This window comes from Salvelinus namaycush, chromosome 5, assembly GCF_016432855.1.
Source record: "Salvelinus namaycush isolate Seneca chromosome 5, SaNama_1.0, whole genome shotgun sequence".
In the NCBI taxonomy this organism is placed as follows: Eukaryota; Metazoa; Chordata; class Actinopteri; order Salmoniformes; family Salmonidae; genus Salvelinus; species Salvelinus namaycush.
This window is the reverse complement of record NC_052311.1, coordinates 51,187,879-51,258,307: the sequence shown is the minus strand read 5'-3', so window position 1 is coordinate 51,258,307 and position 70,429 is coordinate 51,187,879. Positions and strand designations below refer to the sequence as shown.

The window sequence follows — 70,429 nt, the reverse complement described above, 5'->3', positions numbered from 1 at the left end:
ACATTAGGTTCCTTGATACCAATTGAGAAACAATTGAACACCATGCGCCAAATAATTCAGGCTGTTCTGGAGGCAGAGAGGGGTCTGACCCGGTTCTAGATGGGTGTACTAATAGACTGGTCACTGAGTGTACACAGTATTCATGTCATTGTCATCAGTCAACTCTACTACACTCAAATGTTACTTCCACCATTGAATTCTAGCAATGGCTAACTATCCTACCAGTCTGTCTTAAAGGTCAACTGCCCTTTAAAACCAACTTCTCTGGTTTTAAACAGCCTATGTGGCATTGATAGTACTCAGAAACATTCATTCGTGTCAAAATTGACAAAAGTATAAATAGGATAATTTGTGTCATAAAGTCAGTCTCGTCCAACAAAAGTTTTGTAAGTGAGTTTGTCACCACTTACTCAAGGGTTGGGTATAGATTATGGTCATGCCCACTTGCCCAGTGCCCACTCACACGAGAGAAGCAGCTGTACTGATTGCGCTCCATTAGCTGTGCGCACACTATCCAATCATAGCAGCCAGAACCTCCAGACAGTGAGACAGACCTGCCCATTACACAGCACCTCAGACTTGTTTACATAAGACAACACATCGCCAATGTTATGCTGAAATAACCCTTGACCCTAAGCCCTTTACGGAGTGGCGCTTGCTGATGTGTTTGATAGTATCAATCACATGAGTCTGCCACTTTATTGGGCAAAATTAGAATTGACACGATCAGAGCGCACTTGTATCCCAAGTGCAACTTGTCAATATTCCAAAACCCATTTGCGAGCATCTTGTGTCTCCCACGAGACCTGTTTTGTAACATGATTCCCTATGAAACACTGCCAGACAGACTTACACTCTAGTAATAGTGAGAAATGTGTAAATATATATATATATATATAAAACGGCACCGAAGCACACACGTCGCCACTAGCTAGTGACTTGATAAGCTTACTGTGTGCCTGCTAGCTACTACTTGCTAGCTTAATTGGCAAACACAGAGTTGAAACTTAGCTAGCAAGTGATTTTGGGCACTGATAAACAGTGTGTAGCTTGTGCTTTATTGATGATAGTTTGACAGTTTGCGGATTATGAAATTGTATACATTTTATTGTTCTCAAAATCAGTCCTGAGCATGCAGCCAGACTTTCCCTACCCAATAGACTGTATGCAGTGCACAGACTAGTTTTTCATGCAACATTTTTTACTTGAAAAATACTGCACCAAACAGCTTAGCTAGATTCAAAATTGTGTGACTAAGACCTCTGCAAAAGCATCTAAATGACAGATTTCTTGATTTAGCTTAGATTAATTCTGACTGTTTTAAGGAAGTGACTATTTTGAGGAAGTGGCTGTGTTGATGCTACGGTGCCTTAGGAAGGACAAACAATACCTACCATGGTATGATATGCAAACATAACACACTCACATCAAACCACACCGCAAAGACAACTCTTGTATGGCTTTAGTCATGGCCGCTAGCATTTCATAATGAGCAATCTTCAAAACGAGGCCAAATCAGGTAGTACAGTCACCATTTAACGAGCCTTGGAATGCTAATTGCATACCCTGCACATGAAAATTGTAGTTTTTTTAAGGGTTATGCAGTTGGTTGATAACGATATCACCAACATATGTTGTATTGGACATTTCAAACAACATTCCCAGGTAATGAGAATACAATAATCGTGTTTAATTTAAAGATGCAATATGCAGAAATCGCTCCACCATTTCCTGGTTGCTAAAATTCTAATAGTTCACCTAATTTTTGTTAATGTGACAAAACAAGCAGCCATTGTGTAGAAAATAATTTTAACATCTAAACCGCTATGAAATATCAAATCACATTTTATTTGTCACATCTGCTGAATACAACTGCTGTAGCCCCAAGGTAGACCTTACCGTGAAATGCTTACAAGCCCTTAAGCAACAATCCAGACAAAAAAAATAAAAAAGGAAGAACATTTTCGAAATCAAATAAAGGAAAACTTGTCTGTACCCCAGTAGGGAATGGCCATTGTGAAATGCCATTCCGTTAGGAACCATAGGCCTAGTTATTGAAATTAGGAGTATCTCCATTTAACGTTACCATTGTAGTCCTTGCGAACAAAAATGTGATAACTTTTTTTGAAAAACGCATCACACGGATTAATAGCTAATAATCCTATGTGATGTTTTTGCTTAAACTGATATTTGTATAATTTGTATCAGTGAATATCTCTACATGTAACCAAACATATCCAAAATGGGGACATGACACCCACTTTGCACTGCTTGACAAGACACATACCAACCATGTCTGTTGACATCTTGTAATTGAACAAATTTGAAATAAGACATTTTTTGTACTTCCAAAAAGGTCTAAATAAAAAGGTCGATGCAACCGAAAAAATGCCTCTTCGGCACCTCATGTATTTTTCGGATGCTTATACCTTGTTATGGAGGTGCCGAATAGGCATTTTTTCGGTTGCTTGTGTTTTTGGATGTTACATACCGGCCGTGTCTGCAGCCTTCAGTAGGCCTAAATGACAATAGTTGCTAATCGAAACTCCATATTTGGTGAGTAACGACAGTATTTTTACATTATTAAACTTGAAAGGCTGGTGAATGCCAAGTTGAATGGCTGCTTCCTGGGTATAAAGGAGATTTGCCATATAAACAATGTAATTCTGGTTCAGGGGATTCCTGGCTCGGGGATTCCCTATAATATTTTATGATGCGCAATCAGCCAAGGGAGTTTAGGGGATTTTCAGGCAATGGCCAACCGTGAATTTCTCTTTCAGTTTGCAAAAATAAGTTATCTTTATATGTAGGCTATTATGAATTTTTTCTAATCAAATTTTAACGCCCTCTCTTCTACACTACAGATAAACCCGCTTAACGCCAGCAGGCAGACACATATTAAAAAGCGTTACACAGGGATGCTGGCCCATGCTGACTCTAATGCTTCCCACAGTTGTCAAATTGGCTGGATGTCCTTTGGGTGGTCGACCATTCTTCAAACACATGGGAAACTGTTGAGCGTGAAAAACTCAGCAGCGTTGCCGTTCTTGACAAAAACCGGTGCACCTACTACCATACGCCGTTCAGGGGCACTTGGTCTTGGCCATTCATCCTCTAAATGGCACACATACACAATTCAAGCCTCAATTGTCTCAAGGCTTAAAAAACGTATTTGACCAGTCACCTCCGCTTCATCTACACTGATTGAAGAGGATTTAACAAGTGGCATCAATGAGGAATCATAGCTTTCACCTGGTCAGTCTGTCATGGAAAGAGCAGGTGCTCATAATGTTTGTACACTCGGTGTAAAGTCTTGCAGTGACAACTGTAATTTTACGTTTGCTTAAGTTGAACAATGTATGAGAAACATAGCCTACCCAAACACATCAGGAGAGTGCCGCGACGTATCAGCATGATGATCAAGATAACAAATTGCAGTCGAGCCTGTGAAGAGAGTACACGCGCAACTGAGAGGCTCGCCCCTTATTCCAAATGATATGCCCACACGTACTGTGACCTAGCACCTTCAATTTAGCGAAATGTCAGGGATCCGTTCAGTACGAAAGAACGGTGTTCGACGTACTGTACTGAACCGCATGATTATGGTGCTACGAGTTTTGCGATTTCAAATGGTCACATCCAGGCCACACCCACCAAACGAACGGCACTCGCTATGGGAAATCCCCAACCTTGTAGTTTCACTTTAATTTGGCTTTATATAAACTGCCACTCTTCTGTTCTCGATCATCATCTTCATTGCTGTAGTTCTACAAATATGTTTTTTCAACTCGTCTGGATTCTAGGTATGTTGTCATTTATTTTTTTCAACGAGTTTGATATTAGTCCAGCTGGGCAGGCTCACTTGAAATTATAATTTATTTTGTGTTTTTCTATAGCTGCCTCCGTGCAATGTGGGCTCACACAGAATATGCCTACCCAGGAAGTGAAGTCAGTTTGTGGAGAGGACTCAATTCTGAAATGTAAAGCAATATGTAAGCCTGGGGTCCAATACCGGGCGGTGAGGTGGTATAAGGTAAGCTTTCAATTATTGTGATAGCACACTGTGTTTTGTACGATCTGACCAAATTCTGTATAAGTGCAATTTATGCAAAGAACATACAGCACTGGTCCCAGACCAGCTGTTAAGGGCATAGAGTAACTTCAAACCCTCTTCTCCCAGCTGGGTGAGGAGCCCTCTAATAAGGAGTCTGGTCTATTGATGAAGAGGCTATCACCTAACAGCACCACCCAATGGTACGCAGGCCTGGAGCGTAAAGTGGAACTTTTGGCTGATGATTCTTTTGATATCTTGCTGCCCAATGTAATGGCTGTTGATAGCGGGAGGTACAAGTGTCTCCTGGCAGCACCTGTAGGAGAGCAGAACCAGGAGGGGCAGGTTCACCTCAGAGTGACAGGTGAGTGTGTTCTACTCTCATTGTGTGCTTGTTTTGGTATGTAGACCTACTGAATACTGAATGTGAGTGTTTTAAATTGGACCCAGAGAGTTCATCTATGCTGCTAAATTCTTTTTTTTTAAATCCAGTGATGCTCAAGGATTTGTGGATACTTGTTTTGCAGGTTGCCTTGAGTCCACAGACCAATCAGAAGAAAGGGATACCATTCTAGTTCTTTCCATTGTGGGGATTGTGGTGGCATTGCTGATATTCACCATCAGCTATGTGAGTTACAACACTGCCAGCTGTTCCTCTGACTTATTTGTTTTTTAAACAGATGAAAGAAACTAACATTTTATGGTGATGGTTTCCATGTATTTCATTTTCCTTATTTACTTAATAATGCTAATCTTTACCATAGGTCATCCTAAGGAATATGTTATTGCAAAGGAGTAAGAAGTATCCACAAGAACCACTTCTAGATGCACCCCTTGAGAAGAAAGATTTAATGTTGATCTACACTCCGGGGCCAAACTGGTCGAGACAGGGTTCCATAAAACATGTCTGTGTGTGAGAGCCTGTTCTGCTAGTTTGGGCTCATTGTATACTTGAATGTGAAGAGGAAATGCAGAGAAAGACTAGGGCACGTTTGAAGCTGTGCAAGGAGCCTAAGAGTTATGTCTACTTTCCAGGAGAAGAATTCATTTTTAGAGCAGATGGAGGCAGACAACCCTCTGGCCGGTCCTGTAGAACTAAGATGTTTAGGCTTTTCAAAGAAATGAAACAGAAACAGTAACCTACACCCTTTCACTCAGGCAGCAAAAAACAGCAGTACAGCCAGGCTAGGGCAGCAGTTCTCCAGAAACGAGTGCCTGTCTACAGCATCCACGTGCCTGTGATGCGCAAGGAGCAGGGCCTGGTGAAGGGACGCCACGATCTAAGCACCAAGATCTACCCCCAACAAGGAACTTCAGGAAAGGGAGAAGGAATTAATTCATGATAAGGGGTCATTCTGCAGGGTCACTCCATGGCAATGTTGGGGTTAATTCCATTTGTATTTCAGTCAACCCAGTCAATTGAAGTTGACATTGATGTTGAACTTGAAAATGACCAATGTGTACTGCATGGCATTTCATGCCTAATTAAATTCCTGTATTGACTGGTATTGAAATGGAATTGATCTGAGCACTGTTTCATGGGGCTCACCCGTGTTGGAAGGGTTTGGTGGGACACGCTGGACTCTGCAAAGAGAGATGAAACCAACCAAGACTGCATTCCATCTGAGCCAAGCAAATCTCTCAATGAACTCTAATGTTCAGGCATTATTGATACGTTTTTGTTATTTTGTGAGGCCAAAACAGTATTTTATTAATCTTGTATGCAGAACCAAAAAATACTATTTTCCTCCAAGCATTATGAAAGTGGGCTTTGGTGAATATTTGGTTTTTGAACATGATCAGCAATTCTGTGTATACATTGAAAATAAAGAAGTCATAAATAATTTTGTAACGTACTGTATCTGATGTACATGTGCTATGGTTCTTAGATAAATGTTCTTTAACTTTTTCTTAAGACGAGTCCTCACCTTTTTAGTCACCACAGTAGTGATGTTTCTCTTAGATAAGTTGATTGTTACTCAGAATAGTTCATGTTATTAAGATAAATTATTTACCCTACCATTTTACAGAGGCTTACAAACTAGATACATAACTGTTTTTCTGCATAGTATACTGTTTGAGGTGCTAAATGTCTGGCAAAAAAATCTCTACCTATTTCACACAATGCATTCTGTAATATTTTATACTAGTTTTTTATTTATTTTATTTCACCTTTATTTAACCAGGTAGGCTAGTTGAGAACAAGTTCTCATTTGCAACGGCGACCTGGCCAAGATAAAGCAAAGCAGTTCGACACAACAACACAGAGTTACACATGGTACATATACTGTACCTTGATATTAGTAATTTCCATCACCTGTCAATGTTGTAATGTGCACATTTTAAAAGGGATGATCACAATAGCTATTGTTAAATACATAAGTATCACTAATCTTTTGAGTGACAACAATTCTGTGAAGTCTCTGTCATTGTGATCGACAATCACATTACCCCAAACACATTACAAAGTAATAACATCATACAGCATACAGCATAAAATGGAAGCCAGGTTACATTCGATCTAAACCAGTGGTGGAAAAAGTACCCAATTGTCATACTTGAGTGAAAGTAGAGATACCATAATAGAAAATGATAAAATAATGTATATGTTGAAAGATAATGATAAAATAATTCCACTCTGAAACCTTATAACTGTATGAAATTGATTAGAATCAAAAAATTATAATCTGATGATATGTGTAGTTTTAGTCAGAATTAGGTTAAACAATGTATCTGTATAGTGGAAAAACACAGACTGTCTGAGCAAGGCGTAGTTTAGGATTTGAATTTGTATGTGTGTGCCGAAGAAAAAAAAAACGAGAACAGTTAAACTGTGTTTGGACCGACCTGGCTAGGCCTCTGAGGAACCTATGATAGCATAGGTGGTACTTTTCAAGTTTTCCCTAATCTCGGGGGAATGGAACTGTTGGCTGGGCAGTGAAACACAGTGGTGAGAACTATAGAGAAGGATAAAACTCACTTACTGTTTGTGTGGAAGTATGTGCGCAGCTATAAAATGGATGTCTTTGTATAATGGACTTTAGAACGTTCTCTGAATAAACTGTACTATCTTTTTGCATAAACTGAGTCTTTGACTAATTATTATTAAACCCATGGTCTTACAGATCTCGGGGATTGGTCAGAGCTATTGATTGTCAGTTAATATCATTGGGATTGAAAATTCTCGTGACAGAAAATGACTCAAGTAAAAGTGAAAGTCACCCAGTAAAATACTACTTTAGTAAAATTCTAAAAGTATTTGGTTTATTTGGTTTTATACTTAAGTATCAAAAGTAAATGTAATTGCTAAAAGATACTTATGTATCAAAAGTAGAAGTATAAATCATTTCAAATTCCTTATATTGAGCAAAGCAGACGGTACCATTTTCTTGTTTTTAAAATTCACGGATAGCCAGAGGCACACTCCAACACTATTTACAAACGATACATTTGTGTTTAGTGAGTTTGCCAGACCATAGGCACTAGGGATGACCACTTGTTCTCTTGATAAGTGCGTGAATTTCACAATTTTCCTGTCCTGCTAAGCATTCAAAATGTAACGAGTACTTTGAGTTGTCAGGGAAAATGTATGGAGTAAAAAGCACAATACTTTCTTTAAAGTATTGTAATGAAACAGCAGGGAGCAGGTCTCGAACCCTCGACCTTCTAGCCCGATGTCCGACGCGCTATCGACTGTGCCACAAAAACATACTCATGCGGCAGAGTCGATTTCCGCGCTTATAAACCCAGGATCGTTACAGTATTTTTACTCAAGGCCGGCAACACAGACAAAAATTGTGATTTTGCTTTCATCTGTCAATTTTCTGATTTTGGGATATTTTGCAATAACATGTACAAATAGATAGGCAATAATGTATATAATACTTTATTTGTATCATTTTATCCCAACTCCGTCAACTACACCTACCATAAATGTCGTTCTTGATAGCATGTTTCATGAAGAACTTCAACCGCTATTTTTTTAAACTCTCCATGTTGAATCATACATCGTTCAAACGCTTATCGTTAGCTAGTCCATACATGGCTATATCATTTGTAGACGTAGTGCTTCGTGCTGAAAGATTAGTAATTTCCTGACATCCGATTGGTTACTGGCATTTAAAGGCCCTTTCCGGCAACCTGATTGGTTAAAATGCCTCACGTGCCCCGCAGCACTTCCTTGTTTGAAAATATCTCCCGCGAAGAATCCATGTAAAGAGTGACAAAATGAGAACATTTTGAAGAATATACCTACAGTATGTGAATACAAATAGGCGATATCAGTTAGCCACTGCGAGAAAAGTAGTGAATGAAAGAAAAAAATAGCCTGATCCGCCGATCGAGGCAGTGGCAGTACAGGAAAAGGAGGTAACAGGTGTTGTACCGAAAAGCCCCCCCCTTCGCGTGAACGCGCTCGCACTCAAATCTTCATTGCTGCGACTTGCTTGCTAGTTGAGATTTCTGATCACGTTAGGCTGCGTTTCATTAGATTTTAATTCGGTTTGATCGTGGGGGAGGCACTAGTAATGCAGTTTTCGGTTTGGCTATTTGTTTCAAGTGTATTAATCTATAAATAAATCTCTTTGCCAAAATTCGTAATCTCTCCCATGTCTTATTCGACTAATAGTTGTACCGAGTAGTTGTACTAGCAGCGATCAACCAGACAGCAGCCAGTCAACAGTGGCTTTTATTTTTATGTCACAAATAAACTAACTTGTACATTATTTGATTTGCGCTAAGTGTCTAAACACTGGACTGAAAATCACCATAGACCCCACCAACCAGTGATTCTGTAATTATGTCATGATAGAATATGCAGACTGTGAAGTTGATCGTGATGCATTTAGGAGTGTTTACACTTCCTCCAGGCTACAGGAGTGCTCCAGGGTAGAGGGGCATTTGATATAAATATGAGGATGGTTCTTCTAGCCCATGAACTTGGACTTGGTTATGCAGCTCTAAAGAAAATAAGCAAAGACCTAAGGATTCCTTTCTTGCGTCTCAGCTCATATCAGAGACATGACAGAATGACAGGTACATAAAAAGGGAGAGTTGCCCAATATTGTCAGGTGACTTGCTGTGTATAAATAATATTTATTTCCTTGCTCCAGCAAATGTATTCAAAGTTAATAAAACAGAGTGATAGGATAACATAACTATATAATGAGACTGTAATATAGGCCTAGTGTCATAGGGCTGTAGCCTGATGTGATAAGTGAGAACTTAGCTTTACATAAAGTAAATACATGCTGATATGCTAATATTTACATAGGGTAACATACTGATATTTAGTCATGCAGTTATGACTGTAATGTCGACAGACATAATAAGTAATTTCGCCCCCACTTTAGTTTCAGAAATTTAGAGGGCTACAGTCAATGGAGAGTGCTGCAAAGATAATTAGAAGAGCATACGCAGATATAGACCCAGACATAGCAGAGTTGCTGAAGGAGGATGAGGATGCCATCATAGACATTCATGTATCCTTCGATGGCACTTGGCACAAGAGAGGATTCACTTCCAACCAAAGGGATAGGTGTGTGCATTGGTGCTGGTACCAGCGAGCCATAGAAAATGGAGAAGATCCACCCTGTCACAAAAACCCTGGAGGGCATACATTTTTTAATAGAGAGGCTGCACAGAAAATGGTATCTGTATATCATAGGATGTCAAATTATAACGTCCTCAAAAGAATGTAGCATGGAGGAACCCAGAATGCCAATGAATGTCTGAACTCTGTAATATGGTCGCGATGCCCCAAAATTGTCTTTGTGGGCAAAAGTCACATTGACGGAGCAGCCAGTATTGCAGTAGCCACGTTCAATGAGGGAGCCACTGCTATATCAAATGTGATGAACAAATTGTGGCTTGACGGCACTTTGGTGACACTGGAAGCAATCAGCGAGAAGTTGTGAGAGCTGATGCTGCTTCAATGGGAGTATGCCAAGCGTAGGCGCAGGTCCCATGACCCAGTCAAGAAAATAAAGCAGCACCAGCAACAACTCAAAGAGGGCCTTAGATATGGGGCAGGCATAGCTGATACATTTTTCTGCATATTTCAACAGCCATACAAAAGCCTTGTATGTGAGAAATTGAGCAAAGTGATATGAGAATTTGCACAAAACTGCATATTTGCCCAACAGACCAGTATTCAAAGGATATGCTCTATTGCTTGAAACATATGTATTAAATGTGCTAATGTATTAGTAAAAGGTATATTTTGTTTATTTGTCAGTTTAGAAGTAACATGAATAAGAGTTTAATTAATGTCACAAATTATTATATTTATGGAAAGTTCATTTTAATTCCATTAGCCTATCTTTATGTTCCCGGTGCGCCAATTCATTTTTCTCAGTCTTCAAAGGACGTACATTCACATTATTCCACACACAGGTTCTTAGGTCTTATAGTCAGACTTTGAGGCTTTTTTTTATATCTTGTGTCGTTTTAATCTTAAGTGTCATTTTATGTTTAAATATATGCAAAATATTCACCCGTCATACATGCAAAGTGTTTAAAGAATTCCATGAAATGACAATATTTTGATGAACTGATCTGTAAAAGTCTGACCATTGAATGTCTTATCACAATAATAAAAAAAAACACATTCTACCTTGAAGCAATGTGTTGAAAAACAGATTCTCGTAATATGCAAATTAGTGCATATTTAAGGACGGTTTTCCTCATTTGCATATTTTTATTTTAAAATAAGTAGAACTTGTAATACAATAATATCTTGTATTTATGTATACTTTCAACTGGTAAAGTTTCAGTCTGATGAGACTAAAGAATTTAAAAAATCCCTATTAACCTGTGGTGCCTGGCCTAAAGTACTTTACACCACTGATCTAAACATTGAAAATGAAAATCCTTTACAAAATTCCATGTAGCTTCAAAAATGTAATACTATAGAACAAAATATTTGTTTTTTTTATTGCGTCACCATATCACAGGACAGATTTGACATGAGGAGTGCATGTATATGGGTCATATACAATAACAGTGACATTTTTTCATGACACCTGTGTGATCATAGCACACAGCACATTATTGCACAATAATAATAATAATCTTAACAGAATTAAATCAAATCAAATGTTATTGGTCACATACACATGGTTAGAAGTTGTTAATGCATACAAATGCAAAGCAACAGACCTAAAAAAGAAATAGAGCTTATTTGCAGCTCATGTAATACTAGTGTGTATCAAATTCAGTTTGTCAGTTAATATAAGAGGAATTAGAATAACAGATGTTTGGTAAGTCTCCATGAAATGTGATATCAACCAACAAGAAATGTATTTCCTTACCAATAATAAAATGCTTTTAACATTTTTATCCTTGCTAATTTTGACACTGGTCCCACAGTACCTTTCTCATGTCACAACAGCATTAGGATTTCAGACCAGTAACTCTCCAATTGCCAGTTCATTTCATCACTTCCAAGCCCAAGATGAACGATTAACCTTGAGCACTTTCTGTTACTGCATCTCTAAAATCGATATAGTGCCTAAAGTATTCATACCCGTCGACTTATTCCACATTTTGTTGTGAGCCTGATTTTTTTCTCTCACCCATCTACACACAATACCCCACAGTGACAATTTTAAAACCTGTTTTTAGAATAAATAAATGAAATACAGAAATATCTAATTTACATAAGTATATGTTAGCTTCACCTCTGGCAGCGATTTCAGCTGTGAGTCTTTCTGGGTAAGTCTCTTAAGAGCTTTGCACGCCTGGATTGTACAATATTTGCACATTCTTTTAAACATTCTTCAAGCTCTGTCAAGTTGGAGGTTGATCATGGCTAGACAGCCATTTTCAAGTCTTGCCATAGACACTGGTCCCACAGGTTGAGTACCTTACTCAATGGCATTAGGATTTCAGACGAGTAAGTCGCCAATTGCTGGTTCATTTCATCACTTCCAAGCCCAAGGTGAACTGATGAACATTGAGTGCTTTCTGTTACTGCTTGGCATTGCTAACATCTACTGTAGCTAACTGTTATATTAACCGTTTTTTCCACAAATATGTAAGAGAGAAATGGCAATGTACAGTGTAACAATTACTGTAATGTTGGCAAAAATACCTAGAAATACCATACCTTTCTCATTTTACACTCATACATCTGTCATATTCACATGAACTGAGCAATAAGTAGATTGGAAATACTTGTTACTACATTAATACTACAACACTAGCTATATGTCCCAGCATTGTGATGCAGTGCAGTTTCAAATGTTAGCAGCAAGAACACATTTTCACAAAAAAAATCTATGGCTTTTCTCCTTCCTCTCTTAGGTGAAAAGACTGTCAACGTCTCCTGCATCACTGGTAAACAAGTTTAGGGGGTTATTGGAGTATTGGAATTAAAAGGGAATGCAGGAAAGTGCATAACATTGAGTGCTTCACAGAACTACATAATTTTCATCGGTCTGCAATGAAACTAAAAACCTACATGGTCTAAAAGCTGATTTTCTTACCCTTTTGAGAGGTAGAGCAGCAGTCCCGAAAGGGATAACCTGTCAATAATCCTACTGGCTCAATTTTAAGATAATGCCTCATTCAGTGTTCTTCATTGGCAGGATAGATGTCCCAACAGGACGTCATCTAGATCCTTTGGGGGGACTACACAATGGATGAAGCCTCCTCACCTTCCTTTGGACGAGATCTGTAGTAACAGCCGATGATCACGCTGATCACAATAACCAGAGGTGACAGGACCAACAATATCATTAATCCTGAAATATAAACGGAGCATAACATTTGTCAATAAATGAATGGGAAATGGAACTGGAGAGGCTTCAAGAGAGGAAGATCACCTCCAAATAAGGTAACATTGAGCTTTGAGCATAGTGTATGAAAAGCACTTAAATACAAGTTATTATTATTATTATTATTATGACAGTACAACATTTTTCCAAAAAGGCTTCTTGTATGGTATTTAAAAACATCTCATTTTAATATATCCATGTGAAGAACATCAAGAATTTCTGAGATATTGGAGTGGAGCAGATTCATGATACACAATACAGTTAAATAGATTAGATGGGTTTTAAACTGATAGTCACATTGTTGCATTCCACTTATATTTACATAACAGTTCCACATGTTTGTGCTATCAATCTATCCCCAAATGTGTAAAGCATAAAACATGTCATGAGCTCATTTGTTCTAGCTTTCAAAAATAAGCACATTCTTTTCCTGTACCATGCAACTCTTCCCCAGGTCCTTAGTGTACAAGAGAAAGTAGTGCACTGTTTTTCTGTCAATATACATGGTAAAATAATGGTTAATAAACAACTCTAAGGGGGGCCCTACAAAATGTGTGATTTCTTTACCCCCCCCCCCCCGGTTTCTGTATTATATTTTCCCAAATTATGTTCTTAGTTATATTTTTCCTGGTTTTAGATTTGTTTTGCTTTTTCACTCACAAAATTACAATTATTCATAGAGATACAAAACATTTGGATGTTCTGATTCCATGTCAATGATTACCTTACATCAGAAGACCATGTTTTTTAAAGTGTGGTAGAAAATAAACTTTTTGTTGTTGAGTGTAATTCCCCATTTAATTGCACATCTGGCTCATGCTTGTCATTTATGAACATTTTGAAAATCTTGGCTCTCTCTAATTCTCTCCTTCTCTCTTTCTTTCTCTCTCTCTCTCGGAGGACCTGAGCCCTAGGACCATACGTCAGGACTACCGGGCATGATGACTCCTTGCTGTCCCCAGTCCACCTGGCCTTGCTGCTATTCCAGTTTCAACTGTTCTGCCTGCGGTTATGGAACCCCTACCTGTCCCAGACCTGCTGTTTTCAACTCTTAATGATCGGCTATGAAAAGCCAACTGACATTTATTCCTGATTTATTATTTGACCATGCTTGTCACTTATGAACATTTTGAACATCTTGGCCATGTTCTGTTATAATCTCCACCCGGCACAGCCAGAAGAGGACTGGCCACCCCTCATAGCCTGGTTCCTCTCTAGGGTTCTTCCTAGGTTGTGGCCTTTCTAGGGAGTTTTTCCTAGCCACCGTGCTTCTACACCTGCATTGCTTGCTGTTTGGGGTTTTAGGCTGGGTTTCTGTACAGTCCTTCGAGATATTAGCTGATGTACGAAGGGCTATATAAAATAAACTTGATTTGATTTGATTTAATTGCGCATCTAGCAAGTGAGGAATGTGCCATCTAATGTGCTGGTCAATCAATAGTTCAGTACGGCTGCTGCTCATTTCATGGTAAAGTTGGCAAATAACATAATAGATACAAATGATATACAGTGCATTCGCAAGGTATTCAGACCCCTTTAGTTTTCCCACATTTTGTTACAGCCTTATTCTAAAATTGATTTAATCGTTTTTTCCCTCATCAATATGCACACAATACCCCATAATGACAAAGCAAAAACAGGTTCTTAGAAATGTTAACAAATTTATTAAAAATAAAAAACTGAAATATCACATTTACATGAGTATTCAGACCCTTTGCTCAGTCATTTGTTGAAGTACCTTTGGCAGCAATTACAGCACCAAGTCCTCTTGGGTATGACGCTTCAAGCTTGGCACGTCTGTATTTGGGGAGTTTCCCCCATTCTTCTCTGCAGATTCTTCCAAGCTCTGTCAGGTTGGATGGGGAACGTCGCTATTTTCAGGTCTCTCCAGAGATGTTCAAATCGGGGTCAAGTCCAGGCTCTGGCTGGGCCACTCAAGGACATTCAGAGACTTGTCCTGAAGTCACTCTTGCGTTGTCTTGGCTGTGTGCTTAGGGTCGTTGTCCTGTTGGAAGGTGAACCTTCCCCCCCAGTCTGAGGTCCTGAGCTCTCTGGAGCAGGTTTTCATCAAGGATCTCTCTGTACTTTGCTCCGTTCATCTCTCCCTCGATCCTGACTAGTCTCCCAGTCCTTGCCGCTGATGCTGCAACCACCATGCTTCACCGTAGGGATGGTGCCAGGTTTCCTCCAGACGTGACGGTTGGCCTTCAGGCCAAAGAGTTACATCTTGGTTTCATCAGACCAGAGAATCTTGTTTCTCATGGTCTGAGAGTCTTTAGGTGCCTTTTGGCACACTCCAAGGGGGCAGTCATATGCCTTTTACTGAGGAGTGGCTTCCGTCTAGCCACTCTACCATCAAAGGCCTGATTGGTAGAGTGCTGCAGAGATGGTTGTCCTTCTGGAAGGCTCTCCAAACTTCTTCCATTTAAGAATGATGAAGGCCACTGTGTTCATGGGGACCTTCAATGCTGCAGACATTTTTTGGTACCCTTCCCCAGATCTGTGCCTCGACAAAATCCTATCTTGGAGCTCTACGGACAATTCCTTTGACCTCTAGGCTTGGTTTTTGCTCCGACATGCACTCTCAAATGTGGGACCATATATAGACAGGTGTGTTCCTTTCCAAATCATGTCCAATCAATTGAATTTACCACATGTGGAAACATCAAGGATTATCAATGGGAACAGGATGCACCGGAGCTCAATTTCGGGTCTCAAAGGAAAGGGATACGTAAGTAAGTAAATAATCTGTTTTTATTTTTTTTATTAATTAGCAAACATTTCCAAAAACCTGTTTTCGCTTTGTCATTACGAGGTATTGTATGCAGATTGATGAGGGAAATTTTTTTTTAAATCAATTTTAGAATAAAAAAAAAAAAAACACTTTACAGCCTTAAAGTCAAGGCGTCTGAATACTTTCCGAATGCACTGTACTTACTCATGGTATAGACTAGTCTGCCAGGTAAACCTACTTTGCAGTTAAAACTTAATTGAGAATGTTTTGGGGAAAGTATTTCTGTATCACATCCACTGACTACACACAGCGTGATAGACAAACTCGAGCACCAAATAGACAGACTGGGGCTAAGGTAATAGGCATATATTGGAAATTAATAGGCATATATTAATAGGCATATATTGTGTTAGGTTTGGCATTTTAAGACAATAGTGGGATATCCCACCAGGGGTGGGATAATGTCAATGTTGTGTTGATTAGATAGTAAGTAGCTGGGAGTTTGCAGTGTCTGATACTTGTGAGATTTGTTTATGACAGTTTGCCGTGGAACACGTGACAATTGCATGTACTTTCAGAATTGTTTGGCAAGCTACTGGTAGCTTGCGACGACCTGTTGGGAGACCACTGGTGTAACGAATAACATAAAACTCTATACTTAACCATAATGAGCATGTTGAACGTCTGTAGAGGCAGTGCTGGCAGTTTTCGGAGGCAAAGATTGGTTGCTGACACTTATCCCTATAAAAGGAGAAAATAAATAATATGAGCAATATGATAAAATAATGGCTATGAAGACTTATGGTATAAGGCACTGAAATCGAAGGAAACCTTACCAGAGAAGTGGAGCCAACTTTCTTTCCCTCCACAACCCTCGGGCATTATTGCTTAAATATGCTAATGATTCTAAACTGTGGGAGGGTCTCCTCCTACAATTTTTCTTCATTTTAAACTCAAAAGAAGTGTGTCGTCCTCCCACCTGGTATTGTCCACTTTATATCCCACTGTGTTTTGTATATTCGGTTTTTGTGTTTGGAACAGTGTACTACTTGAGTCTGGTCTGGAGACTACAAAGATGTAGGATCTTAAATTTGAGCCAGTTTGCTACAGCAGGAAAATAATCCTTAATTAAGAGGACATTTGAACTATGTGGATTATAATTAATGGACATTTTCTGTAGGGGTTTATAGATGTTTCGTTAGGGGAAATGAAGTTGACATTTTAAAAGTGGGAATTACAAGCTGTGCATGCAAATCCTCTGCAAATCCTCTGCAAAAAGATCCTACATCTGTATTGATTGTCTCGGTGTCGGATACATTTTTAGTCAGTCTTGATTCTGTCTCGGACAATGAGGACTGGTAATCTGCCAAGACCAGCAGAGCGAAAAACTCAAATATCAGCTCCCATTCAGTCAGCCCATAAAACCGCTTCGCCAGGCCAAATATCCACACTCCTTACATGACACAATATATTTTTGCCTATTGCAACCTGGGCTTCCTACTTTACTCGTAAAGTAACTGTCTTTTATTTTTATAGAAAAATATCCTCATTTTATCGTGCTCATCAGAATTTAGATGATTCGGTGTTGGGTAGAGTAGGGGACATCGTTTGAAAGTTGTACGCTCACTATTAATAAGGGGAGACCGTGGGAAGTTGTAACACATTTTGTCTTTTAATCTATTATAGACCTGTTTGGGTTCGTGATAATTTGTAGAGTGACTCTTGTGAGAGCGAAATTACAAGATTGTTATAAAACTGTTATTGCATCAAATGGTTGTTTCATGCAACAGAATAGGGGTCTCTTAGAACTGTATTGTGTCTGTGTGAAATGAGAGTGGGCCTCTGGGGCTTAATGCTGACAGTAGATGTACGATGCCTTAGGCCACATTCCATTCATGTGAGGGAGATTGCTCCGGGTTGACTGGAAGGTACCAGGGAGAGATGGCTCGGGTATGGATAATTATGAGAGGAACTTTGTTTTGGGGGCCAGACCCTGGTTTCTACACAAGGAGAACAGTCTTTACAGCAGATACTAATAATTCACACGAATCCTAACCACACATCTGTTGTTTGTCATGTAGACTAAGGGGGTGTATCTTTGCAATAAAAAGTGTTTGTATTCTTTGTCTCATGGCTCTCAACAAATCATCTAAGTGTGGTTCGTCAACCAGCCATCGTTATTGTAGAGCACTCACATCATTCACTTGTGTCTGTGGTGGTGGTATTTTAAATTGAAATGTTTTCTCCCCAATTTCGTGGTATCCAATTGGTAGTAGTTACAGTCTTGTCTCATTGCTGCAACTCCCGTACGGACTCGGGAGAGGCGAAGGTCAAGAGCCATGCGTTCTCCAAAACACAACCCAACATAGCCGCACTGCACATCCAACCCGGAAGCCAGCCGCATCAATGTGTCGGAGGAAACACCGTACACCTGGCTAGCGTGCACTGCGCCCGGCCCGCCACAGGAGACGCTAGTGCGCGATGAGACAGGGATATCCCTGCCAGCCAAACACTCCCTAACCCGGACGACGCTGGGCCAATTGTGCGTTGCCCCATGGGCCTCCTGGTCGCGGCCGGCTGCAACAGAGCCTGGGCTCGAACCCAGAATCTCTGGTGGCACAGCTAGCACTGCGATGCAGTGCCTTAGACCACTGCGCCACCCGGGAGGCGCAGAGGCCTTATTAATAAGTGAATAAAGATTTAGTTTAAGTATAACTGACTTGTGTGATAAGTTTGTCTCTCCTCATTTGATAGTAAAGAAATAACCACCACACTATTTACCCTCAGCATAATTATTTTCACCATTCTGAATGTCTAAACTCCATTCTGGGTGTCAAACTCATTCCATGGAGGGCCTAGTGTCTGCAGGTTTTTGGCTTATCCTTTCAATTAAGACCTAGACAACCAGGTTAGAGGAGTTATTAATTAATTAGTACCCTTAAGTCATCGATCAAGTACAAGGGAGGAGCGAAAACCCGCAGACTCTCCACTCTCTCTTTGTGGAATGAGTTTGACAAGTGGTCTAAAGAATCCATATGTTCTTCTGAAATATGAACATAGAAATACGGGACATGTTGAACTCTTATTATGGTGTTGAATTGGTCTTGAAAGCAAGTGCCTACAAATACAGTAGCCTACAAGTTTTTGTAAATGCTCCGGAGTTGAGAAGGTTGGTAGCCTAGGCTATTTGTTTTGCAGGAGGGGGGAATTTCATTGAATCGAAATATACATTTCCAATGATTTCCTGCCCGTAAGGGTGGGGTGCCGCTAGTAATGTATATTTTGATAACAGTGCAATCAAAATGTAATCCATTATCTTAAAAAAAAAATACTTTACCATAATGTGCGAGTTGACCGTTTGCAGTGTTAGTGGTTGTCATAGAGACAGCTGGTCTGCTTATCGCTAATGGAGCAAAAAGAGTGACATGAGATGAACATCAATGGTAGGTTGTGTTATACACCAATAACATCAGGAGCAACCATACCTGAGAAGTGCAGCCTGGTCTCTTCATATACCCCATCCTGTGAAAGAGAAAGAAAGGGGTAAATATTTAAAAATGTTTACTAGGTTGGCACTTGGTAGGCAGTAACAGAGGAGAGGAAGGTGAATTGTATGAGTTGACCTACCTTGGTGGTGCAACCAGTAGTTAATGTGACATTGGGACATTCACGGAGGATGACTTTGCCAGAGAACACTTCTTCGCATGAAAAACTGCATTCACCGTGGCCATTTTCATAGTAGGCAACGGGCTGTAGTGAAAAAATAATCTTTCACGTGTCATGTATCTATTGACATGGCCCCTGCCATAACATTTGTGACATTTAGCAGATGCTCTTATCCAGAGTGAATTACAGTAGTGAGTGCAGCAATTTTCGTACTGTCAATGGTGATATGTAAAAAAAGATTGCTCTAATAAAGATATCTGAGTTCACATTGTATCTACTTGTCATGACCACATACTGTAGAAAATAGATTACCTTTTTGCCAGTGGTCCAGCTCTGATCACATTGGGGATCCACTGCTCCATATGGTGCTTCAAGTGTGTTTGTACCCTCTTGACATGTGTAGGAAACTAGCTTCTCCGCTACTGAGGCTGCGGACACGGAGACTGAAAAGTGAATAAAGAAAAAGGACATGAGGGATTGGGAATCCACCTAACACCAAGAAAGGATAATGTCGACCTAAATCCACTGTATTATGCAGCATACTAGGCAGTGTCAGCTTAACGGAGGTGGTCACTATAGTCTATTTGTATTTATTCTGGATCCACATTTGTGGCTGCCAAGGCAGCAGCTACTCTTCCTGGGGTCAAATCACAAATACATACAACACACTACTCTACCATAACATATCTACAATACAAAATCCATAATACAGCAAAATAACAATATTCTAATGTATGTGTGTGTAGAGTGTTAGCATGTGTTTGTGAATGCTGTGTGTGTGCCTGTGTCTCTTCACAGCGCTGTTCCATAAAGTGTCTGTTTTTTTAAATCTGATTTTACTGCTTGACTGAGTTATATGATGTGGAATAGAGTTCTATGTAGTCATGACTATGTAGTACTGTTAGTGTTCCCGGAGTTTGTTCTGGTCTTGGGGACTGTGAAGAAACCTCTGGTGTGGCATGTCTTGTGGGGTATGTATGGGTGTGCGCTAGTCGGTTAAACAGACAGCTCAGTGATTTAAACATGTCAATACCTCTGACAAAAACAAGCATTGATGCAGTCAACCTCGCCTCCACCCTGAGCCAGGAGAGATTGACATGCATATTATCAATGCTGGCTCTCTGTGTACATCTAAGGGCCTGCCATGCTACTCTGTTCTGGCCCAATTGTCAAGAAAGCGGAGCACTTGAGTTAGCTCCTCCAAGCGAAGCCATAAGTTCAGAGGGCTAAAAGAGTCTTGTGAAAACAACCTAGGCTCAAATCCAGTTGGTTACATCAGTACATAAGCCTACTGTATACTTATTGAAATGACAGGTGGTCCTTGTGGGAACACTGCAATGATTGACAAGACACTTGACATAAGACGTCAACAGTCATGTCAGGTATTGAAATACAGAATAAGAATGAGAGTATTTACATTATAAACTTGTCCCCAGGTTATTGCGCACAGAACATAAAAGCCTAGGACATCAATGACTCAAAGTTGGCCTTATTGGGAATGACAATAGAATTCTAATGGGAGTGACTTTACTGAGTAAAGTAGTTGTCATCATTGAATTTTTGTGAATCACAAACTGACGGTTTGTCTAGATAGCAGGTTAGGAGAACTAACGTGGCAGGTTAAGATAATTAACATAGCAGGTTAGGAGAATGAGGTTAAGGTTAGGAAAAGAGTTGGGGTTAGGCATAGTTAAAATGCTACAGTTGTCAACAACTGGTACTGGTAGCAACAACCATACAAACCATCAGTATCATTATGTAACGGATGTGTAATGGCTAGCTAGTTAACGGTGGTGCGCGCTAATAGCCTTTCAATCGGTGACGTCACTTGCTCTGAGACCTTGAAGTAGTGGTTCCCCTTGCTCTGCAAGGGCCGTGGCGCTTGTGGAGCGATGGGTAACGATGCTTTGTGGGTGACTGTTGTTGATGTGTGCAGATGGTCCCTGGTTCGCGCCCGGGGCGAGGGGACGGACGTAAAGTTAAACTGTTACAATTATACCGGACAGGAACTTGTGGTGCGTACATGGAGGGTTAGGGGGAAGGTGTTGTAGGAGATGATTGGTTGGTAGATTAAGCCAACTAAACCGATGCCTATGTGTCAGGAGTTTCTCGCAATCTTTCTGTATTGGCTAATAAAGGCCAAGCTTGACGGGTTGGTCCACCAGACTCTTCGCGCATTTGGGCGGAAGTGTCTGGGAGTGAGATTAGCTACATTACAATGCAAACGGCATGTCCTAAATGAGGTATGACTAGGCGGCTGTTGATATCCCCATTGAGCATGCGTGAACTATTTTCGGGATGTATTTTTGTTATGAAATTGCCTACCAACACACACGCGTGAGATGTAACCTAATCTGACACAGCCCAATTACTCGAACGAACACAGTCACACACTAAGAAACTGGGTGATGGTTCTGTGTGGAACCATAATGACAAATAACCCTTTGAGCCCTTCAATGGTTCTTTGCAGTTCACAAAAAGTGTTTTTGCTCTTTTAGTGATAACAGATATCTGTTAATAATGGCGAGACGCTCATGTTTCCACCCTAACAATGGGAGTCGTTGTCCCAAAGGCGGGAAGGCAGGCGACAAGTTTAGGTCCAAAATAAGACCATAGAAACGCATTGGGCTTATTTTGGACAGATTTTGGCGAGTGAAACCTCTCGCTTTGCCTCTTCCTCTCTGTAGGGGCGGCAGCTCATTCAAATATTTTGGGGTGTGGTTTGCTCAGATCTCTTTTTGTGCAACCGCGGCTTGGTTGGGTTGTGTTTCGGATGGCGCATGGCTCTCAACCTTCGCCTCTCCCGAGTCCGTACGGGAGTTGCAGCGATGAGACAAGACTTTAACTAATACCAATTGGATACCACGAAATTGGGGAGAAAATAAATAAATAAAAATATGGCCAGTGAAGGTGTCTTGTGACAGACACCTTGCATCAAATGAGAACTGTGGTCTAAATCAGTTGTTCTCAAACCACTCCTCAGTATCCCTCAGCTGTTCCAGAGTTTGCACACCTGATTTAAATCAATTAACACAACAACAGAACTTATAGAAATGTAACAATATAATGGCTAACCACAAAAAAAACTGTTTTGTTCGTCAAAAGCTTATTTCTACATTGAGAAAGTATCTATAAAAAAATGTCCACAAAGACTCTATAAAGAACCATAACATTTGTTTGTATACTGCACTAAAAAGGGTTGTAGCGATAGACCCCTTTTGAGGGGATTGACATAAGTGTGACTATTAGCATATTTAATCTAACAAGTGATTTCATTGGCTAATTGACTTGTCATGTGATTATAGCTTCACGTATTTAACCCCCGATGTGTGTTTCTTGGCAGCTGCCCACAGGATGTGAATGTTGTCTGGAGGCATAGTGGAGCTGAGTGGGCAGAGAGCTTATGGTTATGTTTGGTGAGAGCACAAGGCTAATGATGTTTGAGCTTTAATGGAGAACTGGAGAAAATGGACACCTGGCCCCTGGGCTGCACCACTTCATATGCCCCCTTTTTTTTTTCTTTAGTTTGTTGGTGTTTGTGATTATTATTTTTTTTAACTATCCTGGTTTAAAAAGTGAAATGTAAGAGGAAATTATATTTATGAAATGTTTGGAAACTGAAACTTGATAACGGACAAGTTGAAACTGATTGAAAACTATGCCTTACAAAATCAATGTTAAACTGTCATTTGTTGTCTGCCTCTGCTTTCACACTGCCTGCTCAAACCAGACCTAGAACCTGTCACTTTCCACCTTGTGACACTATACATATTTTTTTTTTTTAAATAGATATTTATAGAACAAAGGCGGCAGGCAGCTTAGTGGTTTAGAGCGTTGGGCCAGTAACTGAAAAGGTAGCTGGTTTGAACACCACATCAGTCACTGGCTTTATCAATAAGTGCATTGAGGGCGTTGTCCCCACAGTAACTGTACGTACATACCCCAACCAGAAGCCATGGATTACAGGCAACATTCAAACTGAGCTAAAGGGTAGAGCTGCCGCTTTCAAGGTGCGGGACTCTAACCTGGAAGCCTATAAGAAATCCTTCTATGCCCGGCGACGAACCATCAAACATGCAAAGCGTCAATACAGGGCTAAGATTGAATCATACTACACTGGCTCCGACGCTCGTCTTATGTGGCAGGGCTTGACACGTGTGAGCGTGCGTAAAATGCATCTGATGCCTGGAATGGTGACTGAGTTTATCAGGAAGTGTATAGGAGATGTTGTACTCACTATTAAAACCTAACCTAACCAGAAACCATGGATAGATGACAGCATTTGCGCAAAACTGAAAGTGCGAACCACCGCATTAAACCATGGTAAGGGGACTGGGAATATGGCCGAATACAAACAGTGTAGTTATTCCCTCTGTAAGGCTATCAAACAGGCAAAACATCAGTATAGAGACAAAGTGGAGTGGCAATTCAACGGGCTCAGACCCGAGACGTATGTGGCAGGTCTACAGACAATCACGGACTACAAAGGGAAAACCAGCCACGTCGCAGACACCGACATCTTGCTTCCGGACAAGCTAAACACCTTTGCCAGCTTTGAGGATAACACAGTGCGGCCCGCTACCAAGGACTGTGGGCTCTCTTTCTCCGTGGCCGACGTGAGTAAAACATTCCAGGAAAATAACCTCTCACTCAACGTCAACAAATATTTCTGACAACATCTCTTGACCGAAAAAAGCTTCTGGATATCAGAACAGCGATTACTCACCTCGTACTCAACAAAAAAAAATTCTTTAACGAGTCGGACACAAAGGATTTACTTCAGACACCAGACAAGGTCCAAATCCCCATAATTCGCATGAAGAAGAGAGATGTAGGTCGGGGTGCCTTGTAAGAATCCGACGGCAAGTGGGTAACCTGCCTCTACAATCAGTCCTATTAGCCAACGTGCAATCATTGGACAATAAACTGTATGAGTTCCGATCAAGACTATCCTACCAACGTGGCATTAAAAACTTGTTTCACTGAGTCGTGGCTGAACGACGACATGGATAACATACAGCTAGCTGGGTTTTCCATGCATCGGCAAGATAGAACAGCTACCTCCGGTAAGAAGGGGTGTCTGTCTGTCTATTTGGCAATAACAGCTGGTGTACAAAATCTAATATTAAGGGTATCGAATGATAAGTTGTACACCACACTATTTACCAAGAGAGTCTATCTTTATTTTTCGCAGCCGTCTATTTACCACCACAAACCGATGCTGGCACTAAGACCGCACTCAACGAGCTGTATAAGGCCAAAAGCAAACAAGAAAATTCTCATCCAGAGGCGGCGCTCCTAGTGGCCGGGGACTTTAATGCAGGGAAACTTAAATCTGTTTTACCTAATTTCTACCAGCAGGTTACATGTGCAACGAGAGGAGAAAAAAAAAATATTTAAAAAAATACCCTAGACCAGCTTTACTCCACACACAGAGACGTGTACAAGCCTTCCCTCGCCCTCTATTTGGCAAATCTGACCATAACTCTATCCTCCCGATTCCTGCTTACAAGCACAAACTAAAGCAGGAAGTACCAGTGACTCGCTCAATACGGAAGTGGTCAGATGATGTAGATGCTAAGCTACAGGACTGTTTTGCTAGCATAGACTGGAATATGTTCCGGGATGGCATTGAAGAGTACACTACATCCGTCACTGGCTTCATCAATAAGTGCGTTGATGACCTTGTCCCCACAGTGACCATACGTACATACCCCAACCAGAGGCCATGGACTACAGGCAACGTTCACACTGAGCTAAAGGGTAGAGCTGCCGCTTTCAAGGTGCGGAACTCTAACCCGGAAGCTTATAAGAAATCCCGGCTATGCCCTCCGACGAACCATCAAACAGGCAAAACGTCAATACAGGACTAAGATTGAATCCTACTACACCAGCTCCGATGCTCGTCGGATGTGGCAAGGCTTGCAAACTATTACGGACTACAAAGGGAAGCATAACCGCGAGCTGCCCAGTGACACGAGCCTACCAGATGTGTGCTTTGAGGCAAGCAACACTGAAGCATGCATGCGCACCAGCTGTTCCGGACGACTGTGTGATCACACTCTAGGTAGCCGACATAAGACTTTTAAACAGGTCAACATTCACAAGGCCATATGGATTACCAGGACGTGTATTCTGAGCTTGCGCTGACCAGCTGGTAAGTGTCTTCACTGACATTTTCAACCTGTCCCTGACCGTGTCTGTAATACCAACATGTTTCAAGTAGACCACCATAGTCCCTGTGCCCAAGAACACCAATGTAACCTGCCTAAACGACTACCGACCTGTAGCACTCACATCTGTATCCATGAAGTGCTTTGAAAGGCTGGTCATGACTCACATCATTGTGTCAGGGAGGTCCAAAATGTCCTTTACAGAAAAGCCCGTCTTTGTGTTGGTCAACGACATATTCTGGGGAAACGTATGCAGGAAAGTTGCTGCACCAATTTGGCAATCCACTGTTTTAAAAGACAAAACACAAGCTAATCGACAACGATGAAACAGCCTATAGGAAGGAAGGAGGTCAGAGACCTGGCAGTGTGGTGCCAAGACAACAACCTCTCCCGCAATGTGAGCAAGACAAAGGACCTGATCGTGGACTACAGGAAAAGGCGAGCTGAAAAGGCCCCCCATTATCATTGACAGGGCTGTAGTGGAGTGGGTCGAGAGTTAAGTTCTTTGGTGTCCACATCAACAAACTATCATGGTCCAAACACATCAAGACAGTCTTGAAGAGGGCACAACAACACCTTTTCCCCCTCAGGAGTCTGAAAAGATTTAGCATGGGTCCCCAGATCCTCAAAAAGTTCTACAGCTGCCGGTTGCATCACCGCCTGGTATGGCAACTGCTCGGCATCTGACCGTAAGCTCAGTACATGGTGCATACAGCCCAGTACATCACTGGGGCCAAGCTTCCTGCCATCCAGGACCTATATACTAGGCGGTGTCAGAGGACACCAGTCACCCAAATCATAGACTGTTCTCTCTGCTGCCCCACGGCAAGCGGTACCGGAGCGCCTAGTCTAGGACCAAAAGGCTCCTTAACAGCTTCTACCCCCAAGCCATAAGACTGCTGAACAATGAATCATATGGCCACCCAGACTATTTACATTGACACCCCTCCCTCCCTCCATTTGTTTTTACACTGCTGCTGTTTATTATCTATGCATAGTCACTTTACCCCTACCTACATGTAAAAAATTACCCCGGCTAACCTATATCCCTGCACATTGACTCGGTACCGGTACCCCTGTATATAACTTCATTATTGTTCTTTTGTGTTACTTTTATTATTTTTTTTACCTTCGGTTATTTAGTAAATATGTTATTATTAAAACCTCTAACGCCTCACAAACCCGGATCCGGGATCCCCCCCCCATCAAAAAAGCTGACTAGCATAGCCTAGCCTAAAGCCACAGGGATATCATATAATAAAATGTTCATGAAATCACAAGTCCAAGACACCAAATGAAAGATACACATCTTGTGAATCCAGCCATCATTTCTGATTTTTAAAATGTTTTACAGGGAAGACACAATATGTAAATCTATTAGCTAACCACGTTAGCAAAAGACACCACTTTTTTACTCCACCATTTTTTTACTCCATCAGTAGCTATCACAAATTCGACCAAATAAAGATATAAATAGCCACTAACCAAGAAACAACTTCATCAGATGACAGTCTGATAACATATTTATTGTATAGCATATGTTTTGTTAGAAAAATGTGCATATTTCAGGTATAAATCATAGTTTACCATTGCAGCCACCATCACAACTCTCACCAAAGCGACTAGAATAACTACAGAGACCATCGTGTATTACCTAATTACTCATCATAAAACATTTCTTAAAAATACACAGCGTACAGCAAATGAAAGAAACAGATCTTGTGAATCCAGCCAATATTTCAGATTTTCTAAGTGTTTTACAGCGAAAACACAATATAGCGTTATATTAGCTTACCACAATAGCAAACATCACAACAGCATTGATTCAAGCCAAAAATAGCGATAACGTATAAACCACCAAAATATATTAATTTTTTCACTAACCTTCTCAGAATTCTTCAGATGACAGTCCTATAACATCATATTACACAATGCATATAGAGTTTGTCCGAAAATGTGCATATTTAGCGGCACAAATCGTGGTTGTACAATGTGATTAGTGGCCAAAACTTCAAGCAATCTGTCCGGCGCCATCTTGGAGAGGCACCTATTCTAATCGAAAACTATTCATAAACTTGACTAAAAAATACAAGTTGGACAGCAAATGAAAGACAAATTAGTTCTTAATGCAATCGCTGATGTTACATTTTTAAAATTAACGTTACTTCAGCATACAGCGTGCGCTAAAGCGAGACCGCACCGAAATTAATGGCGGAATTATTATTTGACATTTGTCAACATAAATACAAATTAACAACATAAAGATTGCTTACTATTTGCCGAGCTTCCATCAGAATCTTGGGCAAGGTGTCCTTTCTCCAGAACAATCGTCTTTTGGTTGAAAGATGTCCTCTTCTCATGTGGAAATAGCAGCTAACGATAGCCACCCACTGGAGAGGTGTCCAACTCGTGAAAGCGCATCACAAAGAAATCCAGGAAAATCGCAATAAACTGATATAAGTCGGTTTAAATTAACTACCTTATGATGTCTTTAACAACTATAACGAATAAAAACATGGCCGGAGATACAGAACTGCTAAAACGAAAGCTTTGCAGGAGGCCATTGTGATGTCCCTGATGCGCCAGGCGCCCCGTTGAAAAGAACGGTACTTCCGTTCCACGGTCTTATATAGGGCCCCAGATTGCGCAATCCACTCCATTCAAATTCTCCCCGCTTACTGACATCTAGAGGAAGGCGTATGCAGTGCATGTAGCCCGATGGCTTACATGGGGACTTATAAACTGACCTCAGAACAGGGACCTCGATTTCTGAAATCTCACTCCCTGACAGGAAATGTGCTGCAGAATGAGTTCTGTTTCACTCAGAGAAATAATTCAAACGGTTTTAGAAACTAGAGAGTGTTTTCTATCCAATAGTAATAATAATATGCATATTGTACGAGCAAGAATTGAGTACGAGGCAGTTTAATTTGGGAACGAATTTTTACAAAGTCGAAATGGCGCCCCCCTAGTGTCAAGAAGTTAACTCTTTCTTGTACTGCATTGTTGGTTAAATGGCTTGTAAGTAAGCATTTCACGGTAAGGTACCTGAAATACCTGTTGTATTCAGCGCATGTGACAAATAACATTTCATTTGATATGCCCTTGTTACTGTTATTTTATTGTTGCTCTTGAAATGATTTATGTTTCTATTTTCTTCTTATTTGTTTGTTTTTCAGTTTATTTAGTAAATACTTTAACACTTATTTTTCTTAAAACTGCATTGTTGGTTAAGGGCTTGTAAGTAAACATTTCACTGTAAGGTCTACACCAGTTGTATTCGGCGCATGTGGCAAATAAAATTTAATTTAATTTAATTTAACGCCTAGCCAGAGACAGATGAGGAAACGAGACACCCCACTCCGTTTTTTTCTGGCTCAATTGAAGTCAATGAACTAAGTCGACGGGGCCCAGCTGCTATCACAACGGTGTCTATAGGACAGGAACTTACCTTTAATTTTTCAATGGTAAACGGACTGAATTAATTATCTTAATTTATCCACCATCTTTGGCCCAGCTACTAATAAACTGCGAAATAAAGTAACGAGTTAACGTTCAGAAATAACATCCAGTGACAATGGTACATTTCCGTTTTCTTAATTGTAACGCTATGAATGAAAACATATGTATGACAAACAGCCTACCCAAACACATCAGGACAATGCCCCGTATCGCCATGATATGTTCAACAAATGCAAGTCCTGTTGAGAAGGGAATCAGTTTATATAATAGTGTAATGAAACAGCAGGGAGCAGGCCTCGAACCCTCGCGAGGACCGGCGCGCTATCGACTGTGCCGCTTGAGCATGCTCGTGCGGCAGAGTCGATTTCCGCGCTTATAAACCCAGGGTCGTTACACTACTCCCTCCTTTCAAAGAGCGCGTCCTCGCGGTAGCTTGCGACTCGACGTCTTACAGGAACGCGCTCACCGGTCAGGCACACGAACTGTCGTAGATGCAAGGCCCGATCACTTCTGACACCAATGTAATGAAACAGCAGGGAGCAGGCCTCAAACCTGTTTGAATGTTAAATGACGAGATAGAGGCATTGATGCGAGTAACCAGTCTTGTTCAGTACATTACAACACATCGAGGTATCTCAAGCACACCGGTAAAACATTGGAGTTGCAGTAATTAACATTTACCAACAGATGGAATCACTGTGCCATCTTACACCCATAACAGAACCCTCGACCTTCTAGCCCGATGTTCGGCGCGCTATCGACTGTGCCGCAAAAGCATGCTCAAGCCGCAGAGTCGATATCTGCGTTTATAAACCCAGGGTCGTTACAATAGGCTAAAATGGAAGTGAAACTATGGGGATTCTCGTAGAGTGCAGTCTGCGAAGGATTAAAAAGACTTCACCTCGTGTGTAGGTCTATCCTGTGTGAGCCCACCTTGCAAGTAGGCAGCTATAGACAAGCAAAGTAAATCATCATTTCAGGTGAGCCTGCACAGTTTGATATCAGTCTAAGTCATTGTTTAAAAGAAATGACAACATACCTAGACTGCAGACGAGTTGAACAAACATATTTGTAGAACTACAGCAATGAAGACGATCCAAACCAGAAGTCAATCAGTTTATATAATAGGCTAAAATGGAAGTGAAACTATGGGGATTCCCGTAGAGCAGGGGTGTCAAAGTCAAATGGACGGAGGGCCAAATAAAAAATTTAGCTACAAGCCGAGGGCCGGACTGTTCGAATGTTCATTGAAAAATTTTTAAATGACGCATATAGTCTAGTGAACCTAATTGAACCTACTGAAAACCTAACAAATATATTCCAATATGATCAGATAAATAAAGCAATATTTTCTTATGGCTCTGTCAGTAATCTTTAATTTTCAACAGACACAAAAGACAAATTTCCTTTATATAAAAATCCCCATAACATGAACATTAAATGAAAGAAACCGGTATTCAAGGCACCATCAGTAGCCTATATTTTCTATTTTAGCAAAAGTGGGCTAAATTTACTTCAAAGAAAAAAACAATAATAGCAATTTTCTATCATCCACTCAACTGAAATATTTTTAAAATATAATTGGATTGAAATACAATAAAATAAAGTGCAAAAATCTATTAATCAAAAACAACACTTTGTTTAAGGAGAAGTAACATGCAGTGAAAACAAATATTAAACTTTAACTTTTAAACTTGAACTGAGTAAAAACTCTAAATATGTGATTGCACAGTAATGTTCACTTGTTTGAGGTTGAGGGTGATACTTGGTGGTGTCCCATCTTTTCCACAAGTTCATCAATGTTCGGGGTAAGGCTCTGAGCTGAGGAAATCCTCAGAATTGAGTGGAGGTGTTCAGCAGTAAGTCGACTTCTGTGTGATGTTTTGTTCAGGTTCATCAAAGAAAACAGTTGTTCACACAGGTATGTGCTGCCAAACATAGACAACGTTTGAGCAGCCTGGATGCGCAGCTGGGGCATTGTGTCGGGGAGGAAACGGGCGAACTCCGCAGCACCCACTGCCGCATATTTTGCCCTCAGTGCATCATTGCATTGGAGGTCAATCAACTCCATTTGGAGGTTTGGTGGTGAGCTTTCCACGTCAACAGCAAATGGGTTACCGAGCAGTTCCAACCTGCTTTTTTGTGCTTCAAAGTCAGCAAATCGGCGTCGAAAGTCAGCGGCAAGCATACCTATTTTATCAGCCAACTGTGCGCTCGGGAACGCACTGGTAGAGAGCTTCTCTTTCATGGTCTGGCAGCTGGGAAAGTGGCTCAAATTTTCTTTCCGCATCTGCGTCTCCCACAGAGTCAGTTTGGTTTTAAATGCCTTCACTGTACTGTACATATCAGAGATGACATGATCCCGACCCTGCAGCTGCAAGTTCATTGCATTCAGATGACTCGTAATGTCACACAGAAAAGCCATTTCACACAGAAACATTTCGTCTCGGAGTTGTGTTGTGTCTTTCCCTTTGCTGTCCAAGAACAGACAAATCTCCTCACGAAGCTCGAAACATCTTTGAAGCACCTTTCCCTGGCTTAGCCATCGCACCTCTGTGTGATAAGGCAAATCACCATGCTCCGTTTCTAACTCCGTCAGAAATGCCTTGAACTGGCGGTGATTCAAACCTTTGGCTCTGATAAAGTTAACTGTGCGCGTGATGATGCTCATTACATGCTCCATTTTCAAGGCTTTACCGCACAACGCTTCCTGGTGTATGATACAATGATAAGCTGTCAGCTCACCTGTCGCGTTTTCCTCTTGCATCTTTTCCCGTATCTTCGCCACCAGTCCGCTCCTGTGTCCACACATCGCAGGTGCTCCGTCGGTTGTCAAACCCACGAGTTTTTCCCAAGGCAGCTCCATCTCATTTACACATCTTGACACCTCTTCATACAAATCATGCCCCGTAGTTGTGCCATGCATAGGACGTAAAGCCAAAAACTCCTCTGTCACGCTTAGGCTGGAGTCCACTCCGCGGATGAAAATTGACAACTGGGCAATGTCAGAAATGTCGGTGCTCTCATCCACAGCCAAGGAATATGCAATGAAATCTTTTCCCTTTTTCACAAGCTGCTCTTTTAGATTGATGGACAACTGGTCTACTCTCTCGGCAATGGTGTTTCTGCTCAGACTCACATTTAAAAAGAGTTGCCTTTTTTCTGGGCAAACTTCGTCACAAACTTTAATCATGCAGTTTTTGATGAAATCCCCCTCCGTAAATGGCCGGGCTGATTTAGCGATCTCTTCTGCCAAAATAAAACTGGCCTTGACAGCAGCCTGGCCTTGTGATTTGGCTTTTTTGAACAGAACCTCTCGAGATTTGAGGCCTCGGTTTATTTCCTCTGCCTTTTGTAGCCTTTGTTCCATGTCCATATTCTTGTTTTTGTCCGCGTGTTTCGTTTCATAATGTCGTCTCAGATTATACTCTTTCAGTACCGCCACACTTTCTCCACACAGAAGACACACAGGTTTTCCAGCTACATCCGTGAACATATACTCCGACTCCCACCTTGTTTGAAACCCCCGGTTGTCAGTGTCCACCTTCCGTTTTGCCATTTTTGATGGGTATCTGAAAGTTAATTTTACTGTGATGCTGACGACTGCTGTGCCAATAAATATTGAAATGAAGCAGCCTACTGCTCGGTGCGTCACCGTTGCATTGTGGGAAATGTAGTATTGGTGCGTGTAAAAGATCTGCGGGCTGCCGGCTTGCTGCGGTCTGCGGGCCGGTTCTAATAATAAATCAAGATCATCCCAGGGGCCGTAAAAAACCTTCTCGCGGGCCGGATGTGGCCCGCGGGCCTTGACTCTGACATATGTGCCGTAGAGTGACGAAAGCAAAGGACTAAAATCATGCTTGTGCTTCGTCACAGTGGGTGTGGACGGGCCCTTCCCGACAGTGCTTCTCAATTATTTTCTGTTACGTCCCCCTAGGAAGAAGTAAACATTTCGCGCTCCCCCTGCCGCGACTTTAAATAGTATCATTTGTTTATAAAATTGTTATAAGTACACCTCTGCATAACATTGTATCCTTATTAACATTAAAGAAAATAAATAATAATAATATAGATCAACTTACAAAGAATAACTTTATTAACATTGTTTTTTAGTCTGTAACAGAAAAGACTTCAAGTGCATCAATTTGCCTGAAATTTAAAAAAAAATTCAAGCCTTGTTTAAACTGTAATTTGTTTTTGACCATTTGATACTGAAAAATAAAATTAAATATAATCAATAAATAATAATAAATTCAAATTGATCAGCAACATTAACTCAGGAGCACAATATATGAAACACTTTGACCTATAAAACAAAAATGAATAAAACAATTTGTGCTGATTTTTTAAAATCAAAATGAGGAAGTCAGGATTAATGGCTACAATGAGCACGTTTTGCAGAGCACAGCTTTTCGAAGCGGGGTTTGAAGCATGATACTGCAACTCTCAGCTCCTGCTCAATGTTTAGCTGGGACCTGTACTTGGTCTTCAGTGCAGCAACAGCAGAGAAGCCAGTCTCACAAAGATAAGATGTTGCAAAAGGAAGAAGAATGCCCATGGCCCTCTGCCCTAAGAGTGGATAATGCCTCTCTACACTCAGCCAGAATTCACTCAGTGTCTGTGATGTAAACCTCAGTCTCAATGTGGAGTCAGACGTCATACCAATGAACTGGTCCTCCTCTGCAGAGCTGAAACCAGTTGGAGCTGGTGCATTGAAAGGATCTCTCACCCAGTCATATTGGGAACTGTTTTCAGGGAAGTACTTTTTAAAGAATCCCATCAGTGATGAAATATGCTCCTTAATATATGGAATCACTGAGGTGGCATCATAGTCAGTAGTGTCAACAAATTCATGCAGGTTTTTGAATGAATCAGTATTTCCTTCATCAAGTCTCCTGCCCCACATTGCAAGCTTTCGAGTGAAAGAGCTGATCTTGTCTGTGACCTGAGGGAGGTGTTTATCTTTCCCTTGAAGCTGTAGATTTAGTTCATTTAGCTTTCCAAATATGTCACTCAGGTAGGCCAGTTTTGCCTGCTCCGAAAACATTCTTATCTGCTCTCTGAGCTCAAGAACTCGGGACAAGACTTTTCCTCGTGACAGCCACCTTGCTTCACTGTGAAACAGCACAGCTTGATGTTCAGCTCCCATCTCACAGATAGCAGAGAAGACTCTTGTTTTTAGTGGTCTGGTCTTTATAAAATTGACTACACCTACAATGTCAGTCATAACCTCACTTAATTCAGAGGAAAGGTTCCTTGATGCCAGTGCTTCTCTGTGTATAACACAGTGTGTCCACTCAGCATTAGGTGAGGCCTTCTTAATGAGTGCCCAAAGTCCTTTTCTCATCCCTGCCATGGTCTGTGCACCATCAATGCAAACACCAATGCAGTTCTCCCATTCTCAGTCAGGAAGCAGTCCAGCATTTTGAATAGCTCTTCAGCTGTGGCTCTGTCTCTGACATATTTACAAAAAAGTAGATCCTCACACAGGGAGTTTGTCATGTCAAAACGTACATAAGCGATAAACAAACAGTATTTGTTGCTGTCAGTTGCTTCATCGAACTGTAAGGCAAAACGTTTGTCTTTGAGTTTATCTACCAGCTGTTCTTTAAGATCGTTAGCAATGTCATTTATACGTCTGGCGACAGTGTCATTGGACAGAGGGATAGTTTTTATTTTTGCAGCACTTGCGTCATCCAGCATGACAGATACCATGTCTAATGCTGCAGGCAGTATCAGCTCCTCTGCTATGGAGTGTTTTATTTTGCACTGAGCAATTTGGTACGCCACCTTATATGATGCTAACAGTGCTCGCTGGTTTACTGAAGTAGCATTCACAAAGCGGGACGATTGTTGGCAATATTCGGCACGTTTTCGCTGAAAAAACTCAAGCGGCTTATCAGCGTGATTGGGGTGTAATGTCTTTAAGTGACGCCTTAATTTATTTGGCTAAATGCTGTCCGCTGCCAACATTTTTAGACACAGTAAACATACCGGTCTTTCCTCGTCTCCCACCATGGTCACAGTGAAGCCAAGCGCTACATACGCGTCGTCATATTTCCTCGTCTTAGCTTTCAGGAGACTTACGTTTGTCTCATTATCTCCGTCTCTCTCCGCCTTTCTTTTCATCCCTGTTAAATATTTTTCCATGGTGTCTCTTAAGGGTTTGTTATCTGCACTTCATATCTCATGCTCTGTGCTGTGTGCTCTTGTTCGGTGCAAAAAAAACCTACTCCCTGCGGCAAAAAAAAGCATGTTCCCCGGGGTCACACGCGCCCCCCCCCCCTGGCATCGCTTGCCCCACTATTTGAGAAGGACTGCATAGTAAGAAATTAAGACGGGACAGCCAAGGTCAATGTGATCCCATATAATTACATATGCTGGTGTGATCGTCTCAGGTGTGTGTGTGCAGGGTGCAATTCTATCTACACCCACAATGACGAAGCACATGCCTTGTTTTTAGTCCTTTGCAGACGTGCAGAGTGCACGCGCACCTGAGACGATCACACCCAGAATGTCATCCTATGGGATCAAGTTCACACCTGCTTGCGCTGTTCTGTGAAGGGAGTAGTGCATAGTGTTGAATGAGATCTTCCGTTTCTTGGCAATTTCTTGCATGGAATAGTCTTCATTTCTCACAACAAGACTAGACTGACGCGTTTCAGAAGAAAGTTCTTTGTTTATGGCCATTTTGAGCCTATAATCAAACCCACAAATGCTAATGCTCCAAATACTCAACTAGTCTAAAGAAGGCCAGTTTTATTGCTTCTTTAATCAGAACAACAGTTTTCAGCTGTGCTAACATAATTGCAAAAGGGTTTTCTAATGACCAATTAGCCTTTTAAAATTATAAACTTAGATTAGCTAACACAACGTGCCATTGGAACACAGGAGTGATGTTTGCTGATAATGGGCCTCTGTACGCCTATGTAGATATTACATTTTATTTATTTTTTTATCAGCTGATACCAGTTACAATAGTCATTTACAACACTAACAATGTCTACACTGTATTTCTGATCAATTTTATGTTATTTTAATGGACAAAATGTTTTGCTTTTCTTTCAAAAACAAGGAAATTTCTAAGTGACCCCAAACTTTTGAACGGTAGTGTATATAATTATTAATATACGCCTACTGTATGATAGCTAGCATATTAATTAGCTAACTAACGTTAGCCTGCCTAGCTACAGTTGAAGTCGGAAGTTTACATACACCTTAGCCAAATACATTTAAACTCTGTTTTTCTCAATTCTGACATTTAATCCTAGTAAAAATTCCCTGTTTTAGGTCAGTTAGGATCACCACTTTATTTGAAGAATGTGAAATGTCAATAATAGTAGAGAGAATTATTTCAGCTTTTATTTCTTTCATCACATTCCCACTGGGTCAGAAGTTTACATACACTCAAAGAGTATTTGGCAGCATTGCCTTTACATTTTTTAACTTCACTTCAAAAGCTTTTGGGTAGCCTTGAACAAGCTTCCCACAATAAGTTGGGTGAATTTTGGCCCATTCCTCCTGACAGAGCTGGTGTAACTGAGTCAGGTTTGTAGGCCTCCTTGTTCGCACACGCTTTTTCAGTTCTGCCTACAAATGTTCTATAGGTTAGAGCTTTGTGATGGCCACTCCAATACCTTCACTTAGTTGTCCTTAAGCCATTTTATCACAACTTTGGAAGTATGCTTGGGGTCATTGTCCATTTGGAAGACCCATTTGCGACCAAGCTTTAACTTCCTGACTGATGTCTTGAGATGTTGCTTCAATATATCCACATAATTGTCCTTCCTCATGATGAAGTGCACCAGTCCCTCCTGCAGCAAAGCACCCCCACAACATGATCCTGCCACCCCCGTGCTTCACGGTTGGGATGGTGTTCTTTGGCTTGCAAGCCTCCTCTTTTTTCCTCCAAACATAACGATGGTCATTATGGCCAAACAGTTCTATTTTTGTTTCATCAGACCAGAGGACATTTCTCCAAAAAGTACAATCTTTGTCCCCATGTGCAGTTGCAAACCGTAGTCTGGCTTTTTTATGGCGGTTTTGGAGCAGTGGCTTCTTCCTTGCTGAGCGGCCTTTCAGGTTATGTCAACATGGGATTTGTTTTACTGTGGATAGAGATACTTTTGTACCTGTTTCCTCCAGCATCTTCACAGGGTCCTATGCTGTTGTTCTGGGATTGATTTGCACTTTTCGCACCAAAGGACGTTCATCTCTAGGAGACAGAACGCTTCTCCTTCCTGAGCGGTATGACGGCTGTGTGGTCCCATGGTGTTTATACTTGCATACTTTTGTTTGTACAGATGAACGCGGTACCTTCAGGTGTTTGGAAATTGCTCCCAAGGATGAACCAGACTTGTGGAGGTCTACAATTTTTTTTTCTGAGGTCTTGGCTGATTTCTTTTGATTTCCCCATGATGTCAAGCAAAGAGGCACTGAGTTTGAAGGTAGGCCTTGAAATACATCCATAGGTACACCTCCAATTGACTCAAATGATGTCAATTAGCCTACCAGAAGCTTCTAAAGCAATTACATTTTCTGGAATTTTCCAAGCTGTTTAAAGACACAATCAGTTTAGTGTATGTAAACTTCTGACCCACTGGAATTGTGATACAGTGAATTATAAGTGTGAATAATCTGTCTGTAAACAATTGTTGGAAAAATGACTTGTCATGCACAAAGTAGATGTCCTAACCGACTTGCCAAAACTGTAGTTTGTTAACAAGAAATATGTGGAGTGGTTGAAAAACGAGTTTAAAATGACTCCAACCTAAGTTTATGTAAACTTCCGACTTCAACTGTACTTCTGAAGAAGGACAATGTTTTATTTCTACAATTACCAAAAGCTAACCAAACAAAAACAATTACTTTTATGAGATGTGTTTGTGCATTAGTAGCACAATGTCTAACTTATTTACATTCGTTTTTACTCACACTTGTATGTTGACTCTAAGTGTACACTCACCAAACTCCATTAAAAACGAGGGATGAGGGGCTTTACGTTGCAAACTTCCCTTGCTTGTCTAATCATTTGGACCTACGACAAATATGGCCGTGGGGATTCCCCCATGGGCATAGTTTGAGGGTTTTGGGCCGAGGGCTGTCTTATTTGAGTTTGAAACGCAGCCATGGCATGTGCTTCGTCACAGTGGGTGTAGACGGACATTTCCGCTTCAGTAAGAAATTAAGACGGGACTATGGGGGGTGAAAAGAGACATATATAAGCCTAGGCAACCGTACCACCTGACATGACATGATACCAACGCCTTACTAACGTCTGCGTGACGCCTGCATCGCGTGTTAATGAAAGTCATTATGTGCATAGTTTAAATGTATATTAATTAAATCTCAACCCTAAATGTTAGAAACGTACCATTTTTTCCATGCAAGCAGATATTCCGACTTAGCCACCTTGAACTATAGTGTAGCTCTGTTATCGCTAATGGCCTAGAAAAGATGATGTCCAATCTATAGGTAATCTGTCTTTCCCTCAACACCTCATGGAATGGTATGTTATTTTATCTCGCTGTATACAGATCTAAACTTCGTTAGCCAATCACAGACTGTGTTGTTACCAGTTCCCAGTAGCCTACATCAGACAACCAATAAGAGTTGTGTCCACGGCTTTCAGAGGAGTTCATAGATGCTATTCGGGATCCTTGGGATGTCCCTTCACTCGAATAGAGCAGTTCGCGCTCCAGCGACTCCTGTGGCGGGCCGGGCGCAGTGCGCGCTAACCAAGGGGGCCAGGTACACGGTGTTTCCTCCGACACATTGGTGCGGCTGGCTTCCGGGTTGGAGGCGCGCTGTGTTAAGAAGCAGTGCGGCTTGGTTGGGTTGTGCTTCGGAGGACGCATGGCTTTCGACCTTCGTCTCTCCCGAGCCCGTACGGGAGTTGTAGCGATGAGACAAGATAGTAATTACTAGCGATTGGATACCACGAAAATTGGGGAGAAAAGGGGGTAGAATTAAAAGAATAAAAAAATAATCAAACTAAATTATTGCACCTATTGAAATGTAATGTGTTTTTAGTGTGTATTCTGTTGCGTTAAAAATGTCACTGTTACCTATTAGATCAAATTCAGTGTGCGCACGTCTGATTTGACCTGATCCATGTTCAGATGAAGCCATTGCATGTCTTTATTGCTTTGTATGAGAAGGCAGTTTGGTAGAAGATGGTGGACCGTTTGAGGATGCTACAGTCACTACAGGAGGAGGTTCTTGGGACACTGCTATTTAAGTCTGAGCAGAGGTTGACCAAAACGTTCAAAGGTGGTGGTGCTATATTGCGTTTTATTTTGAATACCAGGCAGATGTTGGAGTAGAAATGAAATGGTGTAAACTGAACAGGTTGAACTTGTTGAGTACACTCTTTGAAAAAGCGGTTCCAAAGGGTTATACGGCAGTCCCCATAGGAGAACCCTTTAAAGAACCCTTTTTGGTTCGAGTAACAACCCTTTTGGGTTCCATGTAGAACCATATGTGTGGAACACAACATGGTTCTACCTAGGCACCAAAGGGGTTCTACCTGGAAACAAAAAGGGTTCTTCAAAGGGTTCTCCTATGGGGACAGCGGAATAATCATTTTAGGATCTAGATAGCACCTATATTGCCGTGGTTTTCTGTAAAAAATAAATGCAACAAGCCCTGTGCATCTCTGGAGGATCTAGCAAGATAGCGAATCATTGTATCACTGACTCAGTATGACTATAATGAACATTTCTAACTTACACTGTTATGCAATTATTAAGAGACTTGATACAAATAACTAATCCTGGCAACCAATGTTCTAGCATTAATTAATTGAGGCAAGCAGATCAGAGATGTCAAGGTGGTACCCAAGAGTATGCTACAGTATGTGTATAGTGTAAATAACAACTACCAATAGACCTTCTAAATTATAAGCATTTGGTCAATCAAATAATTACTCTGTAAAACGAGGAATGCAGTTACTCTATTTAACTAATAGGATGAAAGAATTGACACGCAAACAATTACAGTGTACATGAAATACATTATACATTACAGAATAACACGGAGTATATGACTATCACCAATAGGCTAAAACAACGTGGTAACACATGTCTTCAGTTCAAAATAGTCTCTAAGAGAAAACACAATGTTTTTTCTGATACACACGAGCTTGGTAGCAAGTTCTCAAAGTATGAACAAATTCACTCTCCTTTTAACCAAATTCAAGCATAAACTCACGCCCAACCTGAATTAACATTTCTTTGTACTTTGCTAGTTTTAACAAAAGACAGGAAAACACAGGCAGATTCGAATCTAATCAACTCAATGTAAATGATAGGAGCGCATTGTGTCGCTCCCTCTTTGAACTATCGGCAGCCCGACGAACAAAATAACACTCCGTGTAACAATAAATCCATAGCACTTACAGTACAATAAAATATATACAAATTCGTAACTCTTTTGTGAACTCTTCAGAAATTCAAACATGACAATTTAATTTACACAGTAACATTAATTTTGTTGATCTGTCTTCACACCTCCCCTGGCGTCAGTGACCCAAGGACTTCCATGAGAACGTCTCTTCTTAGAGATCCCACAGATAAGGTATGTTTGAACCTTGTGATAGCCCACAGATGGTCTGCCATCCAGACAATGTAATAAATCGTGATTGAGTCATCATGCTGGGCTTTGCACGCCAGCCAGTCACCAGTCGCGAGTATATCACCTTCTCTCAATCTTCCACTATACTGTCGTCATTCATGGGAAAGAAATGAAAAATTAAAGGGCCTATGCGGAGCATCGAAACGTTTTTGTTGTTGTTTTTACCGATGCCTGTTTAGTCATAAAACAGCAGAAGATAGTAAATATAATTAATCACAATGATTAACCTATGCAAAATAATAGGAAAACATTTCAAGCTTATTATTAGCATTACATTTAGCAGAATTGGGTACGCATATGGCGCGGGTCAAAGAAAGGAAAACACAACAAGATTCTAATCAACCATATTTAAATGATAGGAGCGCACCCTTGTGTCGCTCCCTCTAAACAGTGCAATAAAATATATCAAAATTCATAGCTCTTTACGAACTCTTTAACAATCCAAACGTGACAATATTAGGTTTACAGGACTGCCGAAACATTACAAAGAATACTGTCCGAAGATGCTTTTCTTTCTCAGGCCCCAGAGCCTGTGAGATGGGCATTGGTAGTTGAATCTGAATGAAGGAGTATGTTGGGTTTTGTTTTTGTTTATTTGTATTTTGTTAATTATTTGGGCTGATATACAGCCAGGGCAGTGGGTGGCGGCATGCACTTGTGACATTTGTTTGCAGACCGCGATAGTATCAAAGAAGACCCCGTATGTAGTAGTCTAGCAAAAGTTAGAAGATGAAGAGGAGTGTTTATTTTTCTTTACCATATATGTCTTTATATAACAAAATATTGTGAAATAGGAATAAATAATTTAAGCTGTTTTTGGATTTACATTGCTAGCTAACATTACTTATTTACTTAGATCAGCCTGCCTAGTCAGCTAGCCAGACAGTTTTGTTTGGCCGACGTTAGCTAGCTAGCTAATTGTTTTTGTTTCTTTCATTTTGTATGTAAGTAACGTTTGCTTGCACTTCACTGGCATCCCTCGAGGAGATGTTATTTTATCTTTCCAAACAGGCGAAGTATTATGAAGGCACCAATGATCTCGACAATAGGCACAACATTCATAGGGGTCAGATTTTCACTATTCAGGGTAAAGTTAAGCAGTTCGCTTCTATTACATAACTGGAAGGATTTAGCTATGAACAACCATTTTTCAACAACCATTTTCCATCTAGGTAGTTGGTCATCTAGAAGTTGCTAGTTATACATTTAGTTATATGTCTGTCATATTGAGGTATCTAGCTATACGTTAACTCTGATAAATCAAATTGATGGGTCTAAGCAATTATGGTCATTCCAACTGTCCTTAACTAGGTGTCTTTGCTAGACACACACAGAGAGAGAGGGGGGAGAGGGAGAAATAAAGGATGAAAGTGAGAGTGAAAGACAGAGAGATGGGGGGAGAGAGAGACAGAGAAAGTAAGTTGTGCATGCAAAATTACATAGACTTTTGTATTTCAACAACTTTTGTCTTCAAACTTGTTAGGCAATCACATGTACCTACGGGGGAAGGATGTCCAGCCACACAGGAGGGTACTTTTCACTGAGGAGGAGACGGAGACCATGCTGACCGATGCATGTTGGCCATTTCGGAGTCAAGCGCATGATTGCCAAAATCAACATACACTTCTTTTGGCATGGGATTGTCAAAGAAGTGGACAGCTGGGCAAGTGAAATAACAGTTTGTTTATCGATCACATTCTATTATATCTGAAATTATTTTGATTTCAATGAACGTCATCAGAGAGAACACAATGTTTAAATTTGTCACCTTGTGTTTAAAGGTGAGTACATGTCTAGCCTGATGGCGACCGATTATTTTACCAATTGGGTGGAGGCAATACCCATTAAGCTCTGCAAATGAAGAGAACGTGCTTAACTCTAAATTCCCTTCTGTAACCCATTTAAAAAGGGTGCTTGGAACCAAAAATGTATTTTCTTTTGTATGATACCCATCAATGACCAGACTGGCGAGGCCACCTCCAAGGCGATGATGGACATCTTCAAACACCCATGGTTCTCCAGAGGTCATCTTGAGTGACCAAGGTCGTAAACTCTGGAACAAGGTAGAGATGTTATAGGTTATATTCTGTCACCAATGGTTTGTGTTGGTTTATTTTTTACAATTAGTTTTTGTTTTTCCATAGTACATAATCAGACATTTCAATATCTTCCATTGTTAGATATCCCTTTCCTAGCCCCTCATCCAGGTGTGGATGAACAGACAAACCACACCCTCAAGACTGCCATGGGCAAGTCCCTTGACTGGTTCCAAGAATGGTGGGAGGACAACCTGAAGGTAATTATCTTTGCACACAACAGCAGCATCCAGGCCTCCAGAGTACTCACCCTATCGCCTACTGTACGGACGGGAGTTGCAGCTGTTTACTGAGGTATACAATGAAATTGTATATAAAATTATTGCCTATACTGTAGTCTAAAAAATGTGTGATTGACTTTGTGTTTTTCTATTGCTATTTTTGTATAACGTACTTTGAGGTCACTGATACTCCACCTGATGTGGTGGAAGTTGTCGAACCAGATCAGAACACCTTTCAAGGACCACCTTCAGGCACGGACAGTTTTTTTTTACCAGGTCAACATTATTGTACGCTGTTCATTTATTTTCTGGCATTCCAAGAGATACGAGATGCATTTGTAATAATATGAAATATAATTGCATTTATTTAAATTATCAATCAAGGTGAGACTGAACATGGACAAGGCGCAGGAGAAACAGAAGGAGAGCCACCGGAGGAGAATCAAGGGGACCAAGTGATTCGACATCCGGGTGAATTACTTGGCTTGGAAGAAGGACAAAAGGAAGGCGAGACCTGGGATAGCTTGGTGCTCTTTCGCTCCTAGCTGGGGTCCCCATCCGTTAAGGTGAATATAAAAATATTTGCATTTGCCGCTTTGTGGTGGGCGGCATCACCATGCTGTCAGCAGTACCAAAACTGGCCCAGTGGTTTCTCCAAATTTTCCATCTCAAGGCTAACCACTGGGTCACGTTAAGTAACCGCCACTTCCAGGTAGGTACTGTTAAGGTGTATGACTCCAGTGGTCATGACACCACCCTGGAGTTTCTCTCACAACTCATCTCTCTATATTTTCCAGGGACCATCCTTTATAACCCCACTGACATCAACAATTAGACAGGTATCCTTTCTTTTCTGTCTGCCATTAACATTATTGTATGTCTAATCAAACATTTTAATGAAATCTTTCAATAACTGTATTTTTACATACCTGATCAACCTGTAACCTGTGTGTTTGCTTGTGTACATCTGTCTCCTACCCTGTTCACTTTACTCTGGTCCTGTTTTCCAGGACCTAGGGGTTCTGCCTAACACTCAGACATGGATCCACCTGATGTCCTCCATTACCAACAACCCTCCCAACTTTTCATTACATCATCTACAGCTACTGTTAATGTCATGTTGTCATTATCTGCTAAGAAAGAGCAAGAAAACTATCATACTGGGCACAATTTGAGATACACAGATTAGCTAAAAACACTAGCACTGCAAACACTCAGAACAAAGAGGGCAGCAGCGCCTGGAATTTGCAGTTTCCCTATTCGAGTCCACCTTCCAAAACTGACTACCTTTTGAAAAACTAATGACAGGCAGAACCTCCCATCCACACAATACCCACCTCCTCTCTATTCCACACACCAGAATTCTGTATTTCAGTCTATGATTGCCATGTGAGTGTACAACAAATCTGAAAGTAAATTGACACACATGTAGCAAACAAATATCAATGGTTATGTATTTAAATCTAAAATATTGCTAGATTGATTTTCACAGCTGTTTCATAAGGTGTTCTTTATTGTAAATTGTAACGTATCCCTTGATTGTATTTCTTATTTCAACATTATTAATTGTATCGTAAGACATATAATAGATATATATTCAAACACAAGGGTGTACTGAAGAGCTATGATTTTTTTAAATCATAATTGAGGACTGAAATTATTTCAGTGTAGAATGCCTGTTTAAAATAAAAACATGCCAGCCAGACAAGCCAGTGTATGAATCAAATGTATTTGCATATGAATGGAGTGGAAATTAGCTCACTTTGTGATCTGTAAGGTAAGTAACATTAATGTGGGGGGGGGGGCATTGAAATTATATTATATTTACCCTGATGCCTGTTCATTCATAAATAGCAGAAGATGGTAAATAACATTAATCACAATGGTTAGCCTATGCAAATTAATAGGAATACATTTAGCCTAATTGGAACAAATATGATGTGGGGGAAAGTCGGGATCCTAGTCAGGCTTTTGTTTGTCAATTCCAGATGAAATATAGGTCTTCATGTGTATCAAATCTGTAGGCAATTGTGGGCTAAATCATTGACAAACAGCTTAAATGTACAGGCTTCAACATGAACTGTGATCAAAACAGGCTGGAGTGTTTTCAGTTCCGTTTAGTCATAAGATATGCGTAAGAACGCAACTGCACTGAAATGAATAGCCTGATTCAATGAGATTCTCCTGAATAATGCATGTTTTTATCTGTTAAGCTGTTTGGTCTATGCATAGACCCATACCGATTCTAACAGCCGTATTTACCTCCCGCTGTTGATAGCGGGAGGTACAAGTGTCTCCTGGCAGCACCTGTAGGAGAGCAGAACCAGGAGGGCCAGGTTCACCTCAGTGACAGGTGAGTGTGTTCTACTCTCATTGTGTGCTTGTTTTGGTATGTGGACCCAGAGAGAGTTCATCTATGCTGCTAAATTCTTAATTTTTTTTTCCAGTGATGCTCAAGGATTTGTGGATACTTGTTTTGCAGGTTGCCTTGAGTCCACAGACCAATCAGAAGAAAGGGATACCATTCTAGTTCTTTCCATTGTGGGGATTGTGGTGGCATTGCTGATATTCACCATCAGCTATGTGAGTTACAACACTGCCAGCTGTTCCTCTGACTTATTTGTTTTTTAAACAGATGAAAGAAACTAAAATTTTATGGTGATGGTTTCCATGTATTTCATTTTCCTTATTTACTTAATAATGTGGTTGTTCCACTGGATATCATAAGGTGAATGCACCAATTTGTAAGTCGCTTTGGATAAGAGCGTCTGCTAAATGACTTAAATGTAAATGTAATGTAAATGTAAATAATGCTAATCTTTACCATAGGTCATCCTAAGGAATATGTTATTGCAAAGGAGTAAGAAGTATCCACAAGAACCACTTCTAGATGCACCCCTTGAGAAGAAAGATTTAATGTTGATCTACACTCCGGGGCCAAACTGGTCGAGACAGGGTTCCATAAAACATGTCTGTGTGTGAGAGCCTGTTCTGCTAGTTTGGGCTCATTGTATACTTGAACGTAAAGAGGAAATGCAGAGAAAGACTAGGGCACGTTTGAAGCTGTGCAAGGAGCCTAAGAGTTATGTCTACTTTCCAGGAGAAGAATTCATCTTTAGAGCAGATGGAGGCAGACAACCCTCTGGCCGGTCCTGTAGAACTAAGATGTTTAGGCTTTTCAAAGAAATGAAACAGAAACAGTAACCTACACCCTTTCACTCAGGCAGCAAAAAACAGCAGTACAGCCAGGCTAGGGCAGCAGTTCTCCAGAAACGAGTGCCTGTCTGCAGCATCCAAGTGCCTGTGATGCGCAAGGAGCAGGGCCTGGTGAAGGGACGCCACGATCTAAGCCCCAAGATCTAACCCCAACAAGGAACTTCAGGAAAGGGAGAAGGAATTACTTCATGATAAGGGGTCATACTGCAGGGTCGCTCCATGGCAATGTTGGGGTTAATACCATTTGCATTTCAGTCAACCCAGTCAATTGAAGTTGACATTGATGTTGAACTGGAAAATGATCAATGTGTACTGCATTAAATTTCATGCCTAATTAAATTCCTGTATTGACTGGTATTAAAATGGAATTGATCTGAGCACTGTTTCATGGGGCTCAACCGTGTTGGAAGGGTTTGGTGGGACACGCTGGACTCTGCACAGAGAGATGAAACCAACCAAGACTGCATTCCATCTGAGCCAAGCAAAGCTCACAATTAACTCTAAAGTTCAGGCATTACCGATAACTTTTAAGTTAGTTTGTGAAGCCAAAACAGTATATCATTTTTTTTATGCAGAACGAAAAAATATAATTTTCATCCAAGCAATACAAAAGTGGGCTTTGGTGAATATTGACAAAAAGTAATTGACAGAAAATAAACTTTTTATAAAACATTATCCAGTTTTTGAATATGATCAGCAATTCTGTGTATACGTTGAAAATAAAGATGACAATAATTTTGTAATGTACTGCGTCTGACGTACATGTGCTATGTGTTCTTAGATAAATGTTTCTTAACTTTTTCTTAAGACGAGTCCTCACTTTTTTAGTCACCACAGTAGTGATGTTTCTCTTAGAAACGTTGATTGTTACTCAGAATATTTCATGTTATTAAGATAAGTTATTTACCCTACCATTTTACAGAAGCTTACAAACTAGATACACAACTATTTTTCTGCATAGTATACTGTTTGAGGTGCTAAATGTCTGGCAAAAAAATATCTACCTATTTCACACAATGCATTCTGTTATATTTTATACTTATTTTAACCTTGACATTAGTCATTTCCATCACCTGTCAATGTTGTAATGTGCACATTTTAAAAGCGATGATCACAATTATCCTCAAGGGCTAACAAAAGTGTTAGCTGAAATATATTTTTGGATAGCTGTTATTGTTAAATACATAAATATCACTAATCTTTTGAGTGACAACAATTCTGTGAAGTCTCTGTCATTGTGATCGACAATCACATTACCCCAAACACATTACAAGGTATTAACATCACACAGCATAAAATGGAAGCCAGGTTACATTCGATCTAAACCACATTAAACATTAAAATCCTTTACAAACATGAAATTCCATGTCGCTTAAAAAATGTAATACTATAAAATTACAAAATATTTGTTTTTTATTGCGTCACCATATCACAGGACAGATTTGACATAAGGAGTGCATGGATATGGGTCATATACAATAACAGTGACCTTTTTTCATGACAACCGTGTGATCATAGCACTCAATACATTATTGCACAATAATAATAAGCTTAACAAATTTAAAGAGTGCAAATGCAAAGCAACAGACCTAAAAAAAAAACATTTGCTTATTCGCTGCTCATGTAATACTAGTGTGTATCAAATGACGTCTGTCAGTTAATATAAATAAGAGGATTTAGAAAAACTGATATTTGGTAAGTCTCCATGAAATGTACAAGGTGATATAAACCTATTCAATTAGTCACTTGTCTCTAAGCTAATTGTCTGAAAAGGATAAGTGTAGCTTGGAACTTCAACAACAAATGTATTTCCATACCAATAATAAATTGCAGATTAGATAGTGGACAGTATAAAAGTATGTGATTTAAAAAAGATCCTTGCTAATTTTGACACAGGTTAAGTGAGTACCTTCCTTATACCACAACAGCATTAGGATTTCAGACCAGTAACTCCCCAATTGCCAGTTCATTTCATCACTTCCAAGTCCAAGATGAACCGGTTTACCTTGAGAGCTTTCTGTTTACTGCTTTGCATCTCTAACATCTATAGTGCCTTCTGAAAGTATTCATACCCCTTGATTTATTCCACATTTTGTTGTGTTACAGCCTGAATTCAGAATGGATTAAATCAATTTTTCTCTCTCACCCATTTACACACAATACCCCATAATGACAAAATGAAAACATGTCTTTAGAATAAATAAAAAATAATAATACAGAAATATCTAATTTACATAAGTATTCACACCCCTGAGGGTTGGTGACGTCACGGCCCGTATTCAATGGAGAGAGATGCTACACTACTAGCCTCAATGCATGAATATGCATAGCCATCTCAAGACTCCGATATAAAGTATTTTTTTCTCAAAGTTGCCGGGATGTCACGTATCCTACTTATATTAGTACACTCGTATCAACTTCATCATTATGAAATTATTTCTATTCGATCAAATAAACCTTTCATAGCAAACTAATAAGCCATGCGGGCTCTCCTTCACTGCAGCTAACGTGAGTAAAACATTTAAACGTGTTAACCCTTGTAAGGCTGCCTGCCCAGACGGCATCCCCAGCCGCATCCTCAGAGCATGCGCAGACCAGCTGGCTGGTGTGTTTACGGACATATTAAATCCATCCTTATCCCAGTCTGCTATCCCCACATGCTTCAAGAGGGCCACCATTGTTCCTGTTCCCAAGAAAGAGAAGGTAACTGAGCTAAATGACTATTGCCCCGTAGCACTCACTTCCGTCATCATGAAGTGCTTTGAGAGACTAGTCAAGGACCATATCACCTCCACCCTACCTGACACCCTAGACCCACTCCAATTTGCTTACCACCCCAATAGGTCCACAGACGACGCAATCGCAATCACACTGCACACTGCCCTAACCCATCTGGACAAGAGGAATACCTATGTAAGAATGCTGTTCATCGACTACAGCTCAGCATTTAACACCATAGTACCCTCCAAACTCGTCATTAAGCTCAAGACCCTGGGTCTCAACCCCGCCCTGTGCAACTGGGTCCAGGACTTCCTGACGGGCCGCCCCCAGGTGGTGAGGGTAGGAAACAACATCTCCACCCCGCTGATCCTCAACACTGGGGCCCCACAAGGGTGCGTTCTCAGCCCTCTCCTGTACTCCCTGTTCACCCATGATTGCGTGGCCATGCATGCCTCCAACTCAATCATCAAGTTTGCAGACGACACTACAGTGGTAGGCTTGATTACCAACAACGACGAGACGGCCTACAGGGAGGAGGTGAGGGCCCTCGGAGTGTGGTGTCAGGAAAATAACCTCACACTCAATGTCAACAAAACAAAGGAGATGATCGTGGACTTCAGGAAACAGCAGAGGGAGAAGCCCCCTATCCACATCGACGGGACAGTAGTGGAGAAGGTGGAAAGTTTTAAGTTCCTCGGCGTACACATCACGGACAAACTGAAATGGTCCACCCACACAGACAGCGTGGTGAAGAAGGCGCAGCAGCGCCTCTTCAACCTCAGGAGGCTGAAGAAATTCGGCTTGTCACCAAAAACACTCACAAACTTTTACAGATGCACAATCGAGAGCATCCTGTCGGGCTGTATCACCACCTGGTACGGCAACTTTATTTATTTATTTAATCTTTATTTAACTAGGCAAGTCAGTTAAGAACAAATTCTTATTTTCAATGACGGCCTAGGAACAGTGGGTTAACTGCCTTGTTCAAGGGCAGACCGACAGATTTGTACCTTGTCAGCTCGGGGATTTGAACTTGCAACCTTTCGGTTACTAGCCAAACGCTCTACCCAATATGGTATTCGTCTCCGCTCCGCCCACAACCGTAAGGCTCTCCAGAGGGTAGTGAGGTCTGCACAACGCATCACCGGGGGCAAACTACCTGCCCTCCAGGACACCTACACCACCCGATGTCACAGGAAGGCCAAAAAGATCATCAAGGACAACAACCACCCGAGCCACTGCCTGTTCACCCCGCTATCATCCAGAAGGCGAGGTCAGTACAGGTGCATCAAAGCAGGGACCGAGAGACTGAAAAACAGCTTCTATCTCAAGGCCATCAGACTGTTAAACAGCCACCACTAACATTTAGTGGCCGCTGCCAACATACTGACTCAACTCCAGCCACTTTAATAATGAAATATTTATGTAATAAATGTATCACTAGTCACTTTAAACAATGCCACTTTATATAATGTTTACATACACTACATTACTCATCTCATATGTATATACTGTACTCTATACCATCTACTGCATCTTGCCTATGCTGTTCGGCCGTCGCTCATTCATATATCTTTATGTACATATTCTTATTCATTCCTTTACACCTGTATGTATAAGGTTGTTGTTGTGAAATTGTTAGATTACTTGTTAGATATTACTGCATGGTCGGGAAACTAGAAGCACAAGCATTTCGCTACACCCGCATTAACATCTGCTAACCATGTGTATGTGACAAATAAAATTTGATTTGATTTGTTGACCAAATTCGACACTCTCATTGACCTCTATACCAACACTCATTGCATGGTGGGCAAAACAACGAAAAAACGCCACCTGCTGGAGGGAAACAGATTTCCCGCCGATTTTGGCCTTTCTCTTCCTCAACAGATAGCCCGGTATACTTTCACTTTGACGGCTACTTTTACTTTTATATTCTAGTAGGATATATCTACGCCTTGAATTAGACAGCGAAATTTAGAAAACGCTTTGCTGCTGAACAAAAAATGCGTACCCTAGTCTTTCTGCATGCCTTTGCACTAGGTAAGTTCAAATTTCATGTTAGGGCTAACAAGTCTTTATGTCCTCCCTTACAAAAAAAGATTGCAGTTTTGAAACTGCAGTAACTTCAGTCGACTGTGGTGTTTTTACGCAGTAATTGCAAAATAACTGCAGTGTACTGCAGTTGAATTGCAGTTGTACTGCACTCTAACTGCAGTTATATTGCAAATTTACTGCAGTAAAAAAAAAAGGTTATTTTGGATGCAGTATTTGCAACATACTGCAGTTATACTGAACTCTGACAGCCATCTTTTTTCGTAAGGGCTGTCCATCAAGATTCGTTTTGACATTTGCCTTCCGTTTTTCCAGTTTGCGTACACAGCAGGATTATGAAGGATGTTGAAAATACAAGGTCGATATGCGGCGAGGATTCGGTTCTGAGATGTAAAGCAAATTCTGTACCTGGGGTCAAGTACCGGTCAGTGAGGTGGTACAAGGTAAACTACTTTGCGTTACTCTTTTCCAGGGCAGTAGTGTGGCTTGCTAACGCTGACTAAAGTCCTGGATCAGAGTCCTCAGGGCTGGTATTGTGCCGAAAATCCCCCGCCTGGCAGAATTCTCCCCCCACCTTCGCGTTCTTTATTGCTGCTACTTGCTTGCTTTCCTGCTCTTCACGCTGTTGTCAGTTTAGCCTACATTTCACACGTACCTAAATCCGCTACTGATTTGTATTAGTCTATAAATAAATCTCTTTGCCAAAATTCGTCATCTCTCCCATGTCTTATTCGTCTAGTACTTTTTAAAGTGTAAGGATAATAATTCAGCCATAGTTGTTGTGAAATGTTTATTGCTTGCCAACATTTTACTCCTATGTTTAATATAACGCACATACATTAATTATTAATTTTGGTTGCCTATCCTGACGTGAAGTTTGTTCTGTAGAAAGTATTTGACTCTGATGTGTTCCACAGAAAGTATTTGACCATAGTCACAAAATTAATGAAATTATAAGGGGGGAGAATTCTGACTGGGGGGAGATTTTCGGAACAACATTTGTTCGCTCATTATAGGCAGGATTAGGCGGATTGATGAGGGCGACATTTTCAGAGCTAAACTGACCAAAACACACCTCCAACAACACATAAAACCTCACATAATTATGAGACACCACATTAAAATAGAGACACCAAACCATCTTCCACATGTTCAGGCTATCCTAACTTCCAATTCTTAAAAACTTCAACTATAACTATACACATTTGCATAAAGTAGCACTAAATCACTCACCAACAGTAACTCTTGAACCATTCATGCTAGATACACCAAACCAACTTTCACAGGTTTAGGCTATCCTAACTTCAAATTCTTAGAAGTGGTTAACAACTATAACTATATAAATTAGCATAAAACAACTCACCAACAGTAACTCTTGAACCATTCAAACTAGAAACACCAAACCAATCAATACATTTTTACAGCTACCTACTTTTTCAACTATACCCAGTCATTACCATTACTACTGCAGTCAGTACCACTACACTAACTTATTTCAAAACCATAGTTTAAAACAAGTTAGCAAGCACACCACATTTTCTTCAGGAAATGTAAATTTCCAGTATTGTAGATTGCCTTTGTCTAGCCACTTAATCATATCAATCTTCGTCCACTCTTTCTTCCATCTACAGATAGCAGAACTCATAACTTTTGTGATTCCCAGACAATTTAACCTCAGGTTTGTCTCCTGCTGTCTGAGTTAATTTTAGCAATTGAACCATGGAATTTGATTTGACTACTAGACTATCTGCCTTTTGCTGTTTTTCTGGAGATCTTTGGCTGCTCACACATAAGTGTCTCATACTAGGGATTTACGATCTGTGATGTCCTCAGTCCTCATTGTAATCATCATTATTGAAACTACAGCACTGGCTCCAGACCAGCTGTCAGGGGCATAAAGTAACCTCAAACCCTCTTCTCCCAGCTGGGTGAGGAGCCCTCTAATAAGGAGTCTGGTCTATTGATGAAGAGGCTATCACCTAACAGCACCACACTATGGTACGCAGGCCTGGAACGTAAAGTGGAACTTTTGGCTGATGATTCTTTCGATATCTTCCTGCCCAATGTAACGGCTGTTGATAGCGGGAGGTACAAGTGTCTCCTGGCAGCACCTGTAGGAGAGCAGAACCAGGAGGGGCAGGTTCACCTCAGAGTGACAGGTGAGTGTGTTCTACTCTCATTGTGTGCTTGTTTTGGTATGTAAACAAACTGTATATTGCATGTGGATGTTTTAAATTGGACCCCCAGAGAGTTCCTCTGTGCTGATATATACTCTTTGAAAGTTTCCAGTGGTGCTCAAGGATTTGTGTATTATTTTTTCATTTGCAGGTTGCCTTTACAATAAGTCCACAGACCAATCAGAAAGCAATACCATCCTAGTTCTTTCCATTGTGGGGCTTGTGGCAGCATTGCTGATATTCACCATCAGCTATGTGAGTTGTCCACTATCCTCTCATTCAGTGGTGATAGTTTCAATGTATTTCATTTAAGGTTTTTAATTTTATTTACAAAAAAAATATTATTTTTACCATAGGTAACCGTTATGAATATGTTACCACCAAGGATCAAGAAGAATCCACAAGAACAACTTCTAGATGCACCCTTTGAGAAGAAGGATTTCATGTTGATCTACACACTGGGGCCAAACTGGTCAGGACAGGCTTCCAAATGAACATGTCTGTGTGTGAGACCCTGTTCTGCTAGTTTGGGCTCATTGTATACTTGAATGAGGAAAGGCAGAGAAAGAGTAGTGCACTTTTGAAGCTGAGCAAGGAGCCAAAGAGCTTACACAGAATGAAAGTTAAAGTGAGAGCTTAGTCTTTAAAATAAAAGAGAGACCACGGCTCCCCACCCATTATAGAATCATTAAGTTAGTAAGTGGTGGCTAAAATAAGAGAGGTAATTATGACAAAAAAATAATAGGGTGTGTTTTGTTAGAATGCAGTGATAGTGTTCTATTGTAATTAAGGTATAGCCATGCAATATATCATATTCTATTGCAGTGACAGGTGTGAGCCCCTGGTTGTGATGGATCCCTGGGTGTGGACTAAGATTGCAAAATAAATACAGCTTTGGTCTACTCAAAGGCATTTCAATATCTTTTATTTGAACGTTACCGATAGGCATACATCAATTACAAGCTCTTGTTAAGCTTTTTGGTTGAATGCAGTACGGCATGATGCAGTACGGATGCAGTACGGCACCCTTACCAGCCAGGTGTCTATAACACAGCAATGCCTTTTTTTATTAAGGTGGGTGTATCCAGAATAGGTTTCCTTTGCTGGAAAAAGTTAATCACACATAATCTACCATGTTTCAACTGTTTAAAGCAGTGTCTGCATGTTATTTGTAAACTTTTATTAGATACCTTTTTTTAAGTCTTACTATTACAATAATGGTTTGGTGTGCAGGCTATGAAAAAAATGCCTTTGTTGAATGCATCAATGTAGCCTACCATACATCTGGCTGAGACAAAGGCAAAATAGTGCACAACCAGAAAAAAAAACTTAAAATACGCATACCTTCTAGCTTAACACTCATTAGGCATAGGCAATGGCAGCTACTTACATTTGCTATTCCAGGTGTAGTTGTGTTTACCGAACTTTCTAATACTAATACTAATACCTGCTGAAGTTGGTTACTACACCAACCCTGGTGAGGACGACAAGCACACAGATGAGTTTCCCTGAGACGGTTTGCGACAGTTTGTGCAGAAATTCTTCAGTTGTGCAAACCCAGTTTCATCAGCTCTCCAGGTGGCTAGTCTCAGACGATCCCGCAGTTGAATAAGCCGGTTTGGAGGTGGTCTGCGGTTGTGAGGCCAGTTGAATGTACTGCCAAATTCTCTAAAACAACGTTGGAGGTGGCTTATAGTAGAGAAATGAACATTAATTTCTCTGGCAACAGCTGTGGTGGACATTCCTGCAGTCAGCATGCCAATTGCACACTCCCTCAAAACTTGAGACATCTGTGGCATTGTGTTGTGTGGCAAAACTGCACATTTTAGAGTGGCTTTTTATTGTCCCCAGCACAAGGTGCACCTGCGTTATAATTATGCTATTTAATCACCTTCTTGATATGCCACACGTGTCAGGTGGATGGATAATTTGGCAAAGGAGAAATGCTCACTAACAGGGATGTAAACAAATTTGTGCACAACATTTTAGAGAAATAAGCTTTTTGAGCATATGGAAAATTCCTGGGATCTTCTATTTCAGCTCATGAAACACGGGACCAACACTTTACATGTTGCATTTCTATCTTATTTCAGTATAAGTAGCTTTTTTAAATGTAACCATTATTTAACTAGGAAAGTCAGTTATGAACAAATTCTTATTTACAATGACTAGTGCTTGACTTCGATTAAAATAGATGACGGTACTGTTTATATTTAGGTGCAGGAACTGTACAATACCTTTGAGCTAATATTTTATGAGGTGCAGGACCTCATGCAGTAGAAAATCGGAGGTGCTGGTACTCAGTTCTGGTGAGCTCCTGCCCAAGTCAAGCACTGCTTGATACTCAATATATTTGGATAAATTCAACTTCTCACTTGTCCAGGTGAATTTACAATCATGAATTTTAGATATGCAAATAATAAACCAGATTGCCTTTCTTTTAAGTTCGAAGCGTCGACATGAGCAATACAACTGCTCCCTGGTGGTCTAGTGGTTAGGATTCGGCGCTCTCACCGCCGCGGCCCGGGTTCGATTCCCGGTCAGGGAACTTAATGTTTTCCTTTGCTCTGAACAGCTATTTCTGTACTTTAACAGTTTGCACCAATGTTCTCTTTATAATGCTATGTTAATTTTATATCAGTGTAGGCTGCTGAGGGGAGGTCGGCTCATAATAATGTCTGGAATGGAGCAAATGGAATGGCATCAAACTATGTGTTTGATGAATTTGATAGCATTCCACTGATTCCGCTTCCAGCCATTACCACGAGCTCCTCCTCCCAAATTAAGGTGCCACCAACCTCCTGTGAATTCTGGTTAAACAATAAGGATTGAGCCTTGGGGTACTCCCTTGGTGACAGGCAGTGGTTGAGACAGCAGATTTTCTGACTTTATACACTGCACTCTTTGAGAGAGGTAGTTAGCAAACCAGGCCAAAGACCCCTCAGACATCAATACTCCTTAGCCGCCCACAAGAATGGAATGGTCTACTGTATCAAAAGCTTTGGCCAAGTCAATAAAAATAGCAGCACAACATTGCTTAGAATCAAGGGCAATGGTGACATCATTGAGGACCTTTAAGGTTGCAGTGACACATCCATAACCTGAGCCGAGAAATCAGATTGCAGAGGGCCAATTGTGCGCTGCCCTATGGGACTCCCAATCACTGCCGGTTGTGATACAGCCTGGATAAAATGGTTACCAACGTAATTAGAGTTTTGTGCTGCAGCCTGCTAAATCATAATATCAGTCTGATATATTTTTCATTTGATGTTGCATATTACCGGTTTCCATCTACAATAATGTCAACAGTTGTCGTGGCCGAGTGGTTAAGGCGATGGACTAGAAATCCATTGGGATCTTCCCGCGCAGGTTCGAATCCTGCCGACAACGTGATATTTTTCTCCTGTGGTTGGCAATGCCCAGGCGTTTACATTGTATCATAGATATCCAGTATCTATTATTGTATCACTACACATAAATCGCTAGCTACACGGTATCAATCTTTACCTACTTGAAATGAGGTTACGTCTGTCAATCAAGCACTCCTGTTCATGACAACAGTCAATAAGCAGCAGTACCCTGAAGCTATGGCGGACGATTTGGACGAATTGCTAGATGAGGTTGAAACAAAGTTCTGTCGCAATGTTTCGTTGACGCCACAACTTCAAGCTCCCTCAGGTTTATCGACGGCTGGGAAATGTTTAACGCAAACTGGGAAAGAGAGAAAACACCGGTGCGTAGTAAAATGCAAGTGTTAACAAGCTAACGTTAACGATAGCTAGTACGGGGGAATGGACTAACGTTAGCAAGCAAGGTTAGCAAACCAAGTTGTTGACCATAACTGACGCAATGGAAGCTTATGCAACGTAACTAGCTATGTAACGTTAGCTAATTAGTTGCAAACGCCAGCCTTCCTAAAATACATTGTTATTTCATCAAGCATGTTAGCTAAATCATGTAGTTAGCTAGGAAACGTTAGCTTGCTAAAACTGTTCCTCGCTTCACACCGCCAGCACCACTGACGATACACCCAGTAAAACGGACAGCGAAGATATAGATGCCCTTCTTGAGGACATACTTGACGATGACTTCGATTCCCTTGAGCTAAACGTGAGTAAATAACGTCAGCTACACCGCCTTGCAATGTTGAATGCTGTTTTTTTTTTTTTTTTAACAGCATCTACTGTCCAGTAGTAGCTAGCTAACGTTAGCTGGCTGGATATCACACGTATGTATTAGCTAGTTATAATTAGATAAATACAAGGCTATGTTTGATTGTTTTTAGCCTGTTTCCAATGGGAAGGTTGCTATCATCTTTGTCCTTCTGACTCCAATGCATTAGCTAACGTTACATTGCAAAAGGGCTGTCCCGTAGGTAGTCTCATATTTGCTTAACTTTACACATTTGCAGACTGGACAGCTTCCTAAAACGACAAAGACGAAGTCATTGCCACAGGCAACAAGAAAGTAAGTTTTCTAATAATCCTTTTGAAAAAAAACATCACTAATTCATGCGAACATAGTTAGTTGTCCTGTCCGAGTAGTACATGTAGGCAGTTGTCGTGGCCGAGTGGTTAAGGCGATAGACTAGAAATCTATTGGGATCTTCCCGCGCAGGTTCGAATCCTGCCGACAACGGGTTGTTTTGTGTTGCAGCCTGTTGAATCATAATATCTGGTTGTATCATTCTGTCAGTGGTATACTGCAAAAAGGAAGATGTGTTCATTATTATTGAAACTCAGTAAATGTTATCTAAGACATCTGTATATCTCTGTTACATGCAGTCAATGTAATTGTATGTTTTACAAAATGGTAATTCACAGGGAGCCATAAAATCTAGTAGTGAGCCTTTGGTAAAGCATGTATTTGATAAAAGCTCTCTTTCGATCCCCATTTGTTCTTATGTGAGCAGGTGCTGCCCAGTTTTCCTTGGTGGAAGCTCGATTGCAAATGGTGTAGGAACAGCTGTTTCACAAAGGTAAAGTGCTGTTTAATTGTAGTGCAGGGATCATCAACTGGATTCAGCCGCGGGCCATTTTTTTTCTTGAGCGGATGGTCAGGAGGTCAGAACATAATTACGGATAATTAGTAAACTGCAATTTGACTGCAAGAAGCCCAAACAGATATAATATTTAACTACAACAGACTAATATCAAACCTTGCTTACATTTGTGTATGATCACATACTGTATATCTCTATATTATGCGTGGGAATTCTTTGGAACAGATTTCCAAAATTAAAATCACCTGGTGCTGATTTGCTGGTGTTTTTACAGTCCAACAATAAAATGATAAAATGTATTTATTTATTTATTTTGCTCAGAAAACGTGCGGGACCAAATAAAATCACTTGCGGGCTGCCAGTTGGGGAACCCTGTTGTAATGTTAAGTGTGTGCGTGTGTGTGTGCGTGCGTGTGTGTGTGTGTGCGTGTGTGTGTGTAAGCATGGATCACATTTTAATTTGACTCACTGTTTAACCTGTGCTGACAGGTCGTGTGATCAGCTGAGATGTATCTCCTGTGACTTTCGGGTGGCCATGTTTGACGATCATGAATGGGACCCCTCTTGTGATTACCTCTTCTTCAGGTGAGCCTCCTCTCGTTGGGCCTGATGTATCTTTATGGGGTAACAAACTCTTTGAGGAATTTAAATATTGTTATTATCTTGAAACAAGTTGGAAGTTGATACAGAAAACCAAAAATCCCAAATTTCTCAGATTTGAACAGAAGAGGGCAGTGTAAACTTCCTTATTTTGGGACTTCGTGAAAATAAACTGGAATAATCTTCATTTGATTCTTAATGTAAAATACCTTTTAAATAGGGATTATGACTTTCACCTTGATTGATATCCACACTTTCAGAGAAACAGGTAACCTTTTTCCAAAAAATATGAATACACAGTGGTTTAATTGAAAACTTTTTTTAACCGTGCTCTGAGATCGATCGGTGCATGGCAGATAGGAATTTCATAGGACAACTGGTACTAGTAGATGGAGACTGACATTAGAAAGGCAGTTAAACAACACAACAATGCCACCTTGGGTGCCTCTCTGGTTCAATATTGTGTTGTTTCACTGACAGAGAGCTTGCCCATGATGACAAAGATTGACACTTAAGCTTAGTTAATGAAGTGAAGTGGAAGACCTCATAGCAGTAGCGCTGTAAGTATGCAGGCGTGGGTATTTGGTGCTCTTAACACCAAGACAGGAATTAAATTCTTCTAGGCTACACGAATTTGATACTATTGGTGAGAGTCGACTTGAAATGCAAACTAAGAAAGACAATAGACAGAAGGGCTGTGCTCAAATGGGAGAAAAACATTTTAAAATAGAAAAACAACGAAGGCTATCGCAACCACAATGTTGTTGGTATTTTGGTGCAGGTAAATTATGGCACTTGGAGCAGCATATACTTTGTGAACAGCCTCTTTCTTTCATTCGAAAATATACTTTAGCAAGTGCCTTTAAATTTTTGGGGAAATTTTCCATAGTGTAGGATCGCAGCAGCACAGCTTTGTTGAATCCAGACTTTTGTGTTGACAAAATGGAGGTAGTAGGCCTAGTGAAAATCCAGTGCAAGAACAGCGAGCAAGGAGTACCCACAAGACCCTACCACGTTGTTGTCTTCCTAGAGCACGTGCAGTGGGTGATAGAGTGGGTGATACGTTCCAAGCATGTGGGTTTTGCTGTCGGTGTTATCACAGCAGTGAACTAATTATCTGTTCTGGTGGACACTTAGGTGGTTTCAGGCTTTGTGCTGGAGTATAGAGGTTTTACTAAGTTGCTGAGAGCCCAGGGCTCCTCTACAAGACATGGGGATTCATTTATCATTCAAATGTGCTTGTTAAATGCAACGTAAAGTATTGTGCAAATGATGCTTCCACCCAGATTAATTCCTTCACCTGTAAATTGCAGGTTAACTCTTGAATATTTGTGATGTTTCCAATCATTCCACAATCTTTCAGGGGTTCTTGGAGGCTGGTTTTGTTCCATGCACATGACCAACTTAAATGTGAAGTACTTTGTGAATTTAGTACTACTTATCCTATCTATAACTCTACATACTAATACTGTGAGAGATATTCACCTACTGCTCATTGCTTAGCTAACCAGCCTTGCCTCGTTGTATCTCTGCAGGAACAACATGCCAGACTGTCAGAAGCTGCGGGCCAAGCTGAGGAGAAGAAAAGGGACGCGGGCGTACGCCTGCCAGTGTAGCTGGCACTCTGCTCGAGACCTCACTGACCTGAGAGAACAGCACCAGCTCAAGTGGGTCTGCGGGAAGCATGAAGTATGACAGCCTTCTCGCTATCTCACACACACACACACATCACTTTGCAGTTACTTGAAAATCAATGTCCTCTTGTTATAGACATCCCAACACACATTTTTCTGCCTTGAGAATGATGTAGGTCTTTCTCTGCATTACATTTAGTGTGTTCTGGGTTTAAAGGTAAATGAACAAGGTAGGTCTTCTGCTATCTTTAGAGATGTGATTTTAGCTAGCTCAGTTTTAAGAGCAGGTACAGTATATGCCAGACCATACTTGTCTTGTCATATTTCATATACAATGCTGTTACATGCTTTTCTGTAGCCTTTCCTTCTCTGTCTTAGTTTCTAATTCCCCTGTCCTTTTGTTTATTTCCTCTTCTGTCCCTTTGAGTGAAATGCATTCTGTTTTAAGGGATTTCTGATCTTACCATTCATGTATTGTGTATAACATGAAGGTGAAGTTAGTGTGAAGTTAAATGACGCAAACCTTTCCTGATGCATCTGTGTTAGACATTTAGACAAACATTAAACATAAAAGCATTACTTCACTCTGGCAGTCTAGTAGTTGATACTTTATAAATGAATCATAATCAAATGAAGTAGTCTGTGGATAGTTTATTATATATCTACTAATTCATTCATCATTAGGGAACTCCCCCCCAAAAAATAAGCTTAACTTCCAAAGACATTGATTTGTTGTGATAGCCCGGTCAGAAGTAGATATTTTGGATTGCAAAACGTGCTCATATTATGTACAAAACATCTGCATATGCGTTTATACACTAGGCTATTCACATCAAGTCATAGTTGAATTAATGTTGTATGCACTTCATTTTTGTTGCTTTTCTCCTTGATAATATTAACGCAATTGAATTTCAAGTTAAAAAAGTTTGATTGACTGTGCTTTGTGTGGCTCAGGTCACCGTATGAATCAATATCAGTGACAGTGCTGTTTGTTCACAATGCTGGTCAATCTGTGCAGTGGAGAAGCGAAGGGGGTTAAGACCGTTGGGCCAGTAACCGAAAGGTCGCTGGTTTGAATCCCCACGCTAACTAGGTGAAAATAAATCTGTCTGTGCCCTTGAGCAAGGCAATTAAACTTAATTGCTCCTGTATGTCTTTCTGGATAATAGCATCTGCTAAAATGTAAATGACTCTGTTTTATAGTTCTCACTTCACTGCTATGTTTGATGAAATGCTAGTAATTTGTTATGTCATCGTAGTCACTGTCAGAAAGAGACTGGTCCGGGTCTTCTTTCACGGTAACATCACCAATCCCCTCTTCATCTTGGACTTCTATGTTCTCATAAAGCTCAGAGGAAGATGAGCTGCTTGAATCATCTGTATAAAAGACTCACATTACCATTTACATACATCCACAATAGGCTACATGTTTTAAGCAATTTGCATCTACAATGCCTTCAGAAAGTATTTACACCAATTGACTTTTTCCATATTTTGTTGTTACACAGCCTGAATTTAAAATGGATTAAATTTAGATTTTGTGTCACTGGCCTACACACAATACCCCATAATGTCAAAGTGGAATTATGTTTGTAGACACTATGTGCAATAATAGTGTTCAACATGATTTTTGAATGACTACCTCATCTCTGTACCCCACACATACAATTATCTGTAAGCAGTGAACTTCAAACTGATTCAACCACAAAGACATTCAATCAATCAATCAAGTTTATTTTATATAGCCCTTCGTACATCAGCTAATATCTCGAAGTGCTGTACAGAAACCCAGCCTAAAACCCCAAACAGCTAGCAATGCAGGTGTAGAAGCACGGTGGCTAGGAAAAACTCCCTAGAAAGGCCAAAACCTAGGAAGAAACCTAGAGAGGAACCAGGCTATGAGGGGTGGCCAGTCCTCTTCTGGCTGTGCCGGGTGGAGATTATAACAGAACTATGCCAAGATGTTCAAAAATGTTCATAAGTGACAAGCATGGTCAAATAATAATCATGAATAATTTTCAGTTGGCTTTTCATAGCCGATCATTAAGAGTTGAAAAACAACAGGTCTGGGACAGGTGGCGGTTCCATAACCGCAGGCAGAACAGTTGAAACTGGAATTCAACATTCAAGGTTTTCCATTGCCTCGTAAAGAAGGGCACCTATTGGTAGATGGGTAAAAAATAAAAAGCACACATGGAATATCCCTTTGAGCATAGTCAAGTTTTTCCTTACACTTTGGATGGTGTATCAATATACCCAGTCACTACAAAGATACTACTCAGTTGTGGAAGAGGAAGGAAACCGCTAAGGGATCATTCATAATTAAAATCCAAATATTTCTAAAAACATGTTTTCACTTTTGTCATTATGGGGTATGTGTTTTTAATTTGTTTTATCCATTTTGAATTCAGACTGTAACAAAGTGGAATAAGTCAAAGGGTATGACTACTTTATGAAGGCAATGAACATTACAGACAGTACATGACTCTAGAATCTACTGCACAGTTGTGATCCGTGTAGGGGAATACAGGTACTTGGTGCCGCCATTGAACATGCCTTTATGTCAAGGACTAGGCTTAATCTTTCTCAAGGGAACCTACCCTTAATCGTAATGCATCAATGTTTGAACATTTTAATCACCCCTTTGCATTAACGGCATAGCCACAGCAAATAGATGAAATGAGGGTGCTGCAGCACCCCCTAATAAATTGAAATTAAGTCATAAATAATACATAAAAATCAGATTTAGTGAACTAGGCCTTAATTACTACTATATGAGCAGAGAAAAATATTCCTCCACTCACAGTCGCATAGCAGCCTAGGCCTACTCCCAACCGAAAGCCTGTGACTTGTCAATGTGATTTTGTTTCACTGAATCTCCATCTGTATATTTGGTTAATTCTCTGGCTGGGCAAATAAGTAGAGGTGGTAACTCATCTATTTGTTTGCTCATCTATCACTGATTAGAAACATTTAGCATGCAATAATGTACCTTAAATCAAGTGTAGGCCTATTATTATGCTCAATAGCGTATAGGCAACTCCAAAAGCATGCAGAGGTGAAATATGAACAGGAGACTCATGCTTTTGAAAATATAGATTGCTATTATTCTCTATCAGTATCATGATGAAGATACTCTCAATGTAAGACCCTACGCCTGCTCCCTATCAAAGTGGAGTGAGGGTAGAAAAGAGATGAAACATGGATCAAAAAAGCATGGGCTTGCCTTGGGCTCTGTTTCAAAATCACTTTTTTTATATGACAGCAGTTCCACACGTTGCTGTGACGCAAGTTGTGTGGGAAAAATATGATGTATTTTATTCTGTTATATTTCATTATATTCTCAGCCTACTACAAAATATATGTGTGTTGACTGTGATCAGTGTAGCCCAAGTGTCTTGTCTGTTTAATGAACAAAATAACTTGATTTTATATGCATGGCACAGCCATGTAGCATATCGGCTGCACAGACCAGTAACATCATTAAACTCAAAATATGCCATTCTATTATTTTGAAAATAAATTGTATTGGTCCTATAATGTTTCTTAGGACCTGCCAAAAAACTAATTCATTATGGATTTCTTTGTAATGGTGTATATTTAATTAATTTATTAAAACAGACATCCACCCACATCTACTCCCACTCCTAATTATGCCGGCATGTGCACGGGAGATATAAAAGGCTTATCCCGGCAAGAATGTGGTAAAAATGGGACACTGTGAATTGGGTTCTAAAAAACATTGCCAGATTTAAAAAATAAAAAAAAAAAAATAAATAAATAAAAATAAAAAATGACAGGCAAAATGCCGTAAAGTCTGTCTATAAAGGGTATTAGTGTCTGTAATCTAATTGACTCTGTCATTCTGAGGTGTAGCTCTCCATAGCTTAATGGCAGATTAGAGTGAAAAACAGAGCCAGGCAATTTCCTCCATCTGAATGAGGACAGTCTCATGGCTCCATCTGTCAAGCTACCTTAGTTCTTTGAATTGAGTTTTGACACAACTTGAAATCACATTGGCTTATAAATTTAGAGAAACCTTTGAATATGATTTGTTTTGTTTCTTTCAGGGATTACACCGGTGGCGTCAAATTAATTTGGCAGGTTTTGAAACACAATATGACACCAGCAAGGAGACTGAGAATTAGTCTATGCAGGGAACATTACACGGTTCAATGGAAATTCTGTCCACCTTTGAAACACACATGCACAGACTCATCAGAAATGTATCAGGTACCTTGATTTTGACTGCTCAGTAGGTGGCAGTTACTGTTCACAGGCTGTTGCTGATCCTGGTGTGTACTGGTTGATTGCACAGGGGAATGTGTATAGGTGTTCTCTGAGGAGAAAATGTGAAAATGTGCTCCCTGTGAAGTAATTACGAATCTACATATTTTCTCCCAAAAACTTTCAAGACAATACTTTCATGTACTGTTCTGTAGTGCAAAAAGCCTTTGCTGTTGTGTCTACCCCATTCAGTGTTTAGACACAGCCAGATGAATTGTGTGTTGTTGTTCCCCTGATTTTGACTTGAACGGACCTGACTGTAGATGCTGTTCCACTGCCATCCCCACGTTGTAGTAGGATTCCCCTGATGATGTACTACTACTCGATCCCAAGGATGGTTCTCTTCCACAGATCAAGTCTGTGAGGGCAGTTTCTCTCAAATCTGGACCTGGGTGGTTAGCATTCCACACAGTTACTCTGTTATCGTTGATTAATGAGAATGGATTTCATAGATGCACTGACTGACTCTGTTGCAGCATTTGCCATTGAGCATTTTAGACTGACCTGAGTCCAGCAGCTCCTTCTCCAGTGTCTCAATGTTCTCATAGCATTCCCCAGAAGACGTGCTGGATGACACCAGCGAATGCACTGGACATACAAATGGTTGTTAGTGTTAGTATGTTACAATAGGGCTCTTATTCAACTTTTCTGTCACCATGACAAGTTTCAGCAAATTATAACTTTTCTGATTCCTTGTCCTGCAAACGGTTGTAGAAAAGTCTCAGATTTTAAGTGGACATTATGTCCTTAGAAGAAACCTGTCGGACATGGACACAATATGATCATGGTAAAAATCTGGTTCACCCAACCCGACAGTAACTTACGACTTTGGGTGGCAGGGAGGTTTTTTCTCTCAATGCCGTTGATTATCTCAGCAATAATATTATATTTCTCAGGAGCGTCAGAAGTCTCTGCTGTCTGCGTGGTTTCCCATGGCTCTCTGCTTGTGCTTACTCCATTGTCAAGGACCCTGACTAATGAAAACATAAAAGAACATTTGGTTGGCACTGTGAGCAAGTCCTTGGACCACTTTCTCTCTTAATAGCCATGTGTCACTTCCCATCTTTTTTCTTTTAGAATTGCACTATTTATCCAAAACTATGAAGATGAACTGACCAAGTGCAGTAGCCATGGCAACAGAGGGTTGGTCATTGAAGTCATAGTTTTCATAGTCAGAGTCACACAAGGCGTCGGTGTCATTCTGAGAGGGTTGTTGGGAAAGGTACTGTGGAGCTGCATGAAAGGCCACATAGAGAAAATGTATTCTGACAAATGGGACACTTGAACTAATAAGACATTTCCTGAAATTGCAAGTAACTAAAGGGCACAGAGATGACAAGTGCATCGGTAGGAACTCACTGTAATCAGCTGTGTCTGTGGTGACTGTGAGGAGGTTGACTCTCTCCCCTCGGTCAGTGTGTTGAGACTGGATGGACAGCAGACGTCCATCTTGTCTTTGGTGAACCAGAAGTGCTAGTAATGAAGGGAAAGTTTTGCCTTTGAAACTTCTCTTTACCGAAGCTAGGATAATAGATTTGTTGGCCTTTGTTGTCTTTGATGTTGGACAAGAAAATAAGGACAATACATCTCAAAACCAATTAAATATTTTAATTAGACCACCGTCACATATGGCACATATTCAAAGCATTATCATCCCTGTGAAATAAAATGTGCTGCTTTTTTAAGTTGGTGTGAAAACAACACTGGTGGTGGGACTCGTTAATGAGCAATGGTGGTATGCATACTGTTCCAGTTGGGTGATTTCCTTTGTGTACTGTATTGAATCACATTGCGTTGTGTTGTTGTATTATCATACCATTGAGAAGAATATGTAATACCCTTCAGACAAAGCAATTTCTCAGTGTTAATTACTGCTCATTGATGATAGCATGTTTGTTGTTGTTGGTGTGAACAAATGGGAAGAGTGACAATTGAGTATGAGGCAATGAAAGAGAAAGAAAAATAGAGAAAAACGATGACTCACCAGCTCTCCTCCTGTAAGACAGGAAGAGTGAAGCATTGGAGAGGAGTGTGAGGAGGAGGGCTATAGACAATGCGATGCAGCCCCAGACAGCAGCTGTGGGAGGAGAGGACCAGCTCTCTGCACTGGTGACTAGTAGAACTGAGCCTGCTGGAAACAAGAACAAATCATAGTGCAGAGTACAGACTAGATAACAAATTCTTCTTGGCATGTTCATATGAGCAGAGCAGACACTCTTGTTGTATTATTACACAGATGGAGGGTCATGTGTGTCAGCATCTATTGAATGTACCTGTGGTTGAAGTCTGGGTGTTCTGTTCTGCTGTCTCGTTGCCTGGTTGAGATGGAATTCCTGTCAGGGAAATGGAAAAGTCCTAGAGGTGTTAGAGAACTAGAATGTATAAGAGATGCATGGCTCACTTCTCCTGAGTGTTCAAGGCACTCTTGTTTGAAAGACGGGGAAAAGGTTTGTTTAAAAAAAACATTTGCTCAAAAATGTAAAATCCAAGAGGAGTTGTGTTTGTCCATCTGTGTATCTAATGATCTACTGAACCAACATCTGACTCTTATTCAAAAGTTAAACATTGCAGTCAATCATTTGGCAATTACTGCAAGGAATGTGTGTGTTTTTACTTAAAAAAATGACTTGAAATGTGTAGGACTCACAGATTGATGGATGTAGCCTTTTGAGTAGGCCTACATAATTAACTATCACTTGAGGTGTTCGAAATTAATCGGAAACATGGTGAACAAATGTGCTGGTTGATAAAATACCTATATTTATGGGAAAGATGTTTGAAAAGGGTATTTTGTTCTTAAATTATATTGTAAATTGGAATGGTAGAGTTATGTCCTTCGTGGAGTTATCAGAATTGTACAGGAAGGTCTGCTCAATCCAAGAGTACAACCAATTGATTACAGCATTGCCCCAAAAATGGAGGAGGCGGGTGGCAGTGGGAGGAGGTAGGGAACTGGTCTGTCTGCCCAATATAAAGGAGAAAATATTCTAAAATAAGTAAATATTTTGTAGAAATAGGCATGGAATAATTGATGAGACAACCCATATTCAAGAATAGCTTGATATATAAATCTCTGGCGGAGGAATAAAAATAGCATAAATAAGAAAGTATACCAGTTTCATTTGAGGTGTGAACTGTGCCATACAGATTGCAAAATAGTTGGGAAGAGATTTTTGATGTACCGATTCCATGGTACAGGAATGAGTTGATATATAAAACAACGCAAGATTCAAGACTTTGTGCTTTACAGCTAAAATTATTATATAGAATTCTTGCCACCAACAATAGACCATTTATTTTGGTATTGCCCTCAGGTAGTCTGTTTCTGGTCTCAGGTTCAGGAATGGCTGAAAATGCATAGCATTGATCTAAAACTGATCCTAGAAATAGTACTGTTAGGAGATCTGGAGAGACCGGGTCAGTCAATTAATAATATACTTAGTAAAAGTATTTATCTTCAACACGCAATCTGTAGATTCTATTCGATCAGATAGATTGAAATTGTACGTTAAACATCATGCATAGTTGAAAGATATGTGTTGCGTAGAAACACGAAGTGGGTGGCCAGTAGAGATAGATGGGATGGGCTGAGGGAAGCTGAGGGTTGTTATGTGGAATTGGAGACAAGTGGGAGTGGAGTTGCTGTGTGAGAGAGAACGATGGTCAAAAGATAAAGGAGAAAAAAAAGTCTAAATAAAACATAATAAAAGTACATTTGAATGACAATAAGTGGCAGTGTTTTTACAACTAATGTCGGTTTGCCTGAGGCTGATGCCGTGCAGGTGTTTGTACACATGCATATACACAAATAAATACATACAAGAACACACACATACATGTAATAATGCCAGACAATCACACAAACATATAAAGTAGGCATTGCTGTTATGATTTCAGTTGTTCTTTATGTCCTTTGTTTTAAATTTAATATAAAAAATATATATATTTGCATTGTTGCTTGCTGTTTTCTTCTGTCTTTTCCTTTTTTCTCTTTAGTTCTCTTGGTTGTTGGTGCATTGGGGGGTTCTTGGGGGTGGGGAATGGATTTATTATTTATTTTATTTTTCTTCCGGGGGGGCTGTGGGAGGGGTCTCGAATGGTTAAAGGACAGCTATTGGGGAACTGTGGGGGGATCTTGGAGGGTTCGGGTTTCAGAAGATTGTGATCACGAAAAAGGAAACTATGACATATTTTATATCACTATCATGCACACATAAGGATGGCTCTGTTGCGGAAAGACTGACACATGTTTGATAGTGTCTTGATGCTGTATTGTTTGTCCTTCATGTTCTAATACTTTAATGTTACCCCTTCCTTGTGTTTTTTGTAATAAATAATTATAAAAGAACAACAACAAAAAAACATGGTCAACAAAAAAATGTCATTTAGATGCAAGATTTAAAACCCATGGAAGTGGCGAACAACTGTTGTCATGTTGAGGTCAAGGCAGTTTGGATGTTTTCTCACCAAGGAACTCTTGAACTTGGCTCCCAGGTTGAACATCTTTCATTGAGGGTCTTCCTCAGACAGTGCTGTTGCGACGTGGTATTGACATGGTTTGTCTACTTTCTGAGTGACATGCATTACTTAGGCCTTGTGTTTTTGTGATGCCTGTGTGTTTCTTTTTTTTTCTTCCCGTTAATGAAAATAACAATAATTAATATGCAAAGCAGCTGTCTCTTTTCGGCTTATGACCTCTCACATCACCTGATCGCTGCATTACTGTAGGAGGATTTGAAGCTTGTTCGTCAGTATCAGTGCTGAGTGTGACTGAGACTCTGAGTGCTATCCATTCAGACACACTGATAAGATCATGAGCCAAATCATTCTTGATTCGCAATCATCAGAACCCTGATTGTCGACAGCGTTTAGCGTGCTGAAAATCAGCGCTAAGATGATGGGGACTTGGTTCGCCACCAAGACACCGGATGTTCAATCATGGTAATGTGTTTTACATGTTATTACTGCACTATCCATATTCAGACCAATCTAAGGAGAATATATAAACACTATGTTACAACATAGCTATTTTAAGTAGTGGGCATGACATTGACTTAGCTTCCATTCACGTTTAAAATGTCATTTTTAAATGACATGATTGTGAATACAGTAACTGACAATGATAATATTATAGCTGCAGGCTTACCTGAACAAACCACTGCAGCGTCCTCTTTGTGTCCACAGTCGTTGACTGTCCCCATGGAGGGACACTCCCATAGGTTCCTCTCGCTCCCCCCACAGTTCACCTCATCTAAGAGAACCAGACCAACACCCACTTCAAAAGACCCGTCCTGCCCGCTCACATTTAGGGCAGAGCCACAGCCCAATTGAGCACAGACCACGCCCCCATCTCTCAGGTCCCAACTATCGTCACACACCGTTCCCCATTTTTCCTCTCTCCACAACTCCACCCGTCCTTCACAGTGGTGTGAGCCTCCAGCCAATCGCACGGCCTGGTGCCCTGAGGAATGGACAGATCAACCAATCAGTTCATAGATCATCAGTTAACCTCGATAGAAGCTGGGCCTCACTCAGGATCATTAAAAAGCAGCTTGAAAATGGAAGCGTTCTGAAAGGAGGAACTTGTTGCAAAGCGTCCACAAAACACTTGGAGAGCAACCCATATGATGGCTTTCCATTGCATGCAATTTGCAGGCGTTACTGCAACAACGTGTTTGTGGTTGCTCAAGATAAATTGTGCCGATCCAAGCATAAGCTTTGCAATGAGGGTCTTACCACAGATTATCTCAGTCAGGTTAGAGCAGTCTGTGTATGAGAGCTCTGTACAGTTCTCCACCAGTAGGTCTCTGTAGACACACTGACTCAGACACGTTGAGCTGGAGTAGTTTAATGTAGCTGTGCCATTCTGTCTGCGCTCGTACACTGCCCCGCAGCTCAGGTTGGTACATATGTCCTCCACCAC

The 70,429-nt window shown here is 40.6% G+C and overlaps 3 protein-coding genes, 1 long non-coding RNA gene and 3 other non-coding genes across 10 annotated transcripts; all 7 read left to right on the top strand.

Annotated features, from left to right (window-relative positions):
* The first annotated feature begins 3,708 nt into the window (after positions 1 to 3,708).
* On the top strand, positions 3,709 to 5,966 carry LOC120048435 (CD83 antigen-like). Its single transcript, XM_038994403.1, has 5 exons — positions 3,709 to 3,803; positions 3,897 to 4,033; positions 4,181 to 4,415; positions 4,579 to 4,679; positions 4,816 to 5,966. The coding sequence occupies exons 1-5, from the start codon at positions 3,776 to 3,778 to the stop codon at positions 4,966 to 4,968; spliced, it is 654 nt and encodes a 217-aa protein (XP_038850331.1). The 5' UTR covers positions 3,709 to 3,775; the 3' UTR covers positions 4,969 to 5,966.
* Positions 5,967 to 41,210: 35,244 nt separating this feature from the next.
* LOC120048434 lies at positions 41,211 to 46,748 on the top strand. Of its 4 annotated transcripts, none has more exons than XR_005477008.1 (8): positions 41,211 to 41,584; positions 41,981 to 42,560; positions 42,678 to 43,090; positions 43,199 to 43,380; positions 43,612 to 43,653; positions 43,825 to 45,167; positions 45,297 to 45,397; positions 45,644 to 46,748. It is a non-coding gene; the product is annotated as an uncharacterized LOC120048434 (long non-coding RNA). The 4 variants fall into 4 exon arrangements; XR_005477010.1 differs by having other exon boundaries at positions 41,211 to 42,560; positions 42,678 to 42,793; positions 42,994 to 43,090; XR_005477007.1 differs by having other exon boundaries at positions 41,211 to 42,560.
* A 3,875-nt stretch (positions 46,749 to 50,623) lies between these two features.
* Positions 50,624 to 53,885, top strand: LOC120047634 (CD83 antigen-like). The gene is made up of 5 exons (XM_038993180.1): positions 50,624 to 50,794; positions 51,122 to 51,249; positions 52,731 to 52,965; positions 53,135 to 53,238; positions 53,340 to 53,885. Exons 1-5 carry the CDS (start codon positions 50,758 to 50,760, stop codon positions 53,475 to 53,477), a joined length of 642 nt encoding a protein of 213 aa, XP_038849108.1. The 5' UTR covers positions 50,624 to 50,757; the 3' UTR covers positions 53,478 to 53,885.
* A 1,574-nt stretch (positions 53,886 to 55,459) lies between these two features.
* On the top strand, positions 55,460 to 55,531 carry trnae-cuc. Its single transcript has one exon. It is a non-coding gene; the product is annotated as a tRNA-Glu (tRNA).
* A 760-nt stretch (positions 55,532 to 56,291) lies between these two features.
* trnas-aga lies at positions 56,292 to 56,373 on the top strand. Its single transcript has one exon. It is a non-coding gene; the product is annotated as a tRNA-Ser (tRNA).
* A 7-nt stretch (positions 56,374 to 56,380) lies between these two features.
* Positions 56,381 to 61,722, top strand: c5h8orf37 (chromosome 5 C8orf37 homolog). Its single transcript, XM_038994401.1, has 6 exons — positions 56,381 to 56,716; positions 56,997 to 57,093; positions 57,395 to 57,450; positions 57,896 to 57,961; positions 58,475 to 58,570; positions 60,121 to 61,722. Exons 1-6 carry the CDS (start codon positions 56,535 to 56,537, stop codon positions 60,278 to 60,280), a joined length of 657 nt encoding a protein of 218 aa, XP_038850329.1. The 5' UTR covers positions 56,381 to 56,534; the 3' UTR covers positions 60,281 to 61,722.
* Positions 57,540 to 57,621, top strand: trnas-aga. Its single transcript has one exon. It is a non-coding gene; the product is annotated as a tRNA-Ser (tRNA).
* Positions 61,723 to 70,429: the final 8,707 nt, after the last annotated feature.

Coding starts and splice junctions, on each gene's coding strand:
- LOC120047634 (XM_038993180.1), top strand. CDS start 50,758: ATGCGTACCCTAGTCTTTCTGCATGCCTTTGCACTAG. Junction 51,250..52,730: donor GGTCAGTGAGGTGGTACAAG/GTAAACTACTTT, acceptor CTCTTCTCCCAG/CTGGGTGAGGAGCCCTCTAA. Junction 52,966..53,134: donor GGTTCACCTCAGAGTGACAG/GTGAGTGTGTTC, acceptor TTTCATTTGCAG/GTTGCCTTTACAATAAGTCC.
- LOC120048435 (XM_038994403.1), top strand. CDS start 3,776: ATGTTTTTTCAACTCGTCTGGATTCTAG. Junction 4,416..4,578: donor GGTTCACCTCAGAGTGACAG/GTGAGTGTGTTC, acceptor CTTGTTTTGCAG/GTTGCCTTGAGTCCACAGAC. Junction 4,680..4,815: donor TGATATTCACCATCAGCTAT/GTGAGTTACAAC, acceptor TCTTTACCATAG/GTCATCCTAAGGAATATGTT.
- c5h8orf37 (XM_038994401.1), top strand. CDS start 56,535: ATGACAACAGTCAATAAGCAGCAGTACCCTGAAGCTATGGCGGACGAT. Junction 57,451..57,895: donor TTGCCACAGGCAACAAGAAA/GTAAGTTTTCTA, acceptor TTATGTGAGCAG/GTGCTGCCCAGTTTTCCTTG. Junction 57,962..58,474: donor GGAACAGCTGTTTCACAAAG/GTAAAGTGCTGT, acceptor CTGTGCTGACAG/GTCGTGTGATCAGCTGAGAT.